This window comes from Rhagoletis zephyria, unplaced genomic scaffold (assembly GCF_001687245.7).
Source record: "Rhagoletis zephyria isolate East Lansing unplaced genomic scaffold, Rhagoletis_zephyria_1.1 Rzeph_scaffold_01121, whole genome shotgun sequence".
Taxonomy (NCBI): domain Eukaryota; kingdom Metazoa; phylum Arthropoda; class Insecta; order Diptera; family Tephritidae; genus Rhagoletis; species Rhagoletis zephyria.
Genome location: NW_016158205.1, coordinates 44,006 through 116,094, shown reverse-complemented (window position 1 = coordinate 116,094; position 72,089 = coordinate 44,006). Strand labels below are relative to the sequence as shown.

At 37.5% G+C, this 72,089-nt stretch overlaps 1 protein-coding gene across 1 annotated transcript; it reads left to right on the top strand.

The window, feature by feature from the left end:
* The first annotated feature begins 18,966 nt into the window (after positions 1-18,966).
* On the top strand, positions 18,967-23,595 carry LOC108362847 (uncharacterized). The gene is made up of 3 exons (XM_017615992.1): positions 18,967-19,281; positions 22,378-22,803; positions 23,512-23,595. Exons 1-3 carry the CDS (start codon positions 18,967-18,969, stop codon positions 23,593-23,595), a joined length of 825 nt encoding a protein of 274 aa, XP_017471481.1.
* Positions 23,596-72,089: the final 48,494 nt, after the last annotated feature.

Here is a 72,089-nt window from a genome sequence, read left to right as displayed (position 1 = left end):
GTCTGAGTAAATTTGATACCTTGGGTTCCAAACCACCGAACCGTACTCCTGAATCGGTCTAACTAATGTTGTAAACACGGTTTTAGTGATATAAGGGTCAGCNCTCCTGAATCGGTCTAACTAATGTTGTAAACACGGTTTTAGAGATATAAGGGTCAGAAAATTATTTTGACCATCGTTTCACAAATGCAAGTACACCTTTAGCCTTGTTGACTGTCACATTAATGTGAAGATTAAAACTAAGCTTAGGATCCATTGTGATACCAAGGTCCACAAATTTGTATACCTGTTCCAGGTTATGGTTACCTATTGTATAAGAAGAGGGATGAACAACTCTTCGCGAGAAGCACATTACTTTACATTTCTTAAGATTTAGAGGTATAAGATTTACTTAAAACCAGTAGGCCATGCTGTTTGAGTCTGATTGTAGCGAAGACCTTTCTTTAATTGAAACGTACGATTTATAAAGCTTTACATCATCTGCATACATTAAAATTTTGGAAAATTGTATATCTGTAGAAATATCGTTTATAAAAAGCAAGACCAGAACCGGGCCTAGGTGGCTACCTTGAGGGACTCCTGAAGTAACATCAATGACGTCGGAGATAGTATTTTTAAACATTACCCTTTGTGATCTATCATAGAGGTATGAAGAGGTCCAACGTAGAAAATTTGGTGTAAGACCAAGNCTTTGCTTTTTCTAAATTTTAGTGAGCACAAAATTTTCTACAAACAAAAACTCACTTCCCAAAGCTATGATCGATCATCTGTTGAAATTGAACGAAAAATTGCCTATCGTCTTGAAAGAAAAATTGGTGATAGGCAATTTGCAAAGTGTGAGTGTATTGGTAAAAATAAGGGTGAGAGTATGCAAATTGACACAAGATTTGGAATTTTGTTTTATTGACACGCATAAAATGCCTGATTTTGTTTTTTTAAACATTAAAAATGTTTGATATGAATTGAATTAACCTCAAAGATAATCGTATTTTTACAAAAGTTTTTTTACGCAATACGTTAATTCTTTTGATTAAAAGCCCGAATTTGTTTTGATTAACCTTAAAGATTGGCATGAATGGTTAACCAACACTGTAAGCAATATTATACTGCCATTTCGTGTAGCTAAAAACCCTGTAAATCCAAGAAATCTTGTTTTAATAATGAACAAAAATTTGGTAGTTTGGAAACTGATTTGGTAGGCGTTTTGGTACCTAAAAATAAACTCAAGTGGCAACACTGCTCATAGAGAGAGAAATATATTTAGCTGACTTTTTCTGAGTGTAGTTATATGAAAGTAGGGGATGTGCAATAAGTTTTTAAACATAAATAAATATTTTAGTTAATTCCATTATGTGAAAAAGTGACTGTAGGTTAATGCAATAGTCATTAACAAATCCTGGGAAATCCTTTTGAGGACTCTCCAATTGGACGATATTACTTTGCATTCAGCTTGAACAAAAAAGTCATTCTCTGGCACACTTTTCTGTAATCCGATTTTTTTGAAGAGAAATTTTTGTAGAAAAAAACTGGAGATCCACCTTAGTTCTTCGATATAACTTTGGTAAATATTACTCAATCGGTACGTAATAAATACCAAATTGAAGGCGAGACTTACTGTTACTGATTTATGATAAAAAAATTATTTAAAAATAAAAAAATTAAGAACCAAAATTTTTGTCAACTCCCTATAATTGCAATTTTCATATTGTATGCTAATTAGTGTTTATAGAAGTTGTACCGGCTCAGTGTTTGCATACTCATTTGCATATAGGGTTGCCAGATTTTTTATGCGCGAAATCAGTACATTAGACTTTTTGATGATAAAAAAATCAGTACTTTTCAGTACATTTTTATTCAAACCAAAATTATGAAAGTAAGAATCAGATAATACTTCAAAACGCCAGAGTAGTTGTTTTTAGCAATATTTTGGTATACAAATAAAATATAGTTCATAAGAAAAGGTTTATTCATTTTAACATGAGTGTACACATCACATATTTACGGCATTTTAGAATAGCAATAATGAGATCATTTCCATCTTCAGTTCACTTCAAAAATTTTTAATTAGAAGCCGATTCTTTATTTGCGCCAGGAAGAAAACTTTATACTTAAGATCCTCTCAGTTCGTTTGAGTGTGGTATTGAAAAAAAAATAATCACATATTTTTTTCAAACTGTGGAAAAGTACCACTATTTAAGGACTTCATCAATAATTCCTCATGGCCTAAATTAATTTTTTCAACTACGCAAAAACTTTGAAAGGCTAAGAATTCGCTAACTCTATATCTTGTATGCAAAACTCTTTTACAATGTGAGTAAATTGTGAAAAAAGAATTTAAGTTATAGGCAAAAGCCATTCGAATATTCAAATTTGTTGTTATTAAACTGAAAGCTATTTTCGAGACAACTAGCAACACCCGACAAAAAAACGTCAGCCTTCTTTTTAAATAATTAATCCTCCAGCATATATATATATATGTTTATTCAACACCCTCTGTATGCATTTTTCATAAAAATGAGATTCTAATATAAAAATCCACCTAAGGCTTAATTGTCATCGGTGATGTTAATTCTGACCTTGTATCACGCTTGACAGAAGAATTTACATTTAAATTGCAAAGCCGGAATTAACACCAGTGATGACAAATAAGACCCAGATGGGTTCTAACATCACAAAGTTGTTTTTGTGAAAATTGCAGATAGAGGCTATTGAATATAAGCCCTCGATAATAGGCTTGTTCCACAAGCTACTTGTAGAAAAACTCGAGCAAAGTTCAAACTGCGAGCGTATACCAAAAAACTCTAAAACTTACTTGTGGAACGCGTATGTGTAACTCGAAGTTACTTCGAGTAGCTTGTGGAACAAACCTATTATCGAGGGCTTATATTCAATAGCCTCTATCTGGCAACCGTATTTGCATAAACAATTGTTCCACGGTGATGGAAAATAATGGCTTTTCTATTAGAGCTCCCGAAATTGTTCCTAAATTAGCAAAAATTGGCAAACTATAGCTAATATTAAAAAATATTAGAATATTTAGAACCAGCGACCTAAATACAGCCCAGAAATATGAATGCAGATCTTTACATCTTTTGACTAAAGGCCAGTGCAATTATCAACAAAATAATTACAATTTGGTTGGAAAACAGATAAGTTTGAGATTAACTATAAGCTAAAGGGCTGCGAGAAATGATATTTGGCTTTATCTTTTGCGTTAACGGATTCATTATCTAATAATATGCCTTTTTGCTGAACCCAGAACTTTTAACAAGAATTGGTTTTATTCGACTAGTATGCTGTATGTCACTTGGCGGTCGATGTGCGGGCTCTTACAATTAAAATAAAAGACTAATATTTTGCAGGCTTGTTGTTGACTTCATGATACAATATATTTTCACTATTACCAAGGGTTTTGATAAAAATTAGATTTTCGACCCGCCCTAATAGCCAAACAACGCATATGCTTTCTAACTCAATGAGTGAAGGGTAAGAATAGTACTAAATGGCATAGAGCCAGCAAAAGTGGCCATTAAAGACGTTTTTCGTGTATAAACTTTCAAATCTGTATTCATAGTTATTATGTTCTTAATTTGTTTGGATTACATGTCAAATCGCAAGTCTACACAATTTATACCATGGTAGAAAGAAGAAGGTAGTTTCACTTAATGACATTAGCAGCCATGTTAGCCATTTGACTTTTGCCGCGATTATGACAATTTCATCAAAATCAAGCCACCAGATTGAGAATCATAATGAAAATTTTTCCTGAAAATAATTTGGTCGACAAGGCAAAGGATAAAACTATTGTTTAAAATAATAAAAACAAAAAAGAGTTGCGCATTTGGAAGCTGCAAAAATACAAAATACCACGGAAGACAGTACAAGATTTTTAAAATTTCCACTGCTTCCTTTGTGAGACAAAAATGGCTTGAACCCTGCGGCGTCAGCGAGGAAAGCCTTCTAAAATATCTGTATATATTCTCAATATTAATGGTGAAAAGTTTACAAGTCCGAATTTTTTTTTAATTTATTGTACAATTCAAATGTAACTCTCGAGGAAAGGACTATAAAACGTTTTTTTTCGAATTCTGTATTTAAATCTAAAGTTAAAAGAGAACAAAACTAAATAAGAAAATAAAAAGATGAGAAAATGACATCTGATGGTTTGTTGAATTTATTAAATAAAAATATTTAATAATGATAACGCAACACATTTAAATGCATATAGATTAATTTTTACAAACTTTTATTTAACTTGGTCATACCGCGAAAATTTTCAATCGATTTTAAACTAACTTCCCCTCAAGGTAGAGACTTGAAATTTTCAGCATAGTTCCAATCACGATGACAATGCAATTTAAAATATAAATGAATTCCCTATATGGTCTAGGGGTCTTGATACAAAGGCGGTCAAAACATAGTAAAATTTATGGCTAACAGAGCGTTATTTGCCAAAGAACGTAAAACCACTATAAAATTGTTAAAGCTGCCGGCGGTAGTAAATAAGTAGTATAGTTGCAGGCGCTAGTAAGGAAATCAACTTCAACAGTGTTTAAATTGCCAAACTGTTAAGTTTTAAGCACTTCTGTTAAGAATTACATTAGTTGCGTTCCCCAACTCGCAAGAATATACAGGAATTTATCAGAAAGCGTTCCCGTACTCGGTTCTCTGGCTTCTTTTGCTTTTTGACAGTTTTACAGGTTTCAACCCAGCAACTATTATTTAGTTTCCTCATACGGGGAGTTATGGAAATACAGGGATACAACAAGTCACGCATAAGTTGTACACACTATAGAAATTAGAAAATTTTAGTTGTCAAAAAGAAGTACACGCAAAGGATTTCACAAAAATGAATTGAAATATTATTATTTTTCAACAAAAAATGGCACGGTTTGAGCCAAGTTGGCAGCCCTGTGTGCGATGTGTTTCTTCTGAATACTGTTAAGGCGATGTGGATAATGCTGCATAGTCGTGTGCCAAACAACCAAGATTGATTGGTAGGTTGTTTAATCAATCCCACTAAATCCCCAAAAAAAAAATCAGCTGTTCAGCACAAAATGTAAACAAAAAAGCAAATAGAACAACAATTTCAAGGAACAAGCAGCAGTGCTGCCAATTTATTGGCATATTTAAATAAAGTTGATTTGAAACCCAACGAAATCTAAATGGAATTTAAACAGCAATCCACAATTAAACTTAAGTGCCGTTTAAATATTCATTTGAAATTGGCCCTTAAGGCCCGTTGTTCAATGTCTGATTAACACAAATCGGAGGTAGAAGCTCAGGTTAAATACAACAACTGCTTTATCGATCACAAGTTATATGCATGATGTCGAAATCTTCGATAATGATGTACTGGTGATAGCCATACATTGAACAACAAGCACTTAACTTAGATGAAAATGCTTCAGTTTAAGATAGACTTTACATTTAAAGAACTTTTCTATTTAAAAAAAAAATAAAATCTTTATAAGAGCTGTTTTCATTATATAAATAAAAATAAAATATATAATGTAAAACAAAAATATTTTTTAAAAACAAGCTTTTATTTAACATGCACAATCAAAGGAATAAAGTAAAATAGTGTAACAAACGTTTTTTTAGCAAAATATTTTTAAAACTGCACTAAAATGAATAAAATAAAATAGGTCAAGCTTTAGTCAAAGACGTCATTATGGACACCGGATATTGAACGGCCCTTAGTCAATTGTTGTCAATTGACAGCGTGACAGTAGTATATCAAGCAACATTGATGGGCGTTTAACAAGTACTGCTAAAAGTCGTATAAGCAACCTAGAAATAATTTTAGATTCCTCCAGCGAAAGCAAAGGCTCGGATGTAAAATCTGGTGACATTAAAAAATGTGAAATAAAAGCTCAATTGAAGGCCTATCTTAAAGAAAAAACGGGGTCATCTCGGTGAAAATCCTCTCGATTGGTGGAAAACTAAACACNTTAAGGCCCGTTGTTCAATGTCTGATTAACACAAATCGGAGGTAGAAGCTCAGGTTAAATACAACAACTGCTTTATCGATCACAAGTTATATGCATGATGTCGAAATCTTCGATAATGATGTACTGGTGATAGCCATACATTGAACAACAAGCACTTAACTTAGATGAAAATGCTTCAGTTTAAGATAGACTTTACATTTAAAGAACTTTTCTATTTAAAAAAAAAATAAAATCTTTATAAGAGCTGTTTTCATTATATAAATAAAAATAAAATATATAATGTAAAACAAAAATATTTTTTAAAAACAAGCTTTTATTTAACATGCACAATCAAAGGAATAAAGTAAAATAGTGTAACAAACGTTTTTTTAGCAAAATATTTTTAAAACTGCACTAAAATGAATAAAATAAAATAGGTCAAGCTTTAGTCAAAGACGTCATTATGGACACCGGATATTGAACGGCCCTTAGTCAATTGTTGTCAATTGACAGCGTGACAGTAGTATATCAAGCAACATTGATGGGCGTTTAACAAGTACTGCTAAAAGTCGTATAAGCAACCTAGAAATAATTTTAGATTCCTCCAGCGAAAGCAAAGGCTCGGATGTAAAATCTGGTGACATTAAAAAATGTGAAATAAAAGCTCAATTGAAGGCCTATCTTAAAGAAAAAACGGGGTCATCTCGGTGAAAATCCTCTCGATTGGTGGAAAACTAAACACAAATACGACAAATTGACAGATCTGGGCCGCAAATATTTGAGCGCTCCACCCGCCGTTCCAAGTGAGCAATTTTTTAGTGCAGCCGGCCTTAAATACGAGGCTCTAAGAAATCGCCTCATGGGAGAAAAGGCACCAAAATTACTTTTTTTTAAATATAATACATATGCCCATTTTGAACTTTGACTACAAGATTAAAAGACTGTGTAGGTTAAGCATTCGTTCAATGTTCTAATAATTTACAAAAATTTTAAGTAATAAAAACGATGACTTAACATTCGCATTCGCACATTCGCATTCGCGAATGTGAAAAATATGACATTCGAAACATCCCTAATACATACACAAAAACCGTACTAGACTGTCTCGCTTTGATTTCGGAATGCTTACTCATTGGGAAGCTAGCTTACTGCCAATATAGAAGTATTACATATATGGGCGCATGTAATAGACTTGAATTGATATGAAAAGTAATATATGTATGCATATATGTAATACTCCTATATTGGCAGTACGAGCTAGTACCGTCCGAAAACACTACAGTACAGATATATCAATAAACACGTACGAAAGAAAATGAACACATACGTTTATAAATAAACATGTACACAACACATATACAAAAACGGCACCCAAGTACACAATACATTGACAAAAACGGTACTAGACTGTCTCGCTTTGATTTCGGAATGTACATACATATGTATGTGGGTATACCCTGCAAAAAATTGTGCGACTAATCTCTAAAGAGAGTATTCCGAGATTACTCTCAATCGGNATTAATTAGTCCCAACTAGTCTCATACGGGTACTAATGGAGGTCAATTAGTCTCGACTCATCCCTTATGGGTATAATTGGAGATCAATTAGTCCCCAACTCATCTCTAACGGGTACTATTAACGATTTAATGATATGTACGCACTTAGTCAATGAAATTTCATGTGCGGCGTTGGCACACAGAGAGAGTATTCGCCTAACAAAACTGGGCACCCCAGTTCGAATTTCAGCTGGCGCAAATTTTTATTTTTATTCTTATTTTTTAAAAGTGACTAGTCGCCATTCGGGTATAAAGGTGAACAATTAGTCTCTTCATAGGACATGCTCGAACAAAAGCGAACAGTTCATTCCATATAAAGAGATCATAAGTGGTATTAGTCGCATGCTCCTTTGCGATTGCTCCCGGAGTCATCCCGGATTACTCCCATTTTTTGCAGGGTATGAACAACGATCGCTTAAAATCGATCTCAAATTTCTTACAACGCTTTTATCAACTTGCAATGTTGTGTGTCCAGACAGCTATAAAAGCTTTGATTTGCAAAGTTCCTATTAAGTCTAGATATCAACCTCGGCGGTTCGAGAGGTAGATGTCGCCCTATGCACTACGTAGGCTACAGCGGAAATGGACGACACCCCATTTCTTTAAATGAATTTAATTGGTGCTCGTATGTATGTACATACATATGTACATATATGCATGTGTGTGCACCAATCTATTAATATCGTTGAATTATTTTAATATCCATTGCAAAATTTTATACAGCCGAGACAAAAAAGTAGAAAATAAATAATATAGAAAAAGCTTTTTAATATACAACTCTTTTATAAGTGGACTAAAAAGTAGAAAATAAATAATATAAGAAGACAACTTTTTAATATACAACGCTTTTATAAATGGACTAAAAAGTAGAAAATAAATAATATAAGAAGACAACTTTTTAATATACAACGCTTTTATAAATGGACTAAAAAGTAGAAAATAATAGAATTTGTTTTGATAAGTTTTGATTTTGAAATTTTATCAATAGTCATTATAAACAATTTATGAGATTGAAAATGAAATCCGTGGGGCGCATGCAATACAAAGCATTAGATTTAATTGACAATAGTCACACTACATACAATAGACCTAAAATTTCTACAGAGAAGGTGCAAATTTTAGGTTGATTTTAAGCGGTCGTTATTCATATATCCACATACATACATATATTACTTTTCATATCAATTCTGGTCTATTACATGCGCCCACCCTTGTCGGCGAATTCAGCGTACATGCATAATTGGTTAGGTATGTATATGTATTAAAGTGGTCCAAAAAAATTAAGTTGGAATTTTAATTCCGGCACCCCCTAGGATTGTTCTATATCGAAAAAAACATACCCCTATTTTTTTATTTTGAAATCAAAAAATATTTAGGGGTGCTCAAAGCGCTCAAAGTTTTCCATGTATTTTATATGGAGAAAATACCATTTTTCGTAGAAATGGTATAAAACTCTTAAAAATCAATATTTTTCAATCGGAAAACTGTGGTTCTCTTCAGGAGACTTCCAGTATTAATATCCAATTGTTTATTTAACCATTTTTTATGATCAAAGATTTTTCCATTGCATTTTCTAGGGGTTTTGGAGGACCTATAAAATATAGTTACTATGAAAAAATGGTTAAAGAGACAATTGCGTATTGTTACTGGGAATCTCCTGAAGATAAGAAAAGTTTTCCGATTGAAAACTGTTGATTTTCAAGAATTCTACACTATTTCTACGAAAAGTTGTTTTTCCCCCATATAAAATACTTGGAAAACTTTGAGCGCTTTGAGCACTCCCTATTTTTATTTTTTANACAAAAATCGCCGTTTTTTAACATTTTCGCTATTAATTCTTTTTATAAATCATATATTTTGCAATTTAACGCAATAAAACCACGTTTCCTGTTGAAAAATTAAATATTGAGAAAATTTACTATTTTATAATTTATTTTATCCTCCCATTCTGCCTGTTANAAAAATCCGACCTTATTTTTTTTACATACATTTTTGGACCACTTTAATATGTATGTACAAATGCAGATAATTAAATTTTCATCAGAGTTTGAGTAACTCCTTTCACTAAATGGCTTTTAGCAACTTTAACGAGACCTTAACTTATTTTATTTTACTCATTTTAGTGCAGTTTTGACAAAATTTTCTTGCTAACAAATCTTTTGTTACACTACTTTATTTTATTCCTTTGATTGTACATGTTAAATAAAAGCTTGTTTTTAAAAAATATTTTTCTACATTATTTATTAGTTTTGGGGGAGGGTCGAGAAATACCGTACATGTAAGCACATATGCCAACGGTAGGCAAACGCGGCTCTTTGAGCCAAATGCGGCTCTTTGCTTAGCAATGTGCGGCTCTTTTTTACTCTCTCTTTGCTTAGAACATTTTGGCCCTTTTTACTTTTTAAAATACATATTTCTTTGCTGGACATTCTTTTTCATTGTGTTGTTTTTTATATACACATACGCACAAGAATGATAGAATACAAGATTGCGCCAATCGATTTGAGAGCAACTGGCCGTGACGTCAACCAGTGGTCGGAGTTAAAAAAAAAATTTGTGTGGTAGAATCTGGAAAAAAATGTGGTAGATCTCAGGTTTTGGATCAAACTTTGTACAAAAATTAAGAAAATTCTGCAAGGTTTCACCTAAATTGCAAACATTAAAAAAATTAAAAATTAATTAAAAAATTAATTTTAGTATAATGAAGTGCAAGATTGAAGATGCTAAAAATTGCGTTGAGTTTGGTTTTGGAGTATTCTTTGACAGTGTAAAGCAGTTCCTTCCATATCAAGATATTTTTCGAACACATTTTGAAAGATTTCTGCAACCTTGCGGAGTGCTGCCAGCTTTTCTTTTTATCACACGACGATGTAGCGAATAAATGTGGCACGTTCCAGAAACCACTTATTGCGATTTGCCGATTTTGACAATTCTCAAGTAAAAGTAAACAACGCTTTAGAAACTCTATATGCACTGAATTTTGCTAACATNTTTTTATCACACGACGATGTAGCGAATAAATGTGGCACGTTCCAGAAACCACTTATTGCGATTTGCCGATTTTGACAATTCTCAAGTAAAAGTAAACAACGCTTTAGAAACTCTATATGCACTGAATTTTGCTAACATTTTCACAAAAATCGCCGTTTTTTAACATTTTCGCTATTAATTCTTTTTATAAATCATATATTTTGCAATTTAACGCAATAAAACCACGTTTCCTGTTGAAAAATTAAATATTGAGAAAATTTACTATTTTATAATTTATTTTATCCTCCCATTCTGCCTGTTATTAGTTTTTAGTGTTGGACAATTTTTGCTCTTAAAATTAAGAAAATTATGTCGAGCAAAAATAAAACTACTCAAAAACGCGAATATGTGTAAATTTCAGACCTTGTGTGATAGATGTGGTAGATGCTCAAAAAAGTGGCAGATCTACCACAATGTGGTAGATGGTCAAAAAAGTGGCAGATCTACCACAATGTGGTATAAGTCCGATCACTGACGTCAACAAATACCAGAATAAGAGAGCAAGGCGAACTCGACAACAAAAAGTGGAATCATCGAAGGCAGTATTGCCAAGTTTTGAATTTGAAAAAGCACCAAATTTTTATTGGTGTATTTTATGGACTTTATATGCATACATAATTTTATTGTAAGGATGCCGATTCAAATTAATAAAAATCAATTGGCGTGTTCACAGTTCGTTCCAAATAGTGTCTCAAAATGTAGACGTCTACATTTTAAGACGTTTTCTAACCGTAAAATCTGTGGTGTTGTTGTTTCCCATACAAAATTGGAAAACGACGCCGTCTACATTTTGTCACACTCAAAGGTATGTTTTTTACGCGTCTACATTTTGCAACCTCGCAGCAGGGTTGCATTATGGCAATAATAATCACATTTTTTTTATTTATTGGGCACGTTTTCTGTACTTGCATTTAATTTGAGAGCAATTTCTGATGAAAAGAAAAAAATCAAGGAAAAGAAATAACAAATATTAGGAATTGGTAATTAAGTTAAATAATTCCCATTTTACAGAAACAAAATCGAAAGGCGACGACTGCTAGAAAGGGGTGCTCACAGTTTGGTGCTAAAGATGTCTCCAAATGTAGACGTCTACATTTTCAGACACAATTTGGAACGAACTGTGAACACCCCAAATGTTTCTTACACGACGGTCGATTTTTTGTGGCATGATTGATATTTTGTTGTCACTTATGATTGTTACTGTGCCATGATTTTGTTTTAATTTTTGAGATCGGAACATTACCCGCAATTGGTGAATGAAAATTTGCTTTCTGACTTAGGGCCGTTTTCTCATCTAACCTTTAGATTACCGGCCACTTTATCGCCTCGATATACGAGTTTTCGTTTCCTCGTCAGCGCATTAATTTCTCGAATCGATAAATTGTTGCTCACCCGATGTAGCCTTCAAAAATTTGTAACCAACTTTAAATTTTGGTTTGGTATTGGTTCGTGGGTCGGGCACAAAGTACAAAGTTATGGAAAAATATTCTACAAATGTGTGATGTTACAACTGAATATTTATTTGCTGCTTTCACAAAATATCGAAAAATATATGCCAAATAAATGCTGTTTCAAGGCTAATAAATCTAGAATCATTGAAAAAGATTTTAAAAATCTCTAGCTTTTGTGAAAAAAATTAGCAAATTTTTTTTTTAGTCCCGTATTCGGCAGCCATAATTATGGTCACCGTAGATATGATGGAACATTTGCAAAACTTGAATTTGTCTATACAAGGGGAGAATAAAAATGTTTTTGATTTGTAGAAAATTATTTTAAGTTTTGAAACTAAACAACGTCTTTTTATTCATGTTCTCAAAAAAAGAATGTCTCATCATTTTCCATGGCTAGAAAAAATATTGCACATGATTTAAAAGCAGATTTTGAAAAAAGACTTGCCGATTTTAAATTATTAAGATGTACGTTTGCATACTTCATAAACCCTTTTTTATGTAATATAATTGAGGATGAATTTGCAATATTCGAAAAACTCCTTTTTAAGAAAAGCGAAGAAGAGTTGGAGTTTTTGGAATTAAAAAAAGATAAGGCACTGGAAATGTAACATAAGGCTTTGCCATTGCTTGGATTTCGGGAACAAGTACCAGATTTAAAATATCCGCTGGTGAAAACAGATGCGTGACGTATATTTTCAATTTTTGGTACAACGTATAACTGTGAGTCTTTGTACTCTACAATGAAATTCGTAAAGTCACAACACCCTTCACATTAGTTGCATTCGCGTACCTGATAATTATTGAAAGTTATAAAAACTATAAGCTTTTTGTATTCGCGTACCCAAAAAACTTGCAAAGTAGGGGAAATTGAGAGACCAAAATTACATTTCATTTTGAGGGAAAGCTCCTAGTTTCTGCTGGAAAAATTTTGGCCAACAGCAATTTGCCGACAAGAAAACAGCTGATCAAAAACAGCTGGTTGGAATTTACGCAAATCTCTAAATTGAATTTGATGGTTTGGAAGTTAAAATAGTAAAATACGACTAATTAAACTTGTAAAAAGTAAGTAATTATTCGTTTAGTCTCTGAACTGTGCCAGCATAAGACTTCGGGATATGTTTTCTTACGTTTTCAATTTTATGCATTTGAATGTAAACAAAATTTTTATCAGCTGTTCGTCTAACTTGCAAGTTTCTGCAAATTTTCTGTTCGCGTATTTTTTTGGATATGTATTCCTGTGAGAGAACAGATGACATTTCGTCGGAATTTTACTGTTGGACATACATATTTTACTGGAGATTTAAACGAACGTACCTATTGACTAATTAACAGAACTATAACTCCAAAACAACAGGAGGTACAATATATTTTAGGTATACATATATTTAATATTGCCACATACTTATGCTTTCAGGTGCAAGAATAAAAAATATCCGAAAGTTGTATTCTAGCAAGTTTCAGCGGTATTTGGAAAGCACTGTGAGCCGAAACGTATTGTAACAATACGCGTTTTGGGCCATATGATATTATTTTATAGAGTCTGAAGCAATCAGGACGAATCGGAATATATTTATAATATTCAACAAATTTATTGAGCTTGAGGCCGTTTTCTAATGAAAACTATTGTGGAAAGATTACCTCAAAACGGCCTCAAGCTCAATAAAATTGTTGAATATAATTGTTATAAGGCCAAAAATAACAAACAAACAAATATATTTCTAATATTTATAATAAAAGCCTATAACGAAGGAGCAATTATGGTTCTGATATTTCGGGCCCTTAAGAAGCCCGGGCTCGGGGGCATTCACCCCTTTCCCTCCTCCCTCTCGACGGGCCTGTTCCGAGTAAAACTAGGTCCGATTCTTTAAAATCAATAAACAGATTATGAAGTTATGACATTTTAAGTTTTAAGAGTCAAATTCAAATTTTTCTATACGAACTATTGAAACCTCAAAATTTATCCAGTCGAACTGATTAAATTTTTTTGTGAAATTATATTGTCAAGCATTTTAGACGTACGTACACTCCGAGGGCCAAACATCGACTCGGACCACTATCTTGTTGTAGCCAAGATACGCACCCGCCTCTGTGCAGCAAAAAATGTGCGCCCAACAATGCAAGGAAAGCTTAACGTCGAAAAGCTGCAATCACAACAGACGGCCAATTTATTCGCCACTCGACTCACACACCTGCTCTCTGAGAGCACTCTTCAACAATCTGACATACGCGAGCAGTGGAACCACATTTCACGATCAATAAGTACCGCCGCCGAAGAAATAGTTGGATTTCAGCCAGCCCGAAAGAACAACTGGTACGATGAGGAATGCCAAGGGGCCGCAGAGAAAAAAGATGCCGCCTACAGGGCCACGCTGCGATCGGGCGCAACGCGAGCCATGTGGGACCGTTATAGGGAACTGAAGAAGGAAGCGAGACGTATTTGCCGCAATAAGAAGAGAGAGGCCGAAATACGTGAGTGCGAAGAGCTTGAGATGCTGGCCGACAGGAAGAACGCCCGAAAATTCTACCAGAGGGTTAGGCGACTTACGGAAGGTTTCAAGACCGGGGCGAACTCCTGTAAGAACAACAATGGCGACCTAGTGACCGATGTCCAGAATATACTTAAATTGTGGAGGGAACACTTTTATAACCTACTGAATGGTAGCAGCGCTGAAAGTAGTGAGGAAGACGAACCCGAGTCCCCAGTCGATGATGATGGAGTAGCTGTCCCACCGCCTGACTATGACGAGGTACGTATAGCGATTACGCGGCTGAAAAACAACAAAGCTGCTGGAGCTGACGGCCTGCCAGCCGAGCTATTCAAGTACGGCGGCGAGGAGCTGATGAGGTGCATGCATCAGCTCGTATGCAGAATATGGTCAGATGAACGCATGCCCGACGACTGGAATTTAAGTGTGCTCTGCCCAATCCACAAGAAAGGCGACCCCGCCATACGCGCCAACTACCGCGGAATTAGCCTTCTAAGCATAGGTTACAAGGTCTTATCGAGCGTATTGTGCGAAAGACTGAAGCCCACCGTCAACGAGCTGATTGGACCTTATCAGTGTGGCTTTAGGCCTGGAAAATCCACCATAGATCAGGTATTCACAATACGCCAAATCTTGGAAAAGACCCGCGAGAATAGGATCGACACACACCATCTATTTGTCGATTTCAAAGCCACTTTCGACAGTACGAAGAGAAGTAGCCTTTATGCCGCGATATCTAAATTTGGTATCAACGCGAAACTAATACGGCTATGTAAAATGACGTTGAGCAATGCCACCAGCTCCGTCAGAATAGGGAAGGACCTGTCCTAGCCGTTTGATACCAAATGAGGTTTCAGACAAAGGGACTCCCTTTCGTGTGATTTCTTTAATCTGATGTTGTAGAAGATAATAAGGGCCGCAGAACTGAAGCACTCAGGCACCATACTTTACAAGAGCGTACAATTGCTGGCGTTTGCCGACGACATCGATATTATCGGTAAAAACAAGGGCTACGTCTGTTCTGCCTTCTCGGGATTGGATAGAGAAGCAAAGCGAATGGGTCTGGTGGTGAACGAGGACAAAACGAAGTATTTCCTGTCATCACACAAACAGTCAGAGCATACGCGTCTTGGCATCCACGTAGGGACGTTCCGATACCATCAAAGTATCGACATGTACTTAAATGAGTTTACTCAAATCGCTATTTCGATACTACTTATATGAGTAAAGCGAATGTGCCGATACCTACTTATATCGATAATTTTTCATGCAACAAAGCGAAGATAAATTTTCAGATTTTATCTGTGGCATACCTTTTGCGACGACACCTGAGTGGAAGATCGAAACCAGTTCGAAAACGCCCTTTCTCAGAAAACTTTTCAAAAGCGCTCTAATCAGAATTTGATTAAAAAACGACCTATTTCAGAAAACTTTTCAAGAACACCCTGATTCAGAATTCGTTTCAAAAACGCATATCTCGACTGCCGATTCAAAAACGGCCTACCTCAAATATTTTCAATATACTTTCAGTTTAGGTAAGGGCGTTTTTGGATCAAATTCTGAAATAAGGCGTTCTTGAAAAGTTTTCTGAGATAAGTCGTTTTTTATTCCAATTCTGAAATAGGGCGCCTTTTGAAAAGTTTTCTGAGAAAGGGCGTTTTCGAACTGGCTGCCGAGATAGGTCGATCTTCCACTTAGGTGTAGCAAAAGGTATGTCACAGATAAAGTCTGAAAACTTACCTTCGCTAGGGCGTTTTCGACANTTCTGAAATAAGGCGTTCTTGAAAAGTTTTCTGAGATAAGTCGTTTTTTATTCCAATTCTGAAATAGGGCGCCTTTTGAAAAGTTTTCTGAGAAAGGGCGTTTTCGAACTGGCTGCCGAGATAGGTCGATCTTCCACTTAGGTGTAGCAAAAGGTATGTCACAGATAAAGTCTGAAAACTTACCTTCGCTAGGGCGTTTTCGACATGGCTGCCGAAATAGCTCGATCTTCTTGTAAAAATATATCCACACTTTAGATTTTGGCGGTGCCATTGTTTAAAGCAAAGTTTCTTCCATAGAAAATTATGGCCGACCATATGGCTCTTGCTCAAATCTATTCGATACAACTACTTTTCTTTCGATACCAATTAGGTATCAATTCAACGATTCGAGTAAAAAAAGTAGTTGGTATCGAAACAAAAGTATCGAGTACATACTCGTATTTACTTGTATCGGAACATCCCTACACCCACGTCACTGTTGACAGTTACAAGTTTGAAAAAGTAGACGACTTCGTTTATTTGGAAACCAGCATTAACACCAATAATAATGTCAGCCTTGAAATCCAACGGAGAATCACTCTTGCCAACAAGTGCTACTTTGGGCTGAGTAGGCAATTGAGAAGTAAAGTCCTCTCTCGTCGTACAAAGATCACACTCTATAAGTCACTCATCATGCCTGTGCTGGTGTATGGCGCGGAAGCATGGACAATGAAAGCATCTGATGAGGCGGCTCTTGGAGTTTTCGAGAGAAAGATTCTGCGAAAGATTTACGGACCTTTACGCGTTGGTGATGGCGAATATCGCAGACGATTTAACGATGAGCTGTATGAGCTTTACAACGATATAGACATAGTGCAGCGAATTAAAATTCAGCGGCTCCGCTGGCTTGGCCATGTCGTTCGGATGGACAGAAACGCTCCTGCTCTGAAAATATTCAACGCGGGCCGCGATGCTGGTAACAGAGGAAGAGGAAGGCCTCCTCTGCGTTGGAAAGACCAGGTGGAGAAGGACTTGGCTTCACTTGGCATTTCCAATTGGCGTCAGTTAGCATAGAAGAGAAATGACTGGCGTACTGTTTTGGACTTGGCCAAAATCGCTTAGGCGGTTACAGCGCCAATAAAGAAGAAGAAGATTTTGGAAAAATCTAAAGAAAATTTATAACATCCGAAATTGACCATTGATTTCTATAAAAGTACCTAGTTTTACTCGGAATTGAAACTTCTTTTCGAAGTAACGACTGACGGTGACCATTTTCTTTTGAAATTTTGCAAAAAATAATGTGGAGTGGGAAAAATAATTATAATTTTTTTTAACTCCAGGCTTATTCCAAAAATTTTCCACACATTTACAATGTAGGTACTCACAAAACTTATTATTTCTTTAAACATTACAGATATTCTTCCTTCCAAAGTCTTTTAAATCTTAAAATTGGGTAAAAAATAATAGAGCTAAAAACTGTTTAGTGCGGGAAGACATGTAAAAATGGATTTTTAAGAAAAAGTCGAGAATTTGAGGGTGTTACAAAAATTTTAGACGCAGTTTCGTGAATTGCTCGACCAGCCCTACGACCTGTACTAGGTCACTTAAAAAGTTCATGATCAGTGTAACACCGTGCAATTTAAATTATTTTTATACCCGAGCACACTTGTGCACAATGGTATTATAACTTTGTTGACATAACGGTTGTTTGTAACAGGCAAAACGAATCGAGATAGATATAGACAAATGTATACATAAATGATCAGAATGAAAAGAGAAATCGATTAAGCGGTGACTGTCTGTCCGTCCGTCCGTCTGTGCACACGATAACTCGAGTAAAAATTGAGATATCTTAACGAAACTTGGTACGTGCACTTCTTTCTGGCGTAGGACGGATGGTATTGAAAATGGGCAAAATCGGACAATAACCACACCTACCTCCCATATAACGGTAATTTTCAGAAATACGAAAGCTGCGATATTTTTGTAATTACTGAATAGTATTCACTCAAAATTGGTATTTACAATAACTTTTATACGAAAAATAATAATATTATAAATTATACTTATGGTTACATGTGTACATCTTGGTAACCGCAGCACAAATTTCTTCCAAACTTGGCACAGTTGTTAGCCTTGCTACAGCATACCAAATGGCTGAAAAATTTTAATATCGGACAATAACCACGCCCACATCCCATATAACGGTAATTTGGAGAAGTACGAAATCTTCGATAAATCAGTAAATATTAAAGCTAATTTATTCAAAAATGATGCTTGCAACAATCCTTTACCAAGAAATACGTTTATGATAAAATTTTGGAAAATGGGCGTGGCACCGCCCACTTATCATCACATATATGTGTGGCACCCTGTTGCATTTCGCAACTCCTACCTCACCTCAACTTAATTTCCTTTTTGGAACAACTACTATATTTTTCGACCGATGTTTTTCTTTCTTCTCTTAGGAACGTTCATCTTGCACGGACACGCGGCGACTCTTAACCAACAAAACCAATTTGTAAATTAGCACTTCAATAGTTAGTAAGTGAATATTATTGAATAAACAGAAGTTTAATTAACATAGTCCTTGAAAGCCACGGGTTATTATTTAGCGGAAGATAGCTAGGCACAAAACTTCCCAAAGTGGTGACCCCGAACTCGTGGCCGCGGAAAACCGTAACGGAACTTATTAACTGTTATTAAAGATACATAGTCCGATTATACGATCAATTTGATTAACACACGTGGGGCCTTACCCAACTGAGATGACCAACGACGACACAACCAAACCGGTGGCGACCGATTTGACCACCACTCCCGGGGATGCAGCTCCAGCAAACTTCGTCGCTGCTGTCTACGCTAGACTACCAGTGCCACCGATGGCCAGCGCCAACATCGAGGCGTGGTTTACTACAATGGACTTCTGGTTCACTGCCTCTGGCATCAACACCGACAAGCAGAAGACCGCAACCGTTTTGGCCACGTTGGACCCAAACTTGGTGGGACAGTTGCTCGTCATCGCATCTATGACGCAGCAAGATAAATACGAATTTATTAAGACGAAAAAAATGTTGCCGATAGTGAGCAGCGCCGCCTCAATCGCCTATTGTCCGAGCTGTCCCTCGGCGATAAAAATCCATCGGAACTATTTTACGAAATGAAGCGAGTGGCTGGTAATACACTAGGTGAAGTCGCACTCAAGGGGTTGTGGACTAAACGGCTGCCGGAACTCGCTCAACCTGTGGTCGCTGCATCATCGGGAACCGCCGCCGAATCTACTAAGATTACCGACTCCGTCGTCGATGCGATTGCACCTAGCCAAATTTGCAGGGTTAAGACAGAGCCCTACAGCGAGATAACCCAACTGCGCGCAGCCATCGAAGAGCTAAGCAAGCGGTTCAACAGACTATCAGCGCATTCGCGCTCTCGCTCGCAAACTCGAGGTGGAGAAAAATCAACCCAGCACGTATTCATAAGAAGCAACTCGCGAAATTAGGCAAGTGACTACGCCACTCCCGGAAGCGCGTCAGACAACATATGTTGGTATCATCAAAAGTTTGCATCAAATTCCCGAAGATGCCGAAGCCTGTGTAATTTTAAGCAACGTTCAGTACAGGCAATATCGTCGGTTACAAATGCTAACTTAGCCTGACCTCCACTGCACCGGTCGGTTGTCAGCGAAGGCCCAGACACAAAGCGCTATGTGTTTCGCTTACAAGTGTGCGATAAAGCTTCAAAAACAAATTTTCTCATCGACACCGGAGCAGACGTATCCGTCCTCCCACTCACAGCAAAAACTTTCGACGTCCGACCTACCGCAACGCTCTTATATGCCACCAATGGTTCACCAATAAAGGTAATAGGAGACGAGCTAAAATAGATCTGGGTCTTCGCCGTGTTTTCTACTGGGCGTTCGTGGTCGCCGACGTTACAGCCCCTATAATTGGCGCCGATTTTATTCGCCACTTCAACTTGCTCATAGACTTACGACGCAACCAGTTCATCGACACCATCACGCAACTCAAAACACCACTCATATTGCCAACGTTATGCAACGCAGCTGCAATTAAAACCTTCGATGCAACCAACTTTTTTTCTGACATTTTGTGAGATTTTCCCGACCTCACGAAACTGGCCCCGTATGGCTTCACAACCAAATCATCAATTTTCCACCGCATAGAAACAACAGGCCAGCTGGTTTCATCTCGACCACGTCGCCTTTCGCCCGAAAAGCTGTTGGCAGCACGAAGGGAATTCGATTTGCTACTCAAGGCTGGCATATGCCAACCATCCAGCAGTAACTGGTCGAGTCCATTACATATGGTAGGAAAGAGCGATGGAACATGGCGGCCCTGCGGGGACTACCGCGCCCTCAATGCGCAGACGCTACCAGACAAATATCCTCTGCCTTATTTAACGGATTTCACGAACAACTTACGAGATAAGACAATTTTTTATCAAAAATTGACCTCCAAAAAGCTTTCCATCAGGTCCTAATCCACCCAGACGATGTTGCTAAAACAGCTATTACAACCCATTTCGGATTGTATGAATTTAAATACATGACCTTCGGGCTGTGCAATGCGGCGCAAACCTTTCAACGGTTAACCAACGAGGTTATGCGAGGAATAGACTGTGTGTTTCCATAATAGACGATATTTTTATCGCCTCATTTTCACTTGAACAGCATCGTCGGGACCTGCGTGCCGTTTTCCAACGCCTGCACGAAAGCAAGCTGGCTATTAACTTAAAAAAAAATGTGCGTTCGGTAGAGCGAACTAAAATTTTTGGGGCATCTTGTCGATTCGCAAGGTAATCGTCCATTGCCCGAAAAGGTCGCAATCATTCGAGAGTTCCCGAAACCAATGCTTGCAAAAGATTTAAACAGCTTTCTAGCCATGACTAATTTTTATCGAAAATTTTTGCCACACGCGATAGAGTATCAGTCTGTTTTACAAAGTTTAATTTCCGGTAACAAAAAAACGATCGCACACCCTTAGCCTGGTCTACAGAATCTGACGCTGCATTTGAAAGATGTAAACTGGAACTGGCAAACACAACGTTGTTGGCACACCCCGCACCACATGCTGAACTCTCATTATACGTGGATGCATCAGACACTGGCGTGGGCGCAGCGTTACACCAGAGGATCGATGGGCATCTACAGCCGTTGGGTTTTTACTCAAAGAAACTTACGGGTGCCCAACGAAGGTATAGCACCTACAACCGTGAGCTCACAACCATGTATCAAGCAGTATGCTACTTCCGCTACATGATCGAGGCACGAAAATTTCACATCGTGACTGACCATCGACCGCTTGTTTACGCCTTCCGGCAGAAACTGGAAAAGGCGTCCCCACGACGAGTGCGACAGCTTGACGTAATAGGGCAGTTTACCACAGATATTCGCCATACGCCCGGAAAGGGCGTATCGTAGACTACACCCAGATGGCTGAGACGCAACAGAACTATCCTGAGCTGCAATCCTTGCTCAGTGGTACAGGTACGCAAACATAGCTCGTATTAAAAAAAATTTCAATTCCAGGTAGCAAAACAGCTAATTTGTGACGTGTCCATCACGCATATACGACCTTATGTTCCAAAGACATTTAGAGAGCCTATACTCGCAAAAATTCATAGTTTGTCGCACCCTGGGACCCGTACTATGACCATATGACCGTATGACATATGGCATACGGAAGGATATAGCCTCCTTCGTTCGTAACTGCGTGGCTTGCCAGCGCTCAAAAGTACATCGCCATACCGTGACGTCACCGGCGAAGTATGAACCTCCACGAGAGCGTTTCTCTCATATAAACATCGACATCGTTGGCCCCTTTCCGTTGTGCGAGGGACAGCGATACTGCTTAACGATGATCGACCGTTTCACTCGCTGGCCCGAGGCAGCACCAATGTCTGACATGAGCGCAGAGACCATGGCAAAAGCCCTCCTTTCGCACTGGATATCGAGATTCGTAGTACCTGCTCGAATTTCATCGGACCGGGGGAGACAATTTGAGTCGGCAGTCTTTGCTGAGCTTATTACAGCTATCGGAGCCACTCACCTTCGCACTACGCCTTACCACCCGCAATCGAACGGCAATGTGGAAAGGTGGCACCGCAGCCTTAAAGCAGCGATATTATGCCATGACTCTAACAAGTGGACTTACCACCAGCCATCTATTCTACTCGGGCTACGGGTGGCTATCAAACCGGACATAAATGCTTCACTCACCGAACTGGTTTACGGTACGACGCTGAGGATCCCTGGTGAATTTTTCGATACATGCCCCGGTCCTAAAGAAGTCTCCAGCGACACTGTCACACAATTCCAGTCAGCAATGCAAAATCTCCGCCCAACACAAACGGCACATCATGCAGCAACAAAAACATTCGTTTCAAAAGACTTCCACATAGCATCGCATGTATTTGTGCGAAACAACTCCATACGCCCTTCGCTGTCCAATCCATACGACGGCCCATACCCGGTGATAAGGCGAACTACGAAGTTCTTCACGGTATCAGTACGGGGTCGCAAAGTGAACATCAGTTTAGATCGCCTCAAACCTGCATTCTATGCAAATGAAGACTCATCGAATGAGGTAAATCCTAACATCATAGAAAAAACATCGACGAAAGCTACCCGCAGCGGTAGACACGTCAGACTCCCTCAGCGATACAGGTAGCGTTCGTCTAGCGGGGGAGTACTCTGGCACCCTGTTGCATTTCGCAACTCCTACCTCATCTCAACTTAATTTCCGAAAACCGAAGTTTTTCTTTCTTCTCTTACGAACGTTCATCTTGCACGGACACGCGGCGACTCTTAACCAGCAAAACCAATTTGTAAATTAGCACTTCAATAGTTAGTAAGTGAATATTATTGAATAAACAGAAGTTTAATTAACATAGTCCTTGAAAGCCACGGGTTATTATTTAGCGGAAGATAGCTAGGCACAAAACTTCCCAAATATGTATCTCGGTAACCGTTCTACCAATTTGTACCAAACTCGGTATGGTTATTGTGCTTGCCACATAAAAACAAAATTGAAAATTATTGAAATCGGACTAAAATTGAGGCCGCTTTTCATATAACGGTAAATTTCAGAAATGCTTGAAACTTCAATATTTACAAATTTAAGGACGCCAATTTACTCAAAATTGATACACCCGGCTTACCATGTATTGGTAGCTTTCGGAAAGGTGAAAATCATATATTTAATACTTGCGCCGGGTATTTAATGTTCGGCTCCTCCCGAACTTTGACTTTCTTACTTGTTTCTCATATAGCGTATTATATTCACTAATTTTAGATGGAAGTAATAAGTTCAAATCAAAAAATTTTGTGTATCTTTCGGCAATCATTCTCGGGGATCGAGGAAAATATTGTCCAATAGCGGTATAAATATTGCCTTTCGATAAAAATCTTCAGTGTTAGCTAAACGATAATAAGCCAGAAAATTTGGTATATTCGCTCTACGAGGAAGGACAGTGTCAAAATCCAATTCCTTAGTGGTATCGGTAACTAACGTGGCAATGCAAGCATTTTTATACCCGAGCGCACTTGTGCACTCGTCCGTCCGTGAGATATATCAACGAAATTCGGTACGTAGATTTCCCTTTACCCAAGGTAGGTTGGTATTGAAAATGGGTGAAATCGAACTGTAACCACGTTCACTTCCCATATAACGGTATATTCGAAAAATGCAAAAACTACGATATTTCAGTAAATATTGGATCCAAATTGTTGAAAATTAGTATGTGAAATCGAATTTTAGTAACAAATAGTATTATTATGAAATTTTTGGGAAATGGGCGTGACCCCGCCCACTTATGATGAAATTCTGTATCTCAGCTTCACCAATGCTTCCCGACTTAAAGCTATAGACTTAAAGGAATTAAGCGTGGCACGGCCCACTTTATGACTACAAGGTGTATCTCAGTAGATTTCTTGGTTCAATTATTTCATTAACTCTAATACAGCATATTATCGAAAAAGTTTAAAATTTGCTTGTCATGCAATTGTAGTTTAGAGAAAGGAAACGATGATATTTGCGCCGGGTATATAAAGTTCAGTTTCGCCCGAACTTATACTTCTTTACTTGTTTCTACCCATTTTGCTGTTATCCCCCTGATATGAAATGAATATATTGCGTGAATATTAATGCATTAGACCATTTGTGCGCATTTTAGGAGAAGTGGGCATTATGCTATATTTCATCCCTTTAATCATGTACTACATCGGGGTAATTTATTTATTTATTAAGCCAATAAATAAAAAAAATTCTTATAGGCTAAGTAGACATACGTATTGTTACGATTATCCTCGAAGCCTTGAGGGATTTCCCAAATATACTCGGGCTCGTATCGCTGGATTGTTAAATAAATGCAATCGATGACCAAATTGTAGTGCAATTAACTTTATTGTACAACAAACAATTTACAATACTCGCTAATACAGTAAAAACACTCTACTATACTTGTTAAAGCAATAACAACGCTTTACTAAACTTGTTAACACAATTAAACTTATGGCTTGCTTATTTGCAACTCACTTCTCTGCTCACTTCTCTGCTCACTCGTAACTCGTAACTAACTCACTTCGCTGTGGCGGCGCCCTTATGGCAACTCTAGAACATTCTGAAGTTTATCGCTCATTCTCTTTCTCTCGCTGTTCGCAGTGTTCATTCAACTTGACGTTTCTCTTTGTGGAACATTCTACGTCATTCCTCGAACATTCTGCCTATTTCTCGTTGTTCGCTTTGTGTTGCCGCAGTATTCGCCACACTGCCCTCCACCTAAGTCTGATCGTCCCGATCAGACATACTTGCTGTTCCAAACGTTGCTAGTCTTTCATCTTGGTTCTCGGCCTACCAGCTCTCTGGATTAGATGCACTGCGTCTTTCAGCCGTTTGTCAATCTTAAACGGATCTTTCCAGTGACGATGTTCGGAGGTGAAGCCTTTCTTCGGCTGCGGCATTTGCAACAACACCAAATCGCCTTCCTGTAGCTCCTCTCGGCTCGATGCGTTACTGGACATGGCTTCCATCTTATCTCCGGTTGTGCACCATCTCACATGGTCGTGCTTCTGCCGGCCACTGGTGGTGACCAGACCATGTCTCTTCTCATGGGCACCCTTTTCGCCAGATCTATGCCGCATCATCTGTCCATGACACCCAGACTCCCGCCTTCGTGCTGCACTGCCTTTAGCACATCTTGCTACATCCGGATCCTTACGCTGAAGCTTCCGCCGTCGTTTCGTATCTCGCTCTTCCGCCGATGCTAACTTCATTGACCGGACATGTATAATCTCACCCTTGGCTTCCGGCTTAACTGCTCGCCTTTGCCGACCACCTTTTTCGGGACACTTCAAAGCGCGCCTACTGCTTCCACAGCCGCTTCCATTTCCGGCCACCGGCGTATCACCATTGCAACGTGGTTCAGTGGCCTTCCTCCTGCCGGATACACTGCCTGGCTCGCCATGACCACTACCTTGTTGCGACCTTTTCTTCACTGAGCTAGCGGAACCGTCACGCTTTTCCTGTATCGGTGAACCGCTTCCTTCTCCTGACGAAACCACTCCGTCTCCATCACTGCCAACCTCCGCCCAACTAACCGCTTCCGTTTCTGGTGGAATCTTCGACACTTCCTCTAAGACTAACCGTCTGCTGCAGCACTGGCTGTCGTAACCAACCCTAAGTGGCACTTTCCTGTGACGATCTGTCAGGATCATTCTCTGGAGGTCAATCTTCATGCCTTGGCCAAGTAAGAAATCCACGCCGATGATGACTTCATCCACAATGTCTGCCACTATAAACTTAGTGTACGAGGCCCAATCGTCGATTATTACCTCGCATGGTACTTCTCCTAATACTTGGGTGCATTCACCAGTTGCAGTCTGCAGCTTTGCTCCAGGTAGTGGCTTCACATAAAAAGTGGCCAAATCCGGTCGAATAATGGAATGTGTCGCTCCAGTATCCACTGTCAGTACTCTCTCCTGCCCATTCACACATCCACCAATAGTGAGGTTGCTCGCATTCCGGCCAATTTGTGAGACGGAGATTATGGGCCCTTCAACTTCTGGAGCCAGCACGCGGCCCTTCCTGCTGGCTCGTTTCAGTTTAACGACTGATTGGAGTTGGCTTCGTCTCCTTCAGCCCTGCGTTTGCGTCCTGCTGAATTGTTGAGACCATTGGAACTTGCGCTGCAATCGCGGGCGAAGTGGCCTGACTTTCCACATTTAAAACATTTGCCAGAACCATGCTTTTTCTCGCCCAGCAGTTGGATAATCTTCTTCAGCATTTCATTTGTCTCGTCCGGTGTTTCCACTTCCACGCGATGTGCTTTGTAGGCTGGTCTACTTAGGAGCGCCGCCGTTTCACGCGTCTGAGCATACGAGACAGTTTCAGCAAATGTTGGCTTTGGATTCGCGTACGTCTCTCGCTTGGTATACACGTCCCGCATTCCGTTGATGAACCTCTGGATTTTTACTCTTTCGAGGTGCTCACCAGATGCATCTCCAATTGCCAAATGAGCCAACCTTTCAACCTCGGAGGCGAATTCCTGTAGAGTCTCGTTGGATTTCTGGCAGCGATTCTCCAGCTCCATCTGGTAAATCTGTCTCCTGTGCTCGCTACCATAACGTCTTTCCACTGCACCCATTAACGCATCGTAACTGTTCCTTTCACAATCAGGAATAGTCTGCAAGATTTCCGCTGCAGGTCCTTTTAATGCAACGAACAGTGCAGCGGATTTATCCTCCATGCTCCAGTGATTTGCTGTAGCTGTCTTCTCAAACTGGAGCTTAAAGACTTGGAAAGGAATCGTGCCGTCAAAGGATGGAGTCTTTACCTTGGGCGCGCTGGTCGAAGAAGGTGGGCGATTCAACTGCATATCTCGGAGGCGACCTTCCAACTCTTCTACCTTAGCCTCGACTTTCTCCTGAATTAGCTCTTCGATTTTATCTTGTCGTTCCTCGATTTTATCCTGTCTCTCTCTGAGTTCCGCGTTATCTTTAAATAAATTCTCTTGTAGCTGAGTAATCTTTTCATCTAGCTGCGATGACATGTACGTTTTCTGTGCTTCCAGCTGCGATGACATGCGTGTTTCCTGCACTTGCAGCTGGGATGAAATCTGTGATGACATCTGTGACATGGCAGCCAATAACGTGTTCATGTCCATAGCTGTTGATGAACTTGGAGACTTTTGCTGTTCTTCAACCTTCCCGGATGTCTGCTGCACATCCTTCGACGAACAAGCAGCCTCATCCTTCTGTTCGTCCTTTGCGGATGCATCGTCGGATTTACCCTGGAAGTCGTATTTGTCCACGTCGATGCCTTCAGCTTCCATAGCCTCCCGCAAACGGGATAATAATTCCACTTTTCTTCCGGAGGTGGCCAAATTACGCTTTTCCAACTCCTGTTTCAGTTCCTCAATCTTTAAGTCCTGAATTTTCGCCATTTTCAGTAGTTTATCCTTCGGGATTTATTTAACAATCCCACTTCTGACACCAATTGTTACGATTATCCTCGAAACCTTGAGGGATTTCCCAAATATACTCGGGCTCGTATCGCTGGATTGTTAAATAAATGCTAACGATGACCGAATTGTAGTACAATTAACTTTATTGTACAACAAACAATTTACAATACTTGCTAATACAGTAAAAACACTTTACAATACTTGTTAAAGCAATAACAACGCTTTACTACTTGTTAACACAATTAAACTTATAGCTTGCTTATTCGCAACTCAATTCTCCGCTCACTTTACTTGTAGCTTGCTGACTTGTAACTCATAACTAACTCACTTCGCTGTGGCGGCGCACTTATATACCTGCGCTGGCACCTATGGCAACTCTAGAACATTCTGAAGCTTATCGCTCATTCTCTTTCTCTCGCTGTTCGCAGTGTTCATCCAACTTGACGTTTCTCTTTGTGGAACATTCTACGTCATTCCTCGAACATTCTGCCTATTTCTCGTTGTTCGCTTTGTGTTGCCGCAGTATTCGCCACAGTATGTATTGATAAGTCAAACATTATTTAGAAAAAATAAATAAATTATGACTAAATATACTATTTGTAAAAAGTATTCAAAGATTTAAAAAAGCGATCTTTTGAAAAATTAAAAATTTATCTCAATAAATTTAGAGATTATATTGAACTCAAATAGGGCTCGAGTAATAGAAGCATTTCGAACATAAAGATCTTTAAAAAGACCAACATAGAAAAACTCCGAACTACGAAGGGCTCTAGCCGGAATATTAAAGAAAATCCTCCCAAGGAGCACGGGACAGTCAACATCACCGCGGATCACATCGAAAACGAAAGACAAAGATAGGGTTGATCTTCTGTTCTGCAATGATTTTAAGTTGGTCAATAAGCATCGTGATTCATAGATGGGGATAGGATCCGAGAAGCGTAAATTGCGCAACGCAAAGTATAATTGGGATTGGATTGGGGCTCGACCCGGTAGTAGTGCACTTTGGCGAAGGTAGGTCAAAATGGACGGAAAAAGTTCGAGAGTGGTATCAATCGACGCGTCTTAACGATAATAATAACAATCCGGAAATTAACATTTTTAATTAATTAAAGAGTTATTTGCAAAAAACACTTGCACTTTCCGCACTATGTGTGCCTACGCAAAAAGGAGTTGGACGGACAAAAACTTTTTTAATAGAGTGGCAGCAGCAATTTAGTTCCATTTTATTTTTAATAGAGTAGCAACACTAGTTTTCCTCCATGTTATTTATATTAACTACGCTAGATTGTTGTGCGGATTTTCCCCATCGGAATATTGCTATTAAATACAGAGTTTCGCGAAAGTGTACACTTAAAATATCACAAATGTATAAAAAGTAATGAATATGTGTTCAGTTGAGATCATTTACTCCATTTATTTCCGTCAAATTCATCAAAACATAGTGCGAAAAGTGCAAGTGTTTTTTGCGAATAACTCTTTAGTGAATTAAAAATGTGAATTTCCGGTCTTGGATTATTGTTGTGCGTATTAAAACGCGTCGATTGATACCCCTCTTGAATTTTTTCATCAATTTTGGCCTCCTTTCGCTAAAGTGCACTTTTACCCTCGACCCTATTAAGCTCGCATTTCAGGGTACTATTTTATATATATATAAGGAAATTTTGAAATTTAGGGGGGGGCTCGAGCACCCCCCTGCCCCTACCTGGCTACGCTCATGGAAGAAGATATACTCCAGTTTGGACGGCACAAACGCAGTATATAAAAGCTTTAGCGTGTAGGGATCGGAGAAATCCGAGCTATGACGCCTGACAAAAGCAAGCATGTCATAAGATTTCACAATAATAAAATTTATGTGGCTTGTAAAGGCAAGCTTAGAATCAAATATTACTCCCAAATCTTTAATTTCTCTCACCCGTGACAGAGGCGAGTTAGATATATGGTAACAGGTGTCGATGATATCGGCACGCTTAGAAAATGTAAACACTTGTTTATGTTCAGGGACAAACGATTATTGTTACACCAGTTACTCACATTATCTAAATCTACTTGCATCAATGCAGAGTCATGATAGCTTCTGATCAACGAGTAGATCTTAAGGTCATCCGCATATAGCAAAACTCTTGCTAACGCGAAGCCAGAGCAAATGTCGTTGATAAACAAAACAAACAACAACGGGCCCAGAATACTACCTTGTGGTACCCCAGAACAAGCAACAAACGGAAGAGATCTAACGTTGTCAACAACAACCATGCAACGACGATTGTGCTAGTAAGAAGCGATCCATCTAAGGAATACTGAGTGGAAACCAATGCATGCTAATTTTTTAATCAAGATCACATGGGAAACCCGATCAAAAGCATTAGAGAAGTCTGTATAAACGGTGTCAACTTGATACCCTGATTGAAAGGCTGCGATACAATCATCTGAGAAGACAGCTAAGTTAGATACTGTTGAGCGGCCTGGGAAGAAACCATGCTGCTCTGGACACACCATATTTTTGACAGCGAAAAGCAATTTATTTTGGATGATGCACTCAAAAAGCTTTGCTGTGGCGGTAAGCTTTGAAATAGGCCTGTAGTTCCTAATATCGTTTTTATTACCACTCTTAAAAATAGGATGAAAGCCAATTTCGAGGCATCATAAAAGTACCGGAAGATGGGGATTTGTTGAAGATCAACACCGATGGATTAGCTAAGGAATTACACCGCTTGTACAAAACCGCAGACAAACCATCAACGTGAGTGTGTGAGGAGGGTTTAAGTCGAGAATGCCGCTGAAAACATCTAGCTTGCCGAAGTCGATAGATGGTTGTATATATCGAAGAAAACATTGTCTGCACTATCAGATATAGATGCAAAATTCGATATAAAAAACTCGGCAAAGAGATTAGCGCCATCTGCAGGAGTATTAACTGCTTTGTCGCCTAAGAAAAGAGAAGACGGTATATTAGAAGAATACTGATTAAACCCTTTACGACGATACCAAATTTAAAAAACGGTTGGTAATTTTTTTGTAAAACTTTTTTTTATTAAAAAAAGGTATTTTTTCCTTTTAATTGTATTTTCTCAAATTTTTATATACGAAAAATACAAAGACGCATATCAGAAGAAAGAGGTTTGATTGCGTTTACAACGATATAAATTTCTTAAAAATCGCTTAGTAATTTTTTGTGTAAAATATTTTTTTATATAAAAAAGGTACTTTTTCCTTTTAAATGTTTTTTCTCAAATTTTTACATACGAAGTATACAAAGATGCATATCAGAAGAAAGGGGGTTTAATCACGTTTACAACGATAGAAATCTTTTAAAAATCAATTTAAAATTGTTTAAAATATAAGGCTTTTAATTTTTCTAAGACTCAACTTTTGACCCCTTATAGCACCTGTAATATAAGTTTGCACAAAAAAAGTTATATACCATTTAAATAAGAGCAAAAGGCGGACTACTTCTATATTTTTAGTTTTTTATTTCTTTACATATAATAATAAAAAATTATTTTTACCACAGGTTCTATTTCGAACTTCGAAGGCCCATAACTCGATTTCGGAGGCTAACTTCGAAAAACGGAGAAATTACTTTTTACCTATGACTCAATCTCTTAAAAAAATTGGTTTGGTCCAATACCCAGCCGAATGCTGTACAGTGTAATGATTCCAGTATCTTCATTTGCGTATGTATATTGTAACTATCAATATCGTATAAAGAGAAGTGTACTTTTTTATCTAAAACTAATAAAGTTAGAAGGACTTATTCGTCCTGGTACTCCAAAAATTTAAATTTTTTTCCAATTCTATAGAATTTTTCCTTTAAACTGATACCCGTATTGTTACTCTATAATGCACCAACTCTTTTAAATAATTTGTTTATTCAATCATATCCTATAAATTTCAAAATCCTTTAAAAAAAAGATCCTGACATCAGTAGGAAAAATTAAAAACGCTATACTATGTATATTTGGCTCCTAGTTTGGTGAATATATTGATTGTTTTAAAAAAAATTGTTTTTTGTCGCACTGTGTTATTTACAAGTGTTGCACAAATACCCAAACTCGGATTTATATGGTTTTGTTAAGTAATATACTATATTTTTATAAACAAATAATTAAAGTTTAAAAAAATATTAAAACAAATGGTCAAATCTTGTCAATATGTGAGTGTCGTAAAGATATGAAAAGGACTATACATTCATAGTATCTACATTATTGTATTCGTTTTTTTGAGAAATATTATTGCCTATTTTTAAAGAGTTTTAAAAGTTAATTTAGAGGTCGCGATCTGTAGATTTAGGTCAGAAAATAGGAGTTTGTAGATTTATGATTTCAAAGATTGAATATGATCTGAGAAGAGGATATATAGACCTTTAAAATGGTATATAATAATCTATTGTCGGACTAGGCTTGTTGGGATTTTTTATCGGGTAAATTAAAAAATACCCATACTTCTCTAAATTTTTTAAAATTTGACCATCGATAATTTTTACAATTTCAAAAAATGGAGTACAACCTAAAATTAAATCTCTCCACTTATATGATATATGTGCATCTCAAAAACTTCTTCACCGATCTCGACCGATTGGCCTCCTCAAGTACCGTCTCTAATATTTTTGAAATCGGACGAAACCTACTCCTCTTAAAATATAGCTAGCTTTGAGTTTTTTGAAATTACCGTTACGTAGGTGGAGCCCGTGGTTTTTGTCGAATTTCAAAAAATGTTCAATATGGCTAAGCGCAATGTGCTCACCAAATTTGATTGAGATCGGTCGAGTAGTTTTTGAGATACACATATATGATATAAGTGGGTGGTGCCACCCCCATTTTCCTAAAATTTCTAGAAAAACCACTTTTTGGTTAAAGAGCGATTGTATATATAAATTTTTATTACATCTGTGGTCGTAATCAATAACCGCCTAAGTCGAAAAACCTGAATTCGAGAAAAAACGTTTTAAGCATTTGGATTGTAATGTTAACATTATGAAATTCGAGAATTTGAAATCGACTCGATTTCGATAAGTTTTTCGATGGTTTTTAACCCAAAAATTTACAAGCCACATATTAAAATTATTTATTTCATATCGCTGCTGCTTATTTTATGGTTTTCAATTAGAATATTCACTATTTTCGTCAGATATAATTAAAAAATATTTGGCATCTGAAATTTCGGTACATACACACATATAAATTCAAGGTCGTATTTAAGAAAAGTCGACTAACTTCGACAATTTTTATGCGATTGCAATAAATGAGGTATCAGTTTATTTGAAAATAGATTTAATTTTAGATAGTACTCCATATTTCGAAATTGTTAAAATTATCGATGGTAAAATTTTTAGTAATCTTTGTGTTAAATGATTCAGCCACTGGCTGATAAATTTAAAATGAATTTAGTTAATAAGTTAACTGAAAACTTTCATATAGGGATTTTAGCAGTACGGAAGAACCAACCAAAAATCAAGAAACAGTAGTTCTATAATTTTTTCAATGTAAAAAAAAAACAGTTTTTATTTATAATTAAATTTGTGGACTCAGGCAGCATTTGAACCTATGATCTCCTAGAACAAATTAAAGCGCGCGTTTCTGCATGTTCAGCTACAGCTAAAAATTTTTTAATATCATTTAAATTTAATATCGATATCGGTATCGTCTGTTGACACAGTGATGGCAAAAGGGGATGCAACAACATATCCTATTTAGAATTGTCAGGTGTGCCGTCCCACAAACTAGAACTCAAGGTTAAAGGCCAGTCACATTGATGCGTAACCTGGATTCAAATTGAATGGCTAAAAATATCAAAATATAAAAAATATCAAAATATTCGCCATAAAAAGGCGTTTGCATTGCTTAACTTTGCATTCTACTTTTGGTTGAATGGCCTTTCAACTAATCGCTTTCAACAAAGTTGGTCGCCAGCCAACATTTAGCCATTCAACTTTTTTTTAGTGCAACCCTGCGTGAGTTGAAAGCAAAAGTTGAACGCAAAATCGCCTCGTGCGAACACCTTTTGAGGGAGCTTAAAAGACATACCATGAATTCCCATATTTCCAACAAACTGGCCATTTCAGTTTAAACGTTTGAATTTTCCGTTAAAAGTAGCTTTTTCGATAACGATTAACAAAAGTCAAGGACAAACACTTAAAGTTGCACGAATACACGTGAGCAATATTTCTCACACGGACAACTCTACGTTGGCTGCTCGTGTAACGAGAGCAGGGATGCCAACTCTCTTGGGGCTAATTCCCCGAAATTCCTGAAAAAATTCCCCTATTTTGAATCAAATTCCCCCAAAATGAATTTGGCGACATATCTAAAGCATTTCATGAACAAATATCATTAATTGTGATATATGTAATAAGGACAGTCTTTTTAACATTTTATGTTTATAATATAATAAGTATAACAAACATGAAAAAAGTGAAAAATTTCTTCAATATCCTCACGGTTGCTGAAGCAATTACCAAAGAACGCAGATAACAAGAAGGGACAACTCGTTATAATTTTAGCGAAAGTGAGTAACAGGGGCGTGCCTTATCTTTTCGTCCAATCAAAAAACAAATTAGGGCAAAAGAGAAGTCATGCAGAGAAAGGACAACTATAACGAGTTGTCCCTTCTTATTATCTACGTTCTTTGCAATTACGTAATGTTTCAAACCCGCCATAATAAAATGAGAGATTGTTATCAAAAGTTGTACACCCCTATTCTACAATGCTTTCATATTCAAATTTTGCTACGAATCGTAGAAATGGTATGCTGCAATCCTAATCCTATTTTCGAACTTTCGAAATTCGTAACAATGGCATGCCTAAAAACGAACCAGTAAGAAACTGACAGCTTTTTTGTGTAATTTTGTACGAAAAAAATTCAGTGTCGGAAGCAAGATAAAAGATGTAAATCGAAGTGTGTTTTCATGAAATATTAGTGGTGTTTTTTTTAAGATAAATTTGCCGTTCGCATATACATACTTATAATTGGGGAATGCCCTATTCTCCAGCAACACGAAAAGGATAATTGTATTTAGTAAGTGTTATAATCCCTAAGCGCGGCCGAAGGCAGAAGTAAGCGCAACAGGTGGTGGACCTAACAAATTGCATTTTTCAATGGCTACGAGAAGCTATTATTGCATTAACTGGATTGAGAACCAGTTCTTCAGGCATAGAAGGAGTTATGTCTTGTGGTTCAACAATTCAACCAGAAGCTGACGTATGTAGATGCGTCCATGGTTCCTATGCCCGACAGCTCCGCATATCTTTGTGAATTCATTTCCATGGTGCGCTCTTACTCCGCTGTTATTATTGCAAATGAAATAGAATCCATGGTGTAAAATCAAACAAAAATTAGTATAAATAAGCACTTGATGAATGTTTTTTAATTGAACTTTGTTTTCCTTCATACAGCTGTCTTCGAAAAACAACTGATAGGTGACAATGCAGCACAGGTTTCCTTTTTTGTAACTTAGCTATGAATTGCGAATAATGAAAATTCGGGTTCTAGAAAAAGGGTAGTATTTTATAAATGCAATTTCGTTCTCAATACGAATGTTTTAATCAAAATTGTTTGCAAAGATTTAAATTCCAACAAAATCGGGGAATTCTTCTGCGGTTGGCATCACTGTTCAAGAGCCAGAAATCTCTATATATGTATACGTACGGTGACTATCCGTCCTTTATTTTGAAGGACAGTCCTTTATTTAACCCCCTGTCCTTTATTTATTAAACTGACCTTTAAATCGGCTCTGCATTTTTCAGGGGTAAATTTTTAAACGCAGAATATGAAAAATAAAAACGTCCCTTAAACAATATAATGAAAACTTTCGCCAGCTTGTTTTGCACCCCACTTAAGGGTTTCTATTTAATCGATTATCTTTGTACAATCCATAAAGCACAAGGAAAGTTGTGCCCAGGATCGTGTTGCACGCTGAGTTTCCAGTTCCACTGAAAGAGAACAATAAACCTCCTGCTGCATAGTGAATCAAAATTGGCATTAGTTCATTTCATTTTTTAATTAATTTGATTAATTTTTATTTTTTTTTTGTTATGAAAGCTTACATATGTGAGTCTGATTTCTCAATTTTAATTTGATTATATTAAATTTTTTAGTGCAAAATGCAGAAAAAGTAGAAAATTTTAAGAAAATGTATTCTCCTGCTCCAGTTAATAAATGTTACATAACAAAACCTAGTTAAAAATAATTGTATGGTTCTCCCAAAACAACAACATACACAAAAAATATTTAGAAATATTATTAAAAAATGTTCACCAAAATAAATTTTTTTTTTGTTTTTAGTAAAAATTGGTAGAAAAATGAAGGTTTTGGTGGATAATGAACATTGAATTCCAATTTTGAACCAATGTGTCCTGGCTTCGTCGTGCAGTATGAATTCTGGCAAACGCACTTTGGTAGCAAAGGATGGCGAAGTCCTTGAAAAGGACTTGGCTTCATTTTTCGCTACGGCAGGGGAACTTAAATTAAATAATATAATTAAGTGGCAAACATTTGATTTAAATTACGATATGGGCAAAGTTCTTTTATCATACAAGTTGTATGTACGTATTCCCAAATCGTTTTGAAAAAAAATGTCCTTTATTTTACGTTGGTTAATATGGTCACCGTATGTATACGCCCAAGACAATAAGGGCGTATTCCAAACATCAAAGTATCGCATCGATACTGTATGAATACCGCTTGTATACATTGCATACGTAAAATATCGATACCTTGTAAAGTTATGCTTTGCAACCCTGTTGACGTTTTGGAACATTTTATTTACTGTGCATCGCTATCAAATAAAGTAAATAATGGCTGCCAAAAAAATTTTGTGTGATCAATTTTTGGACTTGTGCGTCGGAAAAATGTCCAGAAGCCAAATTCTCGCCGCAATTCGCATTAATAAACGAAAACGGTCAGCGCTTATGATAAAAGCAAAGAAAATTATGAGAAGAATACCAAAGAATGAAAGCTTCAGAAGTCATCAACGCAATGCCTGACGACATCTTCTTCAGCCACTTTAGAATGCAAAAGTCCACTTTTCAGGTAAGTTAGCCAAGTATTTTGAACGAAATTAAATTAAGCATACATACATATGTACATATTTTAGCAATTGCATTGCATGCTTAAACCAATGTGGGATGTTCGGCCGACTGATCGGCTTGGTATCCAATTAAAACAGTGCCTATATATAACTTTGTGGAAACATTCCAACAAGAATACCTTTCGCAGCTAATATCGAAACAAAGGCAGCTTGTGAGGTTTCCTACCACAGTGTTAGCCCAAAGAAAAGTAATGGAAGCTTTTGAATCTAACGATCTCATCCTTTCCCATACCCCTTGGGTTGCGTTGACGGCAGTCATATAAGAATTAAGCAGCCATCAAAGGATAGTATTAGCTACTATAATCGTAAAGGCTTTTTTCTGTAATCCTACAGGTAAAATATTTAACTATACATTTTACTAGCTATTTCTTTTTATTTCATTCATTTTTACAGGCTGTGGTTGACAGTGACCTGAGGTTCATCGATGCTTTTGTTGGGTATCCAGGACGCTGCCATGACGCAGCTGTTTGGGCTGACTGTCCCTTGAGATACGCAATTACACGTGGCCTGATAAACTTTCCTGTTGATTGACATTTGTTGGGGGACGCAGCCTATCCACTAGAAAATTTTTTAATGATCCCGTACAAAGATAACGGGTTTTTATCAGCAGCGCAGATTAGATACAACACAATTTTAAGTTCAACCAGGGCCTGTGTTGAGCGAGCATTTGGGATACTTAAAGGCAAATTTAGAATATTGGACTTTTTGGAAATTTTTGACATAAAATTGGCTAAGAAAATAATAATGTCTTGCGCTTTACTTCACAACCATATTTTAAACAATGAGGGGTGTGAAGATTTAACCGATAATCGTAACGATATTAACGAAGAGATTTTAACGGCACCCAATGGCTTTGATGCATATGAAAACCAAAGAGAGGAAGCAAGGCTTAAGAGGGAAAGGCATTCTTACATTCCCACGACAGCCGGTTATACGTACCGGAATGACTCGGGTTTTACCCGACCAAGGGCTGTTGTTTCGGCGATCTAACTCCATTTAGGTCGGAGAAATCCATCAAACGTTGCTCGATCCTAGGGCTACACCTTCCCCGCACCCTTCTGCTCAGGGCTGGCATAGAGTCAAACCCAGGGCCAGAAATCTACACCTGCTGCGTATGCCAGAGACGACTGCATACAAACTCCACCTCGGTCAGGTGCAATGCCTGTGACGGGTGGAATCACCTCCGTAACTGCTCGGGCCTACGTACGCACCGGCAATGGACCACGTCGTTCGTGGCCCCATGCTGTGCGAACCGGACCGCCTCCACGGCAAAGCACGACCCGCCTGGGCAGCACACAATCAACACACCCACACCCCAACACAACACCACAATAGCACCCACACACCGCCGCCGGCAACTCCTAGTCCCTCCGACAATCTGCTCAGTTTGTCAGTTCAGAATATACCGTATATACGCGACATCAGTCAAGTGCAACTCTTGCCTCGGCTGGTGCCACTTTAGGGCGTGCTTCCCCGGACGGACTCCAGAGCAAGATCGAGGAGATAACTGTCTTTATGGGAAGGCATGGAATATTAATAGCTGCGGTCNCGAGATAATGGTGGAGGTTTAGCGTTCATCACGCACCACACCGTGCAGTATCGTCTCATTGAAGCAGACATCGACCGCAGGGATACCATCCTAGAATGTCAGGGTATTGCTATCCGGTCTGGCGATGTTGAGCACGAAATATTTAACGTATACATACCCCCTGTCACCAGCTTCCCGGCAGGATACCACCCTGAAATAGGTGCGCTACTCAGAGGTGAAAACCGTATGGTAGTTGGTGACTTTAACGCGCACAACGATCTCTTGCACTCAAGCCTGTCAAATGATCGTAGGGGAATACATCTGGCTGAGCTGATAGACGATTCGACATTCTGCACAATGAACGACGACGCACCCACCAGTATTATGGACAGCTGCTGCAGCTCGCCAGATCTAACAATTGTCAGCGCTTGTCTGATAAACAGCGTATCATGGCGACCTATGCTGACTCTAGCATCAGACCATCTGCCCATAGTCATCTCGATTGATAAACCTGCCGACTTTGCTTCCGTGGATCACCGGACTTATGTTAACTTTTTCAAAGCTGACTGAAAAGGCTTCACGGATGTTACTGAGGGCGCCTCCACTGCACTACCCATACCAACCGACGTTCATGTAGGTGAACGTAAGTTCCGCAGGGTTGTCACCGCTGCTGCAGCTCGCTTCATCCCAGCAGGATGTAGTAAGGATCCACGTCCGAATTTTCCTGCCGAAGCGGCTGTTCTAGCTGATGAGCGCGACAACCTTCGTCAGGCCGTTCCCGCAAATAACCGTATTAGGGATCTCAACTCGANTAAAACAACAGCACTTAACACCATAAACACTCAGATAACTCGTGGCCTAAACCGAAACCGCCCTTGTGAGAGAACAATTCTAGTAGCGTTGGACCTGTCCAAGGCGTTCGACACTGTCAGTCATTCAACTCTACTAGAAGATATAGAGGTCTCCTCACTCCCACAGGGACTCAAACGGTGGTCGGCGAATTACCTGAGTGGTCGACACTCGTCAGTAATCTTCAGAGATAAAACTAGCAAGCCACGTAAAATTAAACAGGGGGTACCACAGGGTGGTGTCCTGTCCCCGCTACTGTTTAATTATTACATATCAAAGCCTCCTCAGCCACCAGAGGGTGTTAATATAGTCTCGTATGCTGACGATTGTTCGATCATGGCGTCTGGGAATGGAATTAATGACTTGTGCTCAAAAGTAAACGGTTACCTCTCCGAACTTTCTCGCTTCTTCACTGCAAGGAACCTTGCCCTATCCCCTGCGAAATCCTCGGCAACCCTTTTCACCACCTGGACGAAGGAGGTCAGACTTCCACTGGGTATTCACGTCGATGACGTAACAATAGCGACGGTGAATAACCCTAAAATCCTCAGAGTTACCTTCGACAGTCTGCTCTCCTTCTCGGCGCATACAACCGCAATTGTCAACAAAGTACAGAGCCGCAACAACGTCCTCAAGTCGCTGGCCGGCAACACTTGGGGCAAAGATAAAGAAACGTTGTTGGCAACATACAAGGAAATTGGCCGACCGGTTCTAAACTACGCAGCGCCCGTATGGTCGCCGGGGACTAGCAGGACGCAGTGGATGAAGCTGCAGACCTGCCAAAAAACACGTCATTACGAACTGCGACAGGATGCCTTNGAAGTTTCGGCAACTTGTGAACGTACATAAGCGGAAGAAATGGGAAGAGCATCTGAAGACCTGCAACTTCGCCTCTGGTGTGAGCAAGCTTTGGTCCACCGTGAGGTCGTTGTCCAACCCGACGAAGCGCGATGACAGAGTCGAGACAGACTTTGGTGACCACGCTTCGTCGGANTGAAGCTGCAGACCTGCCAAAAAACACGTCATTACGAACTGCGACAGGATGCCTTCTGATGACGCCTCAACACCACCTCCATGACGAGGCCCAGATGCTCCCTGTAAAGGAGCATAACATAATGCTCTGCAAGCAGTTCCTCGCTGGGAGCCACAGAGGCAGGAGGCATCTTTACGAACTTTGTCTGCCTCGGGAGACCCGCACANGACGGAATATGCATGTTGATGCTGAAAAATTTGGGTCCTGCGGGAGTAGCGTACCTAACGGAGGTCCTCAACCTCTATATGGCCACTCTCGTCATTCNGCTATTGCAGCAGGCTCAACAGCTACCTGAGCAGAATCAACTAGCATGTGCCCAACCAATGCCCGTCATGTGGAGAGTCGCCACATGACTCCCGGCACCTCTTCACATGCCCTGGGAATCCCACTCAGCTAACCCTCCTGTCCCTATGGACAGCCCCTCTGGAAGTAGCACACTTCCTGGGCCGNGCTCTGGCTATTGCAGCAGGCTCAACAGCTACCTGAGCAGAATCAACTAGCATGTGCCCAACCAATGCCCGNCTGCTCAAACCGGGGAAACCAGCCAGCAAAGGAGAGTCTTATCGCCCGATAACTCTCCTTTCCCCGGTAGCGAAGACACTCGAGGCCGTACTTCACGAACCACCTGACCCCAGCGAAGCATCAACATGGGTTCCGTAAAGTGCGTAGTAANCGACAACGTTGATGGATGAACCGCCCCGAACGGGGCTTAGTAGCCGCTACCACAACAACAACAACAGAGAAAGGCTTACTATTCTTCTGTCTGCTTAACATATGAATGTACCTACATTCAGTGTCAAATGTAAGTGTACACCTTTTTCTATTATAATATTCATAATTATTTTCATGAAAATTTTATCCCTTAATTATTTATGAAAATATAATTGATTCCATAATATGAACCATATAAATCAAAGCTCAAACTTTATATAAAGTTCACAAAATTTCGATAAATGTTAATAAAAACTTCAAAATTTTTATTCAGAATTTCTAGAAAAATTTTTGGAAATCAGTTCTCTAGTGGACAAAGTGCAAGTTTCAAGAAGCTAAAAGTTGCCGTTGATTTTTCAGATTTTTTTTTTTGTGGAGGGTGTTGCGCTTTTTATTTTTAAAAATTCTATAAAACCAATGCCCATTTCTAGCGACATGAAACTTACACTTTCTTTACTAGAATTGAACGGGCTACAAAATTGCATACCAGAAAATTTTCTAGAAATTCTGAATACAAATTTTGAAATTTTTATTAACATTTATTGAAATTTTGTGAACTTTAAATAAAGTGTGAAGCTTTGATTTATATGGTTCATATTATAGAACTAATTATATTTTCATAAATAATTAAGGGATACAATTTTTCATGAAAATAGTTGTGAATATTACATTAGAAAAGGTGTGCACTTACATTTGACACTGACTGTAATCATTAATGTAAAGGGCCCCGATTGAAATGTTGATGCATTTTATATTTTAAATAAGTCAAAGTGGGCATTTTGTATTAGATTTATTCATTATAGGGCCGTTGTGCGCATATCACAAAAAACTACTGAATATTTTCAACAAAATTTTTAACAATTTAATCCTTGCAGATATAAAATAAGATGCAAACCAGATTGCATTTCAGCAATCATAACAATTTTATTTCAAAAGAGTTTTATATAGTACAAGGTAACGAAGTATTTGAGATCATTACTTAGTTTGAACTTAGCGCACAGTGGTTTTGTTCAAGTATTCACAGAATTTTCTGTTAAACATTATTCGTTATTTTTTATTTAAATTTAGCTCGATTTATTTGTGTATGTACATATAACAAAAACCACATAAAACAAAGTTTCAAACTTTTTACGAAATTAAGGATTCTACAAATATTTATTAAAGGTTTAAGCTCCTTAATCAAGATTTTCAAAGTATTAGAGCATGCAGTTCTATAGTCCAGTTAACTTTAGTATAAGAAAATGAAAGTTTAAAGTTTCTAAGAAATCTTATTGATTTTTAATAATTTTTTTGGTGGCCGTTTACCTCATTTTTCCGATATAACGCAAGCATGTAAATGAAAGAAAACATTCAAAACTGTCAGCGAACAAAATAATTAAAAATCAATAAGATTTCTCAGAAACTTTAAACTTTCATTTCTTATACTAAAGATAACTGGACTATAAAACTGCATGCTCTAATACTTTGAAAATCTTGATTAAGGAGCTTAAATCTAATAAATATTTGTAGAATTCTTAATTTCGTAAAAAGTTTGAAACTTTGTTTTATGTGGTTTTTGTTATACATAAATAAATCGAGCTAAATTTATATAACAAATTAACGAATAATGTTTAACAGAAAATGTTGTGAATACTTGAACAAAACCACTGTGCGCTAAAGTCCTCCATTAGTATACTATTTACTTTCACTTATTAATAGACAGCAAAGCTTCTCTTAGTTTTTTCATCTCCTCCAATTTTTCCCTTTCTAATTGGAGTTTTTCTCTCACATTTTAAAATTTCCTCCAACATTGCCTTATCAGTTTCATCTGACGTCTTTAGGAACTCCAAAATATCTCCCTTTGCTCGTTTTCGTGGTGCGGGTAAAGCAGCTTCTTCACAGTCAACCTCCCTTCCAACCTCATTTTCTCCACTTAAGGTTTCAACTAGGGATCCAATTGACGAATCAAGATTATTTTCGTTGACTGATATGTCGGAGCGGGATCCATACAGTACGTCGAGAGTGTCAAAAACCTCCCATGAGGTAGCTGCTTCACCCGACGTACGGTTTCTCTTCTTGATCAGTTTATACATCATCGCGAGTAAAGGGAAAGATGGGATCGATGGTCTTCATTTTTTGGACGACTCTTTCCCATAAAACAGAGCGCTTCTTACGCTTCGCCCGGAAATCTGCCTCCATTGGGAGCCTTACGCTCAACAACAGCTCCTTCCACTCGTGCTTCCACTTTGCCGAACTGGAATATTAAAAATTATATATTAAATACAAATATCTTATAAATATAACAATAATTTCATTAAAACTTACTTTTCCTCGTTGTCCGCCATTTTTAACCGACTTCCAAAAAAGGAGGAGGTTATCAGTTCGTCGGAATCTTTTTTTTTTTTTTTTTTATGTATGTTACCGCATAACTTTGGACCACGGCAACCGATTTCGATAATTCTTTTTGCATCGGAAAGGTAGTGTCTCAGAGGTGGTCCCATACTAATCTGGTTAAGATCCGATCAGTGGATCATGATATATATATATATATATTTTTTTATATATGAGAGTTGAAGTCGGTTTTTTTTTTTGCTAAAATTATATGCTTGTGCATCTGTATTGCACCCGTTTTTTTACTGATACTTTTATTGCTTTTTCTTGCGTATCGATAACATCAACGATACTTTTAGGAACTCGATACATCATCAAAGATTTCAGGGTTGCGTTTAAGAACATGCTGCTTTGTAATACAAAGCAACAGGCGTCTGGAAAACGCCCTAAAACTATGTTCCCATTGGCGTAATTTAGAGGTCAATCTTAATTTACGCATAAATTAAGTACAAACTAAGTAATTTCGCCTTGTAATGTCTCTCAGTAAATTAAGATGAAAGTACGTAGTTTATCTTAAACCAAGAACCAAATCACGAACAAATCAGGGTCGGCTCTAATTTTATCGATAATAATCGAAAAAAGTATTGTCCCACAACTGATATGTCATTGTGTTTGGACGTTTTTGTTTTTAATAATCGCGCATGGAAGTTTGTAAAATATTTCCATAAGCTTTCTCTTTTGATCACTCATCTAAAATCTAAAAAATTACCACAAACAACTCAGAATATAAAAATATACGCATTTACTCGCGATCTCTTTTCGTTAAATAAACAATAACACAGGGTTGCTACAAAGCTGTCAAGGCAAATAAAGAAACGCGTGTATGAACGCACTTAATTTAGTGAGGTATTTTAAACGAAACTAAGTATTTTATGTTGGTAATGTGAACATAGTTTAAGTCTTGAAGTTGATTACAGAAATGTATTGCAGTAGATTTCATTAATTTTATTTGTTTAACTTTTTTTAATAAAAGTTGTTATATTTATTTGGTGAAACGATTTGTTTCCTTCTTTGTTACATTTAAAAGAATTGCGTTAAACTAGCAATACATACATACGTATATGGTGGTAAGAGTTTCCTAAAAGGAAACGATAAAACAGGAACAGTCGTGAGAAACCCAGGTCAATATCTGCTGGTAGGTCTGGTTTGCGTACACTGCTTTGCTTTTCCCTTAGCTAAATAGACACTTTCAAATTACACTCAGAAAAAGGTTTAGTTATAATTACCAAGATTTGGTTATAGTGACCAAGTGGCATAGTTGGATATGGCGAAATAAATATCTAGTTCACGAAAGTCTGCAATTTACTTGAGACTTCTAGTTGGGACAAATGTATATTGGTTAATAATTATGACTACGTTGAGTGGACAACATTTTTAGTTGAATAAAATCATTTTGAAGCAAATATAAACAATGCTTTGGTTGATACAAGTTTTCAATTAATTTTGTGAACTTACTGTAGACTTGAATCAGCTAACCGTTTATTGTTGGGAAAAAAGTTTCAGTTTGACACAAATAAAAATTTACTCGATGGTTGTTGTGTTTACTTTCTTCTTTTATTTGCATATATTAAGCATAAAAACTACATACATATTTACATAAATAGCTACTAGTGTAAAAATAATACATATGTATATGGTGGTAAGAATTTCCTAAAAATAAACGATGAAACAGGAACAGTCGTGCGAAAACCCCGGTCAATATCTGCTGGAAGTGCTGGTTTAAGTATACTGCTTTTCTTTTTCTTTGGCTAAATAGATACTTTCAAATTATAATTCACATGAATTATATATTCACTAAGAAACCCCGGTTGGCATCAAACTTTATATTTTTAAATAACTATGCGCACACCGAAACCACTCGCGGCGATGGCAAAACTGAAACTGAGACAAACAAGTCTGGGCATGTCATAGCACACACTTTTCTTTCTCTACCTAGCGTAGTGATCGGAATGCCATAGCTTACTGAGCACTCTGTGACCACACGCGTGTTTCACCCATATACGAACAGCGGTAGCGGAGCAATGATTTCCACGCACACAGTCTCATTCATTGAATCGTTTTTATGCAACGGTCGGCATACTAGCACATTCAAACGCTTCAAAAAGTGGGACTGTGTGCATTGCTTAGCTGGCGCTCTTCGTATGTGAAATACACATGTGCTCAGAGAGCGCTCAGCATTATTTAGGGGTGGCTCACAAGCATGAATATGTTCCGCTCTCAAACCAAATCGTGGTTGCCTCAACTAAGATTTGGTAACTATGACTAAACCATGTGTTGAAAGAAAACTTATCTGTATTAGCAGAGCTTAATGACATCCATTTATGAACCAGACGTTAAGTTGTATGGAATTTGTAGAAATATGCAAACCCAACTAAATTAACGATTTGGTTCAACCTAGATGAATATTAGAAGCTTTAATATATTTACATAGTTATAGTTATCAAACTATGGTAACAGTTCCCAATCCTTGGTAACAGTTCCCAAGTGTTGTCAAAATTCGGTAACTAAATATATTTTGTTGTCGAAACTAACCGTTTTTCTCAGTGTATTTGTGTTAAACTCAAACTTTTTATTCCAAAAACAAATGATTAGCTGATTCAAGTCTACAACAAATTCACGCAAGTAATTGAAAACTTGCATCAACCAAAGCACTGTTTATTTTTGCTCAACAGTTATTTAATTCAACTAACAATATTGTCCAATCAAGATAGTGGTTTTGTAATTATTAACAAATATACATTTGTCCTAACTAGGAGTCTCAAGTAAATTGCAGACTTTCACCAACTAGAATCTTGGTAATTATAACTAAACCTTTTTCTGGATGTAGATGACCATAAAGTCAAATTCAAAACGGTCATAACGTTGTACATTTCAAACAGACATAATGCCCGCTGACATGATTCTAGGGTGACTGACTCAGTTCGTCCAAACCGGTTTCAACCGCAAAGAGACCAGGTAGCTAGTGAATCGAGAGAGGTGTCTATTAGATCTCATAATGTCTGGGGGAACTTAACCTGAACCTCTGCCCCATACGCTGCAACAGTTGTTCCACAGTTGAAACCCGTATAAGCGAAGAGAGGACTACGCCCCGGTTGGGTCCCCCTATCTGGAGTAAGGTGTTAAAAGCCCCTGCTATGCCGAGAAATGCTACTAGGATATATTCCTTACTTTCAATTGATTGATTGAAAGCCTTCTTGGCGTTAAGTCGTTTGGTTTAGTATGAACGACCCTACCTGCTTTTCTACTGGTTGCCTATTTGAGGGCGATCACAGGCGAATTAGTTCATTTAGCTAAACTGAGAAAAAGTTTAGTTACGCCAATTAAATATGTTTCTCTCATCACATGATTTGGTTCCAGTTACATTATTTTGTTACAGTTACCAATTTTGTATTGAGAGAAATATATTTATTGCGGACGATCGAGCAGAAATTTTCCCAACAATCAGTTGATTTTACTCACCTCCGACGGAATTATGACGTAAGTTATAGACTCTATAATGCTGGACTCTGGTGTCGAACTCAAAATATCCGTTTATTGTTTTTAACTGTTGATTCACGTCAAAATTCTCGCAAGTCGTAGGTGAGACGGTCTCCGCAATGAGAGGCTCGACGAAACTGTTCCACGAATATCAGACATCTGTGTAAATACACCTGCGACCAAGTGACATTCGAATTAATATATTTCGATGTGTCTGTGTAACTATATATGGGTGAATGATGCGCCAGCCTTGGTTGGCTTGCCTTACGTCCAAGCAGCTGATCGAATTGATGCGTTATTCTACGACTATCCTTACTTCACAACACTTTGAAACAATTGAGTTTGATTTCTTGTTATTTTTTGTCCCTCTCAACGGCATTAATTCTACATTCGCACTTTTTCCTGTCCCGACTTTTTTTCTTTTGTCCACATCCGTTTGCGCCTCGTTTTATTTGAAGCGTGATGATTCTAGCAATCCTTGACATCGGCTATTCGTCTGACTATGCTGCGTTGGTTTCCTTTGTCATTCCCAAAACCCAATAAATTGTGTATTAGTATACTTTTTATTTAAACTTTTTAATTAAACTTTTTAATTAAAAAGTCATTCTAAACTACGTAGATCCACAGCAAACCAAGCTCCTATTACTAAGCATTGAAATGTTTGTTGAGCACAGTTTGTTGTTGCTTTGTTATTATTCCGTTTTAGATTTCTTTATTGTTTCTTATTTTGTTTAACATCCAAAATTATCATCGTCGCCAGTTGGTCTTGCGAAAAGGGAGCGAGCGTACACCAAACAACGAACGCCGATACACTCACTAGCAATCACTAACGACAACGACAGCGACGACGACCGAGACTGCGACTGCGACGTTGAATACGAACATAATCGATATATTTATTTTGCTATTTGTTGCCGTTATTTTGTTGCTGTGCAATTTTCTATAGCTATAACGACTGCAACTGCGTGCAGTTTTCTTTTTGATTTGGTTGCACAGTTTGTTGCTGAGCACAGGCTTATGTTACTACGCTGAGTTGCATACAGGCACACACATGCATCCTTTACGCCATTTAATATGGCCATATGCAATTGAATGTACAAATGTACATGAAGGTGTGTGCATGTATGTATATACTATGTATGCGCCTGTGTGTTCAGATGCTTCTTTGTACACGCATTCCACACGTATATGTGGGTACGTCCGATGGGGTTAGTGTATGAGTGCGTCCATAACAGCCTTGCTCTAATTATTGATTATATTTCGCACTTTTCATATTTCACTTACTTTAACTGGCTATTTTTCACAATTTTCGAACATTTGTATTGATAAATTTGATAATTTCGATTTTGATTATGTGCATTTTATTCGTTCGTAATTTTGGTAAAGGCTATTTTGTTTTCCCTTTTCAAATATGCTGTTATTTTTCACTGATTCTACTTGGCAGCGAACACCTTAGTTTTTGACCCCATGCAACATAAACTCACAACCACGGTTGCCACATTTGTAACTTTGGTACCAAAAGTTGTACATTTTTTCATCGATGGTACATTGGTACCGTTTTCCATAAAATGGCACTTTTTTAATCCAATTAGTAAATTTTAGTTTAATTTTTTCATGAACAATATTTTACAGCTTTAAACTAAACGTTAAATAGGTGGTAAATACATAGCATACCCCGGTCCGACGTACATATTAGGGATGCCAAAATATCAGGAAAATTGGGATCCCGGGATTTCGGGATATTTTTTAGGTAATCCCGGGATCCCGGGATTTATCCCAGGATTCAAATTGAGTCATAAATTTTATGAATATGAGTAAAAATTCAATATCTGAAAGCATTTAAACATACCATGAAATAAAACTATTTAAAATTTACGATAAACTGATTGTAAAACTCATATATCGCTAGGGGTATTTTAGTAAATGAGCGATATATTTATGAGAGGAAACTCATTACTTTTGTGTTAACATCAACTTAAAGTTGTTTTGTTAGTTTTCTACATATCTACTTTTACTAAATATACTTAGCAAATATTAATCTTTCTAGTGCCGTTTTCTAAAGTAGCTTTTAAAAGTTATCTGGCCTTCAAACACATTTTTTTAGAACTAAATTTGTGTTTAAAGGCCAGGTAAACTTAAACATTATTTGAGAAAACTGGCCTTAGAATTTGTATAAAAAAGAAACTGGAAATTTTATTGGTACTTTAAAACAAATAAAATAATAAATACGCAAAAGTTAAACAAAGGGGTTCTTTTTATCGAAAATGGTATTTTTTTTATACAATTTTATTATTATGTATTATGTAATACATTTTTTTTAAGTGTCAACCGTGCTAACATCATCATCGACAGTGTTGCCAAGATGTTGTAAAATCACAGAAAGTACGTAAAATTCATTGCGAAAACCAACTCGGCATTTAAAATTTTTTTGAAGATGTAGTCAAGCCAATAAATTGATTTGGGGTGCTGTTGAAGGAAATTCATTTGAGTTGCAATGTTCATTTATATTTTTTTTTCTGTTATCAACTAGAGTTAATCATACACTTTCCGCAATTTATAAATTTTTCGTACCTTGAAAACTGTATCACCCCCTATTCTGCAACTCTTTCGTATAGACGTAAATCGATGTGTGTTTGCAGGAAATATTAGTGGTGCTCATTTAAACAGATAAATTTTCCTTCGCATATAAGTATATTTTTATCCACTACTTTATATAAAGAGGTAAAACAGAATCTTTGTTGCCCCTTATCGAGAAACTTGGGTCCGGTTTAGTTATTTGTACAATGATTTTCGGTTGTTGTGTCCAAACGCATAATCCGAATCCAAAAACTTTAACATCACGTGTAATCAAAGGATTAAAATTTTATTTAAAATAAATGTTTCAAATTACCGAGCACTACCATATTAATAAATTCGGTTTGCACTATGCACTTTTTTGCGAATTTCGACATGGGTTCTGCGCAAAAATACTGTGGATGGCGTAGCCGGAGTGATGTGCACAAGTAGTGTTGTATACCTTTGACATGCGGAAGCCCTTCTTCTCCGGCAACACAGAAAGGAGAATTCTACTTAGTAAGGGTTATAATCCCTAAGCGCGGCCGAAGGCAGAAGCAAGTGCAACAGGTGGTGGACCTAACAAAGTGCATGTCTTCAATGGCTTGGAAGAAGCTGTTATTTTAACTGGATTGAGAACCAGTTCTTCAAGCATAGGAGTAGTTCTGGCTTTTGGTTCAACAATTCAACTAGAAGCTGACATAGACGCGCACATGGTTACTATGCCCGACAGCTCCGCGTATCTTTGTTAAATCATTCCCATAGCGCGCTCTTACTCCGCTGCTATAATTGCAAATGCAATAGAATCCACCGTTTCCTTCAAAATATGTAAAATCAAACTATTTTACTATAAATAAGCGCTTCATGAGTGTTTTTTTTAATTCCTTTCCACTTTGTTTTCCTTCATTCAGCTATCTTCGAAAAACCACTGATAACTGGCAATGCTGCACATGTTTCAGCTATCTTCGAAAAACAACTGATAACTGGCAATGCTGCACATGTTTCCGCAAGGGTTGCAGCATGTGGATTTTTCGTTTTTCGTAGCGTACCTACGAATTACGAATTACGAAAATTCGGAATCTAGAATAATGGGGTATATAAATTTTTGCCAATTCCAAAAGTGGGCATCAAAAATCTTTGGTCAATTAAAAATAGCATGGTTTATTAATTTAATGGCAGCGCATTATTTTTGTTAATTTAAAAACCGGACATTCATTTTAAGTCATACATTTTGGGTAAAATGAAAACTGGAAATTAATGTTTGGCAATTTTTTACTACTTTGAAAACTAGAAATGAGTTTTTGGCAAAGTGAAATTGTTTAGGAATTTAAAAACTTGGCATACATTTTTTTGTAATCACTTAGCAATGTTGCCAGATTCACAGTTTTAACTGTAAATTACAGTTTTTAGGCAAGTTTGCAGTTGTTTGAATTACCTCCTAGTACAAATTACAGTTTTTTCGGAATTTCCGATCTGTACGAATAAATTAAGGTGACAATGAAGGAGCAGCGTTTCCTGATTTGAAGCTGTACTCTGTATTTTAGTCGCCACAGCAAGTATGGAAAGAATATTTTCCCAAATCAAATTGAATAAAACAAGTATATAATAAACTAGAAACTCCAGGACTATCTGGTATTTCAAGAACTGCAGATTAAAAAAAAACACCGTGGTCACTTTTTTCTGCAACACATATTATGCCATTTAAATATATTTTAACTGAATATTTTATTAAAAATACCTTTACAAACCTATTTTCCTTACTAGCGTCAATTTTTGTTTACTTTAACATTTGACATTCCTCCTCTTATTCGCAAGTATAATCGATAAAACTAGGTTGGACACGAAAAGGTTATCGGTTTAATCTGAGATATTTTTAATTTTAATTTTGCACGGCTAATCTCTTTTTCTAATAACAGATTAGGGAGTTAAGCTCGAAAACTAGGATAATCTTCTCATATGTAAAGCTATTATTAGGCGATTCAGTTACATACATACAAATGTAGGTTAGGTTAGAAATTAAACATTAATTTCACTTAATTTTATTCATTTTGCTGATTTAATTTTTTTATTCATTTTCATTTTTAATTCTTTTAATACATGACATTATCGGTATGATTGATAAAATATACTTGTATATACTTGTGACTCAAGGGCGTTAAAATATCTTGGAAACACCGCATCAGTTATTGTTTTTGAGCTTATAGTTTGAGCATTTCTATTTGTAAATATTCATAGATTTAGTTTTTCTTTTCGGAATATAATCTGTGGTTCATGTAAATGAGACCGATTTTTGGGAGAGTTGTGTAGAGATTGAAGTTGCAGGATTTTACCCGATGCTTTTTTGCTCCGTACGTTTTGCTGTTACTCACTTTTTACACTTCAGAGAGTGATTTTGCTGTTTGACCTTTTTCCAGGATTTTACACGAAAAGTATTGGATCAGAGCTATTATATCATCCATACATATGCATATTATACATACATATATTCATGTATGTTCATCAGTTATCAATGGTCCCAGTTAAAATGATTTCAGTACTTTTTTAAATTTTTGCCTTGCTTTTTTATCAAAATAGACTACTAAACCTATACCTAAACCATCTACGAATATCAAAACCAGGACATGAATCACGTATGACGACAATCGTCTGAACGATATCGTGTCGAGATTGTCTTGCTTCATAAAAATCAAAAACTGTTTGATCGTTTGTGTGATATCGTCAACTCGATTCCAACATCGTTTTGTCAGTATCGTTTGAACGACTACCGTTTCAAAGTTATGTGATTCATGCCCAATTACAACAAATGAGTCCATACATATTTATGTACATACATAGGCACAAAGCCGTATGCATGTGCGGAGTTTAAATAATCGGAAGTAATAATCAATTGTATTGCATTTCCTCTTAACTATGCATATGCCTAAATGTATGGAACCATTTACAATACCAAGCAAACACAGGGTGCTTCTAATGAAAATAAAAATTTTATGCTGAAATACGCATGCTAAGCCCTTCGAAATTTTGTGATGGGATATGCGTTACAGCTTCGCAAATTTTACCCCTACCGAGACCAAAGATGTATACGCATCAAAAATCCTTCTGGTGTACAAAATTTGAGGTATCCAATCAAATACTCAGAAAGAAATTTACCAAAAATAATAAAATATTTTTTATTTTTAATATTTTTAAGTCAATTTTTCTTTAGTTAAGTATAAATTAAGCAGTTTATGTTACATTTTTTATGTGATTATATTTCTGTTATTTATTTGTAATAAAATTAATTTTAAAAAAACTCCTTTTGTTTTGAAAGTTAAAGTTTTTGGTAGAAAATACAGTTTTTTTCTGGAAATTTACAGTTTTTTGAAAATGGTTAGGTTAGATTAGGTTAAGCGAGCAGCTCTGAAAATAGTTCACTCGGAGGCCACAAAGGTCCCTTGCGATGCCCAGGGGGTTTCCCCATGTCTATCCCTACATGTCTTCGAACCATCTTGATTCTCTAGCGAATTCAGTGGAGCTTTCCCTCTTTAAGAAGTGGTCTTAGATCCCATTGATTGATTATATAATTCTGTAGAGCTTATAGAGATCCTTGGCATTCCTGGGCCCATTTTGAATTAGTCGTTACCGAGCGTAAGGCCTGCCATCACCTGAGAACAACGTAGACAAGTTTAGACGGAGCTAGCACTCTTCAACGCCCGCTGTGGTGTAGTGGTAAGCAGTGCGCGCTTCCACTCCGCAGGGCCTGGGTTCAAGCCCTGGTCAAAGCAACATCGCAAAAAAAATTTGAAAAAAGCGGTCACTGCGGTGAAAAACAGCTTCTCATAAAAATAAAATCGCCGTTCGGAGTCGGCGTAAAACTGTATGTCAATCCCCTTTGTGTAACAACATCAAGGCGCACGCCACAAATCGGAGGAGAAGCTCGGCCAAACACTAACATATGTGTAAGAGCCAATCTATTATTATTATTAGCACTCTTCAACAATCCGACATATGCGAGCAGTGGAGCCACATTACCCACTCATTACATAGCGCTACCGAAGAAGTAGCCGGATTTATTTTATTAACTTTGGTTTTTATTTGTTCCATATAATCTTGATATGCTTGAAATTGGCATGAAAACTTCTATCGACCCACATTTTTCTTTTTTTTTACAGCTAAACGTTTGGTATTCAAAACCACGAATACTTCGGAGTACTTGTGAAATATGAATAATAAAAAGTTAACAAACAACTGTCAAATTTAACTCTGAGTTTCTCTTAAACACCATTACGAGAACACTTGACAGTTGACAGTATAAGGATTATTTATACTTAAGGACCACCATATTTTGCATTTTACTTGCTTTTCTTCGCTTGCCTTTTATTACTTTGAAGTTAGTAAGAAAGTATTCGACAAAATAATCGGTGATTAACTTTCTAAATAAAAATAAAGTCGGCAGCATTTTTTATGTAATGTAACAATCCAAAATATCAAAAAGTTTTTTTTTGGCGCGGAATTGACCAGGCTAAACAATTTTAAGATCTGGTTTTATTCGAGCATTTTCGGCTTTCTTCCACAATAGAGTAAAACATTATTAGGGATGAAACGATACCATGCAATAACTTTACTTGGAAGAAGTATCGAAAAAAAGTATCGATGACTGAAAAATATCGGACCTAAAGTATCGATACCTACTCGTATCAGTACTCATTGCGTATACGGAATACAGCTAAATTTATTTTTTTTTAAATCACAAGTTAATCATCCTCTGGGAATCCTAAACTACGAATAATAAAACTTAACCTTCAGAAGACACACTGGGGTGTAAGACACCCCAGTGCAAAACCTATTTTTGATAAACTTTTTCGTTATGTCAATAAAAGCTAACCATGCAATTATATGATCTTGTACCTTTGAAAAATTCAATAAGACATTTCATTTTAAATTTATTTTATCTAAATATTTCCAGCGTAATATATGCAAAAAAAGCTTAAGCTGTGTGTTTTAAAAGCAACATTTCAATTGGGGTGCAATTTACCCCAGTGTGTCGTTCACGTCAAATAAAAAAGGTGTGTCCTCCGAAGGTTAATAATGTAGGAACTGAAAATAAATAAAACACCGTTACATAGCAGAACAATATGTTTAATGATGAATGGTATAATTGGAAAAGATTACAAGTTAATCTTATTTAAGAAAACATTTATTAATAAAATACTTCAGCGAAAAAAGTTTTCTTTTGTTGTACTTCCCAAGAATAGAAGATTTTCTAAATGTTTGCCAGTCAACCGATTTATTGACGTGGTTATTTTATTTCATAAAGTCAATGAACAATGAACAAAGTTCTTACTGACTATTTAAAGCTACACTCTAAAAAGTGCATGCAAAACTACTACTGAAAAGTGTTTAGTTTTCAACCAGAATATGTTCAAGTATACGAACAAGATGTTCAAGATTTGATTTTGAACATGAGTTGTTTAAAATATACACATGAAATGTTTAAAATTACAAACATTTTGAAAGTAAAAATATATTTTTTACAAATAATAAATACTAAGTGCCAGGGGCGCACGCAGGAATATATTTTTGGGGGGAAAGGGTTTATACTTCTAAATATATATCATCAGCAAATACTAAAAATTCGCTCTTCGCATTGCATATTTTTAGGACAATGTTTTCATTCGCAGTTAAACTTTAAAGAGCTCTCAAGAAAAAAAGAAAAATTCTTACAAAATGACGCACAAGAAATGGAAAAGAAAATTTTTTCTTTCAAACTTTCTTATATCATAATAAATTTAGCCCCAAAACCCACCCCTTGTGTGCGCTACGTGACAAATTTGATATGTAAAAGTAAACAAACGTTGTTTAATTTTGCACACACTAGGAGAGGAAATTGGTTACCTCTCTTTATATGCGTAAATTTAAACGAAAATTTTTTAGAGGAAATTTTATACTTTTTATGTGTAAACTGAAAAGGTGAACAATAAATGTTTAAGACTCAAAAAACAAAATTGAAATATGTTCTACGCCACACATATGATAAGTAAAAGTAAGCAAGCAGTGTTTAAATTTCCATTCATTAAGAGAGGAAACTGGTTACCTCTCTTTATATGCGTAAATTTAAACGAAAATTTTTTAGAGGAAATTTTATACTTTTTATGTGTAAACTGAAAAGGTGAACAATAAATGTTTAAGACTCAAAAAACAAAATTGAAATATGTTCTACGCCACACATATGATAAGTAAAAGTAAGCAAGCAGTGTTTAAATTTCCATTCATTAAGAGAGGAAAGTGGTTACCTATCTTAATATGCGCAAATTTAAACAAAATTTTTTTAGAGTATAGAAATTACAATCAGAGTAGATCTTCATACATTAACATAAACAAATTAACAAATATCAAAATAAAAAAATATAATAATGTATCAAAAAACAGAATATAATAAAGAAATAAAAGAATTTTTGAATAATGAGAAATCAAGGCTGACAGAATTCGATATCTCGTTGAATTCACAGAGAGCACGCGACAAAGGAGCATTCCTTGCGTAATTAGTCCTGACCAGGGATGAAAAAGTAGGTACAATTTTTTCCGACGTTTGATGACTGAAAGGTACATTAGATACAATCACTACATTTTAGGTACAATCATCTTTTGGTCAGATCCATTTTTAGTTTTTTTTTTCCTTTACCGTGCTAATATAATTACTTTTAGGTATAGGAGAAGCTTCGCTTTCATCTTGAAGAATAACCAATTCTAAAGAAAAGCGGTCAAAATGAAGAAATCAAAAAATCATATTATGTATTATCTTAAAAATTTTACATTATATTTAGAGTAGCTACTACGATAAATTTACACTTTACTTAGTTATCCTCAAATTCGTAATTTTTGTTATATTCGAAAATTTAACCAATTTCTTCTATAAAACGTCATTGCGCCCCAGACGTTGTGAAATCTACAAACGCTCTACCTATGCAATTGTTAGAATGCATTTAATGCAACCATAAAACCAAAGTTCCCCGCATTTTAAACTTATCTTTTAATTTCAAGGCTTATTTTCACTATGTCAAATTCAATGGCATTTTCGGTTAAATAAGTGAAAACGAATTGTCAAATGGAATTAAAAAATAGTCTCTTGATTGATTTAGATCAGAATAGGTCTTCAGTCTGAACATGCGCTTCTAAAGCAGCTATTTGTAAATTTTTGGCCCATAATATCATCGATAAAAGTATGGATAAAGGAAGAAACTTGTGTCAAAATTTTTCGACAAATTTTATTGTCAAAATATGACATAATGAAAACCAGCCTTTATTCGCCCATACAGGCCAGTGTATAGGATTTCTTCAAATTTCCAATATTCTTTATTTGAGACAAAAGCTATTTGACCCATATTCGCATTTTGATTTCTGGAAATATATTTAAAATGCTTTCGAAGTTACTTACGGCAATTCCGATTATTTTCTCTAGACTTGCTGCACCTATTAAAAGTAATCGGATAAATTAGCAGAATTTTCCTGTTGTTTTAAAAAACCTGGATATAAAAGTAAACTTCGCAAAGTCTTTTTCGCCAATATTTTTCAGTAGTAAAGATTAGACAAAAACAAAACTTCTCCGATTCCCACTAGGCTATAGCCTGTAGATATAAGCTCAGGGTAAAAAAAAATCTAATCAAGTTTAAAGTACATCCATCTTTTGTATTAATATTTTAAATAAAATTTATAAAAAAAATACAAACGAATAACATAACTTTTTTTAGGTACAATCTATCTCTTTTAGGTGCATTTATTTTATGATATTAGGTACAATCTGAAATTTCCATTTTTCATCCCTGGTCCTGACTTTATCTGGATAGAAGGGATTAAAATTGCGTAGAGTTCTCAGGGGAACAAAAAAATTTATATTTTGCAACAAACAGTCCCATTAATTATATCAAAACAAAGGAAAGCGAATGAATAGTTCTTCTCGTTTCTAGAGGCTGGAGATTAATAAGAAGCAGACTTGAATTGTAGGAAGGTATAGGATCATCGAATTTCAGAGAACGAAGAGCAAATTTCAGGAAAACTTGTTGCACTCGTTCAAGTCTGTCAATAGGAAATTGTGAATATTGTCTCCAAATTAACGTAGCATATTCCAGTCTAGATCGAACAAAAGATGAAAAAAATAGCTTTAGGGTGTATGGGTCTGCAAAAGTTGAACTGTTTCGACGAATAAAACCTAAAGTCGAATAAGATTTCGAAACAATAAAATTGATGTAACTATTAAAAGAAAAATTTTAATCAAATATAACTCCAAGGTCTTTAATTTGCTGAACAGACTTTAGTATTTTATTCGATATAGAGTAAGAGGTATGCATAATGTTACGAACTTTTGAAAAAGTAATATGAAAGCATTTTTTTATATTTGGTGGGAGGTGAGACTTTTGGCACCAAAGAATCTAACTATGCTTGAAGGTTTGCCGCATCGGTAGCATTACTTACCACGGAGAATATTTTTAAGTCGTCAGCACATAATAAAAATCTGGCAACAGAAAAGCAGTCACTTATGTCATTTATAAATAAAACGAAGAGGAGCGGACCCAAAATACTTCCTTGCGGAACACCTGAAGAAGCAGTAAAAGGTTCCGAGGAAACGCCGTCAACAGTTACCACGCAACATCTATTGCGTAGATACAATTTTAACCATCGTATGACNTTTCTCTAGACTTGCTGCACCTATTAAAAGTAATCGGATAAATTAGCAGAATTTTCCTGTTGTTTTAAAAAACCTGGATATAAAAGTAAACTTCGCAAAGTCTTTTTCGCCAATATTTTTCAGTAGTAAAGATTAGACAAAAACAAAACTTCTCCGATTCCCACTAGGCTATAGCCTGTAGATATAAGCTCAGGGTAAAAAAAAATCTAATCAAGTTTAAAGTACATCCATCTTTTGTATTAATATTTTAAATAAAATTTATAAAAAAAATACAAACGAATAACATAACTTTTTTTAGGTACAATCTATCTCTTTTAGGTGCATTTATTTTATGATATTAGGTACAATCTGAAATTTCCATTTTTCATCCCTGGTCCTGACTTTATCTGGATAGAAGGGATTAAAATTGCGTAGAGTTCTCAGGGGAACAAAAAAATTTATATTTTGCAACAAACAGTCCCATTAATTATATCAAAACAAAGGAAAGCGAATGAATAGTTCTTCTCGTTTCTAGAGGCTGGAGATTAATAAGAAGCAGACTTGAATTGTAGGAAGGTATAGGATCATCGAATTTCAGAGAACGAAGAGCAAATTTCAGGAAAACTTGTTGCACTCGTTCAAGTCTGTCAATAGGAAATTGTGAATATTGTCTCCAAATTAACGTAGCATATTCCAGTCTAGATCGAACAAAAGATGAAAAAAATAGCTTTAGGGTGTATGGGTCTGCAAAAGTTGAACTGTTTCGACGAATAAAACCTAAAGTCGAATAAGATTTCGAAACAATAAAATTGATGTAACTATTAAAAGAAAAATTTTAATCAAATATAACTCCAAGGTCTTTAATTTGCTGAACAGACTTTAGTATTTTATTCGATATAGAGTAAGAGGTATGCATAATGTTACGAACTTTTGAAAAAGTAATATGAAAGCATTTTTTTATATTTGGTGGGAGGTGAGACTTTTGGCACCAAAGAATCTAACTATGCTTGAAGGTTTGCCGCATCGGTAGCATTACTTACCACGGAGAATATTTTTAAGTCGTCAGCACATAATAAAAATCTGGCAACAGAAAAGCAGTCACTTATGTCATTTATAAATAAAACGAAGAGGAGCGGACCCAAAATACTTCCTTGCGGAACACCTGAAGAAGCAGTAAAAGGTTCCGAGGAAACGCCGTCAACAGTTACCACGCAACATCTATTGCGTAGATACAATTTTAACCATCGTATGACAACGGAATGAAAGCCCAATTTAGCAAGTTTATTTAATAATATATTATGCGAAACTTTATCGAACGCTTTCGAAAAATCCGTATAAATACAATCTACTTGAGACCCTGCTGAAAATAATTTTATGCAATATTCGCTGAACGCTGCTACATTGGAAATTGTAGGACGACCAGAAACAAAACCATGCTAGTTAGAGGAAGTTAGGCTCTTTGTTACAAAATACATTTTATGTTTTATTATGGTTTCAAAACGTTTGGAGACAGTCGAGAGTTTTGGGATGGGTATGTAGTTACAGACATCATTATTTTTTCACTTTTGAGAATTGTGATGGTTGTCAATTTCCAATCATCTAAAAATATGCCTGAACATAATGATTTATTAAATATCAGTTTAGGAGGGCTAATAACTGCTGGGCAGATTTTCAAAAAAAATGACTGAGAGGCCATCGATATCGGTTTGACTAGACGGCTTTAGACTTAAGATTCCATTAGATATGTCACCTGAAGAGAGACTCAAGTTGCCAAAATTTAACGAGGTAGGATATTCAAAAGAATAGAGATTACCAGAATCTTGAAAGGAAACATCATCAGGAACAAAATTAGATTTGAAACATTTAGCAAACAAATTGGCTACTTCACCGGGCGTACTTACGAATACCTCATCAAGACATACAATGGCAGGTACCACAGAACAAGACTTCTTAGACTTAATATAATGCCAAAAGTTCTTGGGATTTGACTTGATATTCGACTCAACTCTAAACATATAATTTTTATGCAGAAACTTTTCTAAACAGTTAAACTATTTTTGATAAAATTGATGTTTTGAAAAAAGCATTGCTTTTTGGTTAGTTTAAATTTCTTATAAAATTTATTGCGCTTATTTTTGAGTGATTTTAATTCGTTAGTATACCATGGAAGCTTATAAGGCTTATTTTTAATTATGGGGATATTGTTGCGAAAATTTTCAAGTACCTAACATTTAAAAACTGCAAAGCACTCGGCAACATTAACGTCACAAAATATAACTTCCCAATTGATATCGAGCATAAAAGTTTATTAAGCTTTGAAATATGAAAGCAAGAGGAAAAATTGAACGAAAGTCTCTCATTGGGCTTGGAGATGGTAAATTCATATGTTAAAGGAACGTGGTGCTTGTCTGGAGTTGAGATTGGTGGAAAAAAATGAGAAATAGTAACATTAATATTGTCACTAACAAACACGAGATTTAGAATTCTGTCAAGTTCATTTACAAAGGTGTTTATTTGCGCTAAATTAAGGCAAGTGTAGTGGAGATATTAGTTGGAACAAGAATAGATTTAGACAAACTATTTGACCAATTTACATTCGGAATATTAAAGTCGCCAAAAACACAGATTTAGTTGTCAGCTACCTTGTTATGAATAAAGAAAGCAATATTGTCTGTATGCGCTTTACAAAGATCAAAATTACTGCATGGTGGTATATACGAGACAATTAAAAATAGAGAACCAAATCCAAATGATCCTTTAACGCACACACACAGTTGATCCAGAATGGGGTCATCGTCGTGAATTCTAGTTAGGTATGCGCGTAGTTTGCGAGGACGGCTATTAATACACTTCCACCCAGAGAACAGCCAGTTCTTTCAGTGTCGCGATCCTTTCGGAACACAAGAAATAAGTTGGAATCGAAGAATTCCACGTCATAAACATTAGCATTCAGCCATGTTTCCACGGAAAAAAGGTCATACGGGCGCTGGAACTGTAAATGGTATTCGATTTTGTACGAATACCATCCATATTCTGGAAACAAATCTTCAAGCCCTTGAGTATTGTGTCTACATTCTTGAGCGTTGCTAAGTTAGATTGTTATTTTGGTTTCCCTTTTGAAAAAAACTAAAAGGCCGAACTTGTACATTTGTAGGCCACAACAAAGGATTTAACACCTGGTTAAACAGAGTTTTAGCAACACCGAGTTTAAAGTTGATTTTCTTTAACGAATAAATATCTACGTATTTTTTTATCAGTTTAAAGCAGGCCATTTGATCACGTTTTATATTCGAGTTTTTAGACACATAAGAAGACAGATGAATCCATTTCTTTGACGGAACAACTTCTAACTCAGTGCTTGAGCCGAGACCTATTACTACATCTTTAGGTCTTTTTTCACTTTTACGCTTAACTCTTTGAACAGTGTACCACAGTTCTTCGGGACCAGTACGCACAGTAGCTAATGATGTCGACGAGCTCGAGCATTACTGATGATATGTTAACGTATATTTCAAACGCATTCTGTTTATTCTGGCTGTGAAATAGAATTATCTGGAATGTATAAAGAAACGCAGCCAGAAATTATCTTGATAAAAACGTAACCATGCAAAATCCTCCTCTAAATTCTTCAGCCTTGATTTTTTTGCTAACATTTGCACGCATTTTAAAATCACATAAAATTGAAAATAAAAATATCAAATTCTTCGGAACTTTTGTTGTTTGATATTGAAAATGAGAATGTGTGTGTGAGTTTGAGTTTTGAATTTTAAAAGTATATTATTGGGATTCGAGAAACGTCGCAAAGTTATTGCAAACGTCGAATTTGTTTAACAATTTTCCACTTTGCGACACGGGTGATTACTTTTGTATGGAAAGTCTCCTGCGACAAAATTGCGATATTGCCATAATATTGGAGCTGGCAATCATTGCAAACTCAAAGTCGCGAAACACATGACATTTTATTGTTCTCGAATACTTCAAGAAAAAGTATATCAAATAAGGCTGCTTTTCTTTTTCACTTACGCGCGGCATTTCCCCAATAATAGCTGCTGCACATAGGCGGGTGCGTATCTAGGCCACAACAAGATAGTGGTCCGAGTCGATGTTTGGTCCTCGGAGTGTACGTACGTCCAAAACGCTTGAAGCATGCCTTCCGTCTATCACAACATGATCGATTTGGTTTCTCGTTTTTAGATCTGGAGACAGCTATGTAGCTTGGTGGATGTTCTTATGCTGGAACCTAGTACTACATATTACCATATTTCGGGCCCCGGCGAAGTCGATCAGCCTCAGTCCGTTATCGGACGTTTCGTAGTGGAGGCTGATTTTTCCGACATTGGCGCCAAAGTTCCCTTCCTTGCCCACCTTGGCATTAAAATCGCCAAGCACGATTTTCACATCGTGTCGGGGGCAGCGCTCGTATGTACGTTCCAAGCGCTCATAGAAGTGATCCTTGGACGCCTCATCCTTCTCTTCGGTCGGGGCATGGGCGCAGATGACCGAGATGTTGAAGAATCGAGCTTTGATGCGGATTGTGGATAGACGTTCGTCCACCGGGGTGAACGCCAGTACTCGGCGACGGAGTCTCTCTCCTACCACGAATCCAACACCGAATTTGCGCTCCTTTACGTGGCAACTGTAGTAGACGTCGCAAGGCTTCACGCTTACTTTTCCTTGCCCCGTCCATCGCATTTCTTGGATGGCGGTGATGTCAGCCTTTGTCTTCCCGAGGACATCAACCAGCCGGGCAGTGGCACCTTCCCCATTAAGGGTTCGGATATTCCAGGTGCATACCCTTAAATCTTAGTCCTTTATACGTTTGCCTTGGTCGTCATCAAAAAAGGTGTTTTAACGTGGCGGGAGCCAAACCCAGCGCACGCGAATTTTTACGCCTTCTCACTTTAGCTCGCTCCTAAACGGGTGTTTGGTTGCTACCCAGAGTATACGTAGATATAAATATCCGGACGTTGTGAGCAGCGATTTGAACCGAACCCAGGTGAATGGCAGTCAAAAGTTTTCCACTTCTGCGCACGGAACCATCCGAGATTGCGAGATTACCTGTTACAAAAGAGGGACTTCTCTTTATATAATTAGTATAGATAGACTAACCGCCCAATTCTGTGATTTCTTGATAAATTTTTTGTAAAGTAATTTTATCAAGATTTTTATCAAGTAAACGCTCCCTTCGCATTCTGTGTCAATATTTATAAAACAAAAAGCTCTACGATTTCCACATGAGTGGAACTGATTTCATTATCACATATGAAAAATACGAATTTAAAAGCAAAAAAGCTTTTGACTGCCGTAGCCGAGTAGGGAGACATGTCGGCAGGTTCAAATGCCGGCACATGGAGTATTTAATTGTTAGAAACAAATTTATTAATATGCAAAATTTATACATTTCACATGAAATAATATCATAAACATAAAACATATCCTTGTATTTTTATTTATCTTTAACTTTGTCCTATTCTTCATATTTATCATTGGCGTGATCCTTCGATATAGGTTGTGAGTGTTTGTGGTTTGTCGCTGCCCTTGTCTTTGTTTCTGCCCTTGTATCTTGCTCTCTGTATTTTCATTACCCACTTCACAGGGGCGTTAAAAGTTCAATGCAGCCGCCCCCTGTCTATTCACGCATGCGCATACGCATACGCAAAATTAAGTTTTCTTTTCTGAGCAAAAAATAAAACTCAAAAAATAAAACTCAAGAAGAATAAAACTTAAAACGTAACGATTATTTTCCGAGCAAAAAATAAAACTTAAAACGTAACGATTATTTTTCGAGCAAAAAATAAAACTTAAAACCTAACCATTATTTTCCGAGCAAAAAATAAAACTCAAAACGTAACGATTATTTTCCGATCAAAAAATAAAACTTAAATCGTAACCATTATTTTCCGAGCAAAAAATAAAACTTAAAACGTAACCATTATTTTCCGAGCAAAAAATATAAATCAAAACATAACGATTATTTTCTGAGTAAAAAATAAAACTCAAAAAATAGTGCTTAAACTTGATTTTTATAAGTAAAATTTAAAAAATAAAGATCAGTACCGCTGAAGGTATTCCGAGTAGTAAGAAATATATTGGTGTACTCCTTATGCACGCAGCAAATCTCTTTCAGTGTGATTTTTTGAGTAGAAAATTTCAAAAGTAATCGTTATTTGCGGTCCCTGTTTTCAATCTTGATAATTTATCAAGAAAAGAGCTTTTAATTTCTGTGCTAGAATACAAATTCTTGATAAATAGTAAAAAATGGACAAATTATAAAGATTATAAAAATTTATCAAGTGCACAGAATCGGGCTGTAAGTACCTGTAAATAGTAAGCAGTACACAATACTCATATTTGTAATAAGAAAATTTTGAGTCATTTGTTCGGATTTTGAGGATTTTTCGTTTGTTTTTGCGGAATTTGGAAATTTTTTGTGGCAACACCGCTTGCAGATATCTCTTCTTCTTCTTCTTATTTGGCGCTGTAACCGCCTAAGCGATTTTGGCCGAGTCCAAAACAGCACGCCAGTCATTTCTCTTCTGTGCTAACTGACGCCAATTGAAAATGCCAAGTGAAGCCAAGTCCTTCTCCACCTGGTCTTTCCAACGCAGAGGAGGCCTTCCTCTTCGCCCCCGCGTTGAATATTTTCAGAGCAGGAGCGTTTCTGTCCATCCGAACGACATGGCCAAGCCAGCGGAGCCGCTGAATTTTAATTCGCTGCACTATGTCTATATCGTTGTAAATGCAGATATCTCACAGATGGAAATAAGAGCTTATAGCATCGAAGCAGATTAGTACTTAACCCAAATGTTATTTCAGAGCTATTATTCTTGGCCTATGAGTAAGCAAAGTTCTGCTCTTCTCTCCTTTCAACCTAAACTAATAATTTTTACTTTTAATATTTTTATTGAGCTTTGTACCACGATTGTTTATTAGGAAAAATTTAAAAAACAACAAAGTCTAAGCGGTAGAAGTTATAGCCACTATTTCGGAGATCACCACATCTCCTCATCAGACTTATTTTACTAGACTTCAGCAGGGATCGACTCTGCGTAATCGATGTTCAAAGTCAGAAGCGTTAACCACTGAGCTATATACATCCCGTAAACTCTTGTTGCTAATTCATTTTCCTTATTCAACCAACTACTATCAAGTGCAGCTGATTTTCCGCTATTTAAACTCGACAGCGTGGTTGTTGTTGTCAATTCTATACATCCATTTGCTTATTTGCTTTTTTGTATAGTTTCAGGCAGGCTCTTCCTAAACTATGTATTTGTCAATGTTATTGTGGCTTATTAACATTTTATTTTTAATATTTTTATTGAGCTTTGTACCACGATTGTTTATTAGGAAAAATAGAAAAGGCAACAAAGTCTAAGCGGTAGAAGTTAAATATTAAAAATAAAATGTTAATAAGCCACAATAACATTGACTAATAATTTTTACCTTACAAACTGTTTTTTTCATAGCAACACTATTTTTGTATTGGTCAACGCAAAAGTTCTTATAAGGCGTCACGAAGCAAGCCAGGCATTTGCTAGTATGCAATAAAACGACTTAACTCACGAACGATTTCATTACTTTTCTTTTATGACGAATTACGATTGCTCGACCGCATGGCCGAGGAGCCATTTTGCGACTGAGTCATCACTTTATTGAACTAAATTCAGTTTTGGTAATCGAACTAAGCTTAAACTACAAGTTTTTCAGGGCAAGTTTAAGGCCGCTGCATAGTTTAGTTATTTTGTAGGGCAACTCTGTGAGGACCCAAGATCGGTGGCGCTGTACATGTCCGCCGTTGCAAAGATAGGCTCTGTCTATCCAGGGGCTAGGTAGAAGGTCGTATACTGGAAGGACATTCCAAGGGCTTGGGTACCGACGACACCTTCGGCACCAGAGAGCATCCTATGGATTCTTCAATTGATGAACCCAGCCCTTCCGACGAGTGATTGGAGGGTCATCCGAGTCGAGGACGCTGATGGCCCTTTAAGACAAGTGGATTTGTCCCTAAACAAGGAGCCACTTGAGCTCTTGGAGAAGCGGCAAGCCTCGACGAGGTCATAATTAGGATTTATCGCGGGGACGCTCATCGCGCCTCCAGTTCGGGTGCAGCAATGGACACGGACATTGAGGCACCCGAACCGGAGTCCGAGACAGAGCTCTCCGACGCTGAGAGCAATGACTCCTCTCAATCAAACTACGCATCAACAACGCGTAGGGTGTTTGCGGGGAAAGAAATGCTTTACAGTGACGGGGAGTGCGAGGCTGAAGTAACCGTCGTAGCGATAGAGGGGGTGGTAGATACCTCAGATGAGAGTACTGCAAATCAACCTCCACAAATCTAAAGCAGCCGCTCTTCTATGACGTCTGTTCAAAGGCAATGTTGAGTTGGCACTAATCCAGGAACCGTGGGTTTGCAACTCAAGGGTTTGTGGATTGAGTGCCACGGGGCTTGAGCTGTTCTTAGAGCGTGGCAAAGGTAAAATTAGAGCCTGCATTTTGGCAAAAGCAGATTGAAGTATCTCAAGCAAAGAAAACGATCACATTTTGATTGAAAGCGATGCGGATGCCCACCACGTCCAGTAGGGCAGCACAGATATAAATGATCGGGGTGAGCCACTTTTCAACTACCTCTTAATAACAAACCTACTTATATGCAATAAAGGGAGGGTGCCCACCTTCATTACTAAAAACCGTAAGGAAATATTAGGTATAAATTTATGCACTGAATGCTTAACTGAGATGGTCGAGGGTTGGCGGGTTCTAGATGAACCCTCATTTTCTGACCATCGCTATATTGAAAAAGCATTGAATGTCTCCCCAACTAGCCCAACACTACGCAAAAACTTAAAAAACACATGAGCTAAGAGGGAGACAAGCTTTCTAGTTTAGCCTCCTTGGAACCTGAAAGTACCGAGGATCTAGAAAACATGGTCAACGTATTTACCTCGACCTGCTCAGACCTGGCCAGGCGTGCCCTGACCCTAGACCGTGTGGTAAACGTAAACCGCACTGGTGGTCGCGGGAGTTAGACTCGCTTCGCAAATCTTGCAGGAAGCAATTCAATAAGGCCAAAAGGCTTAGCTGTGAGCTTTAATGGCAGGAGTAGAAGCGCTTACTCCGGGCCTATAAAAAGCTCTAAGGGAAGCAAATATATCTTCGTGGAGAGTTTTCTGTAGTGGCATCGATCATGTTTCCGAAGCTTCCAGACTACGGAAAATTCTCCAGATCTCCTAACCTGATATTCATCTTACAAAAGCACGATTGATCCTGGACCTCAACAGGAAACCCTTGAGCTACTTCTAGATACCCACTATCTTGGTAACATAGTTGTAGGGGAAAACTTCCCTTCTGTAACTTCTTCCTACGCAGCCAACATACCCATCTCGAAAGAAAGAGTCAGATAGGCAATACAAATCTTTAAACCATATAAAACTGCAGGACCAGATAGTATAATACCTGCACAACTAATTAAGACACTGGATGTGTCTGCGAAATGGCTTCTAAGTATTTTCAAAGCATGTTTCAAGTTTAATCACATACCGTTGGCATGGAGAAATGTCACGGTCGTCTTTACTCCAAAGGCCGGAAAGGTTCCACATACTAACCCGAAGGACCTTAGGCCCATCAGCCTTTCCTCCTTTGCGATTCAGAACTTGAAAGGATTGTTAGCAGCTTCCTTTCTGACACCATTGACAGTCGTCTACTGTCTGATAACCAAAATGCGTACCGAAAAGGTAAATCGACGGAGACCGCACTTCATAGTCTGGTAGCTTATATCGAGAAGTCCTTCAGCGTTAAAGACTTCTGTTGTTGTTGTTGTAGCAGCATACAAACTCCCCAAAAAGGTTATGGGGAGTGATGCTGGAGTGACAGTCCTTGGCCAGGTATAAATCTGGGTCATTCCGGTTACGTAGACCCGACTGTCGTGGGAACGTCTCGTAGCCTTCTTGGATATTGAAGGCGCTTTCAACAACGGAGGCTATTACTGACGCCGCGAGGGCCCTAGGAGTGGATAACTCACTGGTGGAGTTTATCGGTCAGTTACTCTGCTGCAGAGTGGTGAGGGCGAGGCTGGGAGCGTGCGAGATGTCGAGGCTTTTGAAGAGGGGCACTCCGCAAGAAGGTGTTCTTTCTCCACTTCTGTGGGGCCTGACCGTTAACACGCACTTATGTGGAACGGATTTGGGGGGAGGAAAAGTTGTTGCATACGCCGACGACATTGCGATCGCTTTCAGGGGAAAGTTTCCGCAAACGCTATGCGAGCTGATGAAGCGAACGCTTCGGGATGTATCCAAGTGGTCTACCCGCTGTAGCCTGAGCGTTAGCTCAAGCAAAGTGGAGCTCGTCCTCTTAACGAGAAGGTATAAAATGCCTCCACCAGAGCTAAATGGCGCCCGAATGGAACCGTCCCAAACGATGCTCTGAACGCTATCTGGACTGGATTTGGTAGGAAAGCAGATGGCTCCGCTCACTGCTCTGTGCTTAAGAGAGGCATCCCAATGGCAGCCTGTAGCCCAGGGACACTCTTGTATATTAAGTGAATTTTCACCCCTATTGCGAGTGTCGACTGGCAGTAGTTAATCGACTATTAAGCGATTATCGACTATCGATGCTATTATGAGTGTCGACTAGTCGCTCAATAAGCGACTTTGAATAGTTTTTAATCGCTCATCTTTCTATTGCTATTTCTGAGTCGCTGGAGTTTTCGTTTACAAAATTTATACAAGTATAATGGATAAAAAGTAAGTTAATTGAACTGGAAGTTATACAAAATTTTAGCATACATGTATATGTCCAAATTACAGATCAAAAATTGTTAGTAATAAAAGGCAACTTGCGCGGTTGGTCGAGCTGATGCAGGAGAACCAGGATATAGGGAAAGGAATTTGCGGAGTCTCGGGCAAAACCAAGATAGGAAGCCATTTCAGTGGAACTCAACAGCTTGGGGCCACCAATCCGTTCGTGATAAAAGTGGTTAAAGGTAAAATAAATTATGATACGAGCTGTAACGAATAAAATAATGTGGCATATTTTGATGTAGGTTTGGACAGATTTAATAAGTAAAACAAAAAAGAAAATATCTGAAAATAGAGGAGAATTTCGAGCAACTGGTGGGGCCCAAACAATCTCCTTAGACTTACGCCGCTGGAGGAAGCGGTGGTGAACTTTTTACGATACGATGTTTGTGTCAATCCTCCAGGTAAAGAGGTCGGGATCAGCATTTCACGAGATCAATCGGCAGAAATCACTTATGAGCAGGTAATCTTAGCTAGTGATACAATAGAGATAGCTTTGGAAGATTCTGAAACGCACGGAACCCAGGAGTCCGAAGTTCTGAAACCACAGCACATTTCAAGGCAAAGAAGAACGAACTGTGCTCAAAATAATAAAATATTGGCGTTGCTTGAAAAACAAGTTGAAATACAATCAAAACACTTTGAAACGATGGAAGCGAACTCGAACGAAATGAAAGATAGCCTTAGGTATATTGAGGGTTTTACAAGAAAGTCTTACAGGCTTAAAAAAGAAAGACTGAACTTAGAAAAAGAAAAACTTAACTTAGAAAAAGAAAAACTTAACTTAGAAAAAGAAAAACTTAAATTAAAAAAGGTAAAGCTAAAACTTCTTAAAAAAGATCTTGTAAATAAAAGCAAAAATTGGGTAGAGAAACTGAAATTAAAAGTGCAGCTGTTGGAGTTGCAAAAAGAAAATCTGAACTCAATAATATAAGGATAAATTTAAATTATTTACTTTAAGCTTGAAGTCAACCTGGACCTGAATTATAAGATTTTGAATTATACCGAAATGTTAAGTTAAGCTTTATATATGAATACAAGTTACTGAAGTTGCATTTGTTGTAAAATGGTATTTCTTATTTCTACGGCTTCTTCATTTATATGCCCAGTTTCAACAGGTATGCTATCCTGAACTCCATAATGGTTTTCTTGGTCTCTATTATTATTGATTTCTTCATCCAAAAATTCAGCATTATAAAAAATACATAAATTATGCAGAGCTGCGCAGACATTTATTATTCGTGTGGCTTTATTTGGTTCATAGTGGAGCGCACGAGCCTCTAACAAGCACCTAAATCGAGTTTTAAGCACCCCAATCGTGCGTTCCACAATGTTCCTGCCTTAAGAATGTCGCTTGTTAAATATACTTTCAAGAGAATTGAGTAAGTAAATAGGGCTCTAAGGCATACCCTGCATCTCCTGTAGATTATAAACTCATTAACCAATCATACAAATGTGCCACATATTTCAACATGTACCTAATAAAATATTCCGATCGCCGTTACGATGGTCATCTTCTAGTTGTTGGAAAGCCGACATAATGAACACCGCAGCATCGTGTGTTGCCCCAGGATATCTTGCGTTGATATAGCGAATTCTCATTGCATTGTCACAGACCTGTAATGAAAATAAATAAAAATTTAACCAATAAGTAACTAACTCCCAAAGGATTTTCTTTCGAAACACTTACTATCATTGTATTCAAAATAAAATATCCTTTGCGGTTATAATAAAAATGTGTAAGCTCCTTTTTAGGTGCAACGATTTTTATATGAGTCCCGTCAATGCAACCTACTACTCCTGGTATACCACTTTTCTCAAAAAAGTAGATTTTTGATTTTCGTTTCTCCTCTTCAGTGTATTTAATGGTTATCCAATCTTTACATACGTGCTCTTCCATAACTTGAATCACTTCAGTCAATATCCCTGAGCACATAACCTTAAAGTCGTTGCTAGTTTTACAGCCGTGTGGGCTGTAGCTTAGTTTGAGGAGCAGTTGGATGGATGGTTGATGATTGGGTGCTGTAGCGGTGGTCGAATGCCAACAGATGAGCTTGCGGGCGGCTGATGAAGCGTCTTTCGACTGGGCGGCTGGCGGATTGGCTGGTGCCTGGAAGATGCGTTGGCGGCTGGACGAATGGTAGGCTGGCAGGCGGATGCTGGACTTTCGGTCAGCTAGACCACTGGGTGGTTTGTGGGTGTTTGCGTGCAGGCGGTGGACCCAGTTGTAAAGCTGGGCAATTCCGGTCGGTGCTGGAATTGGCTTGTGGCGATGGTTGATTAACCGAACAGCGGCGATGAACTCGGCGGAGCACTAGAACTCACGCGCGAAAATCTGGTTTGCACTATTTCTGCTTCCACAAGTACTGCAGCAAATACTTTACACCTTGCAAAAAAACGACACGCCAAACGATTCGATTTAAATACAAAGTTTATTTCAATAATGCGTTTTAGAAGGAAAAACTAGCGAACATAGGGCACAGTCGGTGGAGCACAAAAGCGAGTGAGATCACGATTTTTGGACGAATTTGAATTGAATGCAAGAAAATTTTATGTTTTTATGTATCTGCATACATACGTATACATATAGCGCTGAGTCTGTATACTTATGTCAAAGTGCTGAATTATGCTGACACCGATGTTGCCATGTGATACTAATTAACATTTCTTATTTCATTTACGATATTTCATTTAAATGAATAATAATGGAAATTTCATTTCAAAACAGGTTGGTTATGAAAATGTAAATGTGTTTTACAAGTTAAGCATTTTTTACAAATCTAAAAGCTAACTACGGCGGCCTCGCTTGAACATCCTGCCCCCTCTAGGCGCACTAAGCGGCTAGGCTGCTCTGGACCTCCTTCAGCGTACGGATCGCGTTTTGTACCAAGAATTTAGTAGTTTTAGTGGTTGACTTCTTGCGACTACTGGTTGGACGGCGCTGCTTCGGTGGTGGCATGCGCTTTCTGCCTCCGTGGCGCTGCTTTGGCGGTTTGGAGCGCATCGAGCTTTGATGAAAGTGTGTGGTGTAGATGTCCACACACTCTACAGGCTGCGGCTGACGAACACTCCTTGCATTGGTGGGACAATGCAAGGCAATTGGTACAAAACCCATGTGCTCGTGCGACAAGGTATCGCTGCCCAAGTTGCATTGCCCGTAAGACACGACAAACACGCAGTGCATGGTAGGGAGCACATAATCGGCATCGCTGGAAGTCATCCTTCTTTGGCTGCGGTTCGGTGGCTGGGTCAGGCGGTGGCACCGCTGTCAACAGCCGCGTGTGACGAGGTGCTGGTGGAGGAGCAGGCGTGGGTGCGGGGCTAGGTGCTGGCTTCGGTGTTTGCTTCGGACTACTGCCGGTGTCGGTCT

Coding starts and splice junctions, on each gene's coding strand:
- LOC108362847 (XM_017615992.1), top strand. CDS start 18,967: ATGACCAACGACGACACAACCAAACCGGTGGCGACCGATTTGACCACC. Junction 19,282..22,377: donor CGAAAAAAATGTTGCCGATA/GTGAGCAGCGCC, acceptor ACTTACCACCAG/CCATCTATTCTACTCGGGCT. Junction 22,804..23,511: donor ATGAAGACTCATCGAATGAG/GTAAATCCTAAC, acceptor CACTAATTTTAG/ATGGAAGTAATAAGTTCAAA.